Here is a 60,192-nt window from a genome sequence, read left to right as displayed (position 1 = left end):
ACATACAGGGATATACAATTTACTATTGACATAAACACCAGCACACTCAGACACCACAGATTGAACTGGATGGCCTGGTGTATTTTTTCAGCCTTATCAACTATGTAACTCTTATCTGATCCAAGTAAACTTATTTGGTTTGTTTTGAATTGATCTGTGTCAGCATCCATATTTCTTTGCTGAAATGTCTGAACCCAGGCTGTCAGGAGACTTGCAAGGTCAGGGCAACCATTGGGGTACCATATCTTTAAGTGGCCCTCACGGGGTGTAGCACTATACAACCATAATGCTGATGCGCCCCCTGATGAAATTGAGTTTTTCAGCACTGATAGGTGACACTGATGCGGAGTCACTGATTGGCAGCCCTGGTGGGCACTGATTGGCAGCACTGGTGGGCACTGTTGGGACTGCACTGATAATCAGGACACGGATTATCAGTGCCCTGATTATCAATTCTGATGTCCCTTTAACACAAACCGGTTCTGTCAGCGTGAGGAAAGAAGAGCCGATAACCGGCTTGTGTTTAGATCCATGACCAGCTGTCATTGAACACAGCTGATCACATGGTAAAGGACAGCTTTGATTGGCACCTTTCCCCAATCCGAAGGACTCGGCGATCACAGAGCGCACCACCCGCAAGCTGCAGGGGGCACGCGGTTAGCGCGATCATGGGAGGACGTCAATAGATGCCCTCCCAGCAAAGTAAGCCCACACTGTAGCTGTCATTCGGCTATAGCATGCGCAGGAAGGGGTTAAAATAAGGAGGTTCTGGTGATGATGCGCACAGCAGAGTTCTGGATCAGTTGCAATTTATAGAGGAACTTGAAAGGGAGACCAAAAAGAAGGGAATTGTGGTAATCTATGCGGGAAGTGACCAGATTGTGAATGAGAACAGCAGTGCTGTTAGGTGTGAGAAACGGACGACAGTGATTAATCTTACGTAGATGGAAATATGCTGACCGAGTGACATTACTGATGTGGGCTTGGAAAGATAGTATGATGTTGAGGGTGACAGTTATTCATATGAACGTATGATATTCAACATCTAGCAATATAATTGCTCTCGCCAGAACAGTGTTAGGTAGAACAAAATGGGACTTTAGTGTGCTACAAAGAGGTCATGTCCATGCAAATAGTTAAAATATACACAGTCTTTATTATACACTTATAAAACAATTTTAAAAAAATGAATCCAATCTCAAAGTGTGGATCAAATACAAAGACTTGAACATATGTAGAAAATTCAAGTGTGGCTTTCAGATCGACACGTTTCATGGATATATTGCTTCCTTAGGATCCACTCCTTTTTACATATACAGCCAAGTACTGTGCTCTACAAAATAAGCACACAAAATAAACAAACAATAAAGTACAATCTGAAACACATGGGAACTGATATGGGTGCCCATATGCTGGCATTGATGCTTGGGTGCTATCTTTGAAGGCAATGTTTACAGTTCATTCCAGATCTCATACGGGGACCAGTGTGACTATGTAAGTGGAAATGTGGCTGCTTTTGTTGTTTTTTCTTTTCATCTAGTAGGGGGATATACTGTAAAGTGTCTGGCTCATTGGCATCTATTCCCACTTTGGGCTTCTGTTTTATTTTAGTTTGATAACCGGCCCTTTACTCTACGCATTTGACACATTAGAAGCCCATGAGAATAATTATGAATATGGTGTATCTTGATGCCCCATATAGGGTGATTTATTTTAGTTCATCTCATGAGGCCTGGAATTACAGTTTACATTTATATATGTTTGGCCTTATCTCTAGGAATCCTATCATCATCTTCCCCCTCCCTGTCTGCTAGTGCATTGGCCCTGTGCTTTAACCCATGTTCCATCAACTTATGATATGTTTTTCATACTTTTCCAGTCCGTCCCAATAGCCCCCCGCGTCCGCCCCCGGGGGTGATCACCCATCAGCGGGTATCTCAATTTATGCCATCTGTTGCCCAATTGGGCCTCCATTGGTGGGTCATGCTGGTTTTCATTAATACTCCAATACAAATGTGTTAATAGCAATATAGCCATATTTGAGATTTCCATGATACTGTAACTATGCAATTATATCTTTTATAGATGTTTTGTTCGCCTCCTGAAGAAGCGGCATTGGCAGCGAAACTTGTTGAGGACATCTCTATCACTGTGCCTTCTCATATCTATTTTAATGTTATTATCATATGGAATCCTTGCAACAACTACCTAGTTGTCTTTGTTGTAATTTGTGTACATATATTTTTGTATATGCTTTGTATATTTTGTAATAAATGCTATTTTTTATAAATATTCTGCTGCCTATTTGGGTACCCAGATAGTCCTAACCACTATTGGCGATCAAGAGCAATTTTTGGAGTAGCCCTTGACTAAGCTCTCCATTCTTCACTATACAAATTATAGGATGATGGTACCCACCCCTACGTCCCCTATTAACTTATTGAGGCAATACCTTTAAATCTATGTTGTTCAGACTTGGACAGTTTAATATGTCAGACATTGGAGTTTGGACTGTTGGAAGGTAGGTATCTATGGACCAGTGTGGTCTAAGCCCCCGTACACCCGGTCGGACATTCTGCCAACCAAATCCGTCGGATTTTGTCCGTCGGATTGTGTCCGAAACTGTTGCATACACACGGTCGGACAAAGTTGTCGAAAAATCCGATCTTTCAGAATGTGATGACGTAATTTCGTTACGATGGGACTACGTTCAGGCTAGTAGCCAATAGCTTTGATGTAGGAATTTGATCTGAGCATGCGTGGCACTTTGTCCGATCGGAATTCTCTACACATGATCGGAGTATGTCCTATCGGACCAGTTTGTGGGATAATATTTCCAAGTTGGAAAATTTGGTCCGACGGATACTCCGACGGAAACAGTCCGATGCATACCACACACAGTCGGATTATCCGACAACACGGTCCGATAGGACACATTGCGACGGATTCTCCGACCGTGTGTGTACGGGGGCTAAGGCTCTATCCTTGAAGCCTTATATGATAATGGCCATTTATTGCTTTTCCATACTTGGTCTAAGTAGGAATTATATTTCCTGTTTTTAGAAATAAATTCTGTGGACTGGCCCCAGGGATATTATAATTGTTATTTTTATGTTATTTCCTTGGTGAATTTAGGTAGGTAATGGTTTGGACTGTGCTTGGTCTCCCGCCGATTGTTTTAGAATTGTTGTACAGCTGTATAAAAAAGCCTGTGTATGTTTTAACTATTTGCATGGACATGGTCTCTTTGTGACACATTAAAAGTCCCATATTCTTCTTCCTAACACCCTTCTGGTGAGAGGAGTTATATTCCTACTTGGAATTCGGAATGGTGCCAGAAGAGGTTTTGAGTCAATAAAAGGATTATCATATTTTTGGTAATAATATTCAGTATGTAATATAATGCTCTGTATAATGCCGCGTACACACGACCAGACTTATGTCCGACAGACTTTCGAAGGAGTTCTGCCGGAGTTCTGACAGAGTTCTGACGGACTTTCCGAATGAGCGGACATGGCCACACACAATCACACCAAACTCCGACGGATTCGAACGTGATGACGTACGACTGGACTCGAATAAGGAAGTTCATAGCCAGTAGCCAATAGCTGCCCTAGCGTCGGTTTTAGTCCGTCAGACTAGCACACACACGAGCGGATTTCTGGGTCCGGCAGAGTTCTGGCGGAAAAATTTGAAGCATGTTCCATTTCTAAAGTCCGTCAGACTTTTGCGAATCAAAAGTCCGTTGCAGCCCACACACGATCGAATAGTCATTCCGGCAGACTTTGGATGTTGAAAAGTCCGGTCGTGTGTACGGGGCTTAAGAGTTTCCTGAAATAAAAAAATATAAATATAAAAAAAATGCAAAAGTAACAAATCTATTTCAAGGATCAACAGGTAATAAAAACATAAACAGTTGTGTTAAAGTGAGACTAAAGTAAATTTTTTTACATTAAATATTATAAATTATAAAGTATACTATGGCAGTTTTTTTTTTTTTTTGCTCTTTTTTTAAAATCTTTTACCATTAATTTCGGGCTTCTTTTTTGTCTTTGGTGTGCTCCTGATTCTCAGCTGATGCACCTCGTCGGTTATTTGTGGTCACATGCTCTGCTCTATGCGTAATACAATCGCCATAGCTCTGAATGAGCCTACACGTGGATGTGTGGTCCATTTCCAGGGAGAGCAGGAAAGAGTAGACAGGCTACGATCACATACGTAACCCATGACATGGAACGGTCATAGGTTAGTGAATTGACTCGGTGCAAATACAATTTGAAGCCATGTGCAGATCAGAGAAGCCTTCACGCAGTTAACTGAGACACAGCGCAGAGCGAGGATAACAGACGTGACACCCCACTGATAGGCCAATTCCACACACATATACAGTGGATATAAAAGTCTACACACCCCTGTTAAAATGTCAGGTTTCTGCAATGTAAAAAAAAATCACACAAAGATAAATCATTTCAGAACTTATTCCACCTTTAACCTCCCTGGCGGTATGACTATTTCAGATTTTAGGTGCTGAAAGCGGTACAATTATTTTGCATAAAAAATTGGCATTTTATATTGTAGTCCTTTAATTCTTAGCCCTTGCACACACGGTCGGATATTCCGATGGAAAATGTCCAATCGGACCGTGTTGTCGGATAATCCGACCGTGTGTGGGCTCCATTGGACTGTTTCCGTTGGACCGAAGTTTTAGAGCTGGGCTATAAAATTTTCCGACAACATGATCCAATCGGACTTGGTCCGATTGTGTGTAGAGAATTCTGATCACACAAAGTGCCCACGCATGCTCAGATCAAATTCCTAGACCAAAGCTATTGGCCACTAGCCTGAACGTAGTCCCATCGTAATGAAATAACGTCATCCCGTTCTGAACGATCGGATTTTCCGACAACTTTGTCCGAACCTTGTGTATGCAACACCAGTTTCGGCCAAAATCCGTCGGACAAAATCCGACAGATTTTGTTGTCGGAATGTCCGACCGTGTGTACAAGGGCTTAGGAATAACTCACTTAAATCTGTCCAAACCAGAGTCTAGAAGACATCCCGGGTATGATGAAGTTTAATAAATGAAATCATAAATTATAATAAAATAAATAACTATAAATAATATAATAATATAACAATAATAAAAATTATTCAATAATGTAATCAAATCAAACACACTGAAATTTGCTCAGTTGCAGAATTGTCACTGTCATTACTTTTCAGTATTTGATGACGGATCTCCCCACAAATCGCTATTGCTCAATTCTGCGAGTGATTCTAATTTATTATCGCTGTTTTCTAGCTGGTCTAAAATAATTTTTGATGTAAAGGGACAGTTTTGGTTGTTATGGATAATCTCCAGTTTCCAGGCATAAAGAACAGTTTTTATAAGATAAAACTGCATGCAGGACACTGGGCAGAACACTAGGGACAAAAGGGATGTGAAATAAGTACATACAGCAATGTAATCTGTAAGATTACATTATACTTTATGTATACTTTGTGTTTCACTTTTTGAATTTGGCGCCGTTCTCCGTCCCCATGCGTCGCAACGCTCGCAGGTAACGGGGCTCAGCTCCGTGATACATCGAGCAGAGGACGATCCGCTCGTGCAGCGGGGGGGGGGGGCATCGCTGGATCCAAGGGAGAAGGTAAGTAAACTCTCCCTGCATTCAGCGATGCGGTCCCAAGTCTGGCTCGCGGATACCGCTCTTGGTATAGAATCTCCACCCCAAGCCAGACTCGAGAATACCGCCAGGGAGGTTAATGTGACCTATAAAACTGTACAACTCAATTCAAAAACAAACAAATATTTTATGTAGCACTGACCCCCGAAGGAGCTGCTGATTTTATTGGGTTTACCGTTACCTTCTTGACCTCGTGTATGTCTAGGGGCTTCCCGAGGTTGATGGCCCAAAGGATTGTAGAATCTGACATTGGATCCAATTTAAGGATTTTTATTTGCTAAAAAGGAGTAGACAAAACAGTCTCTCAATGAGGGATAGAGGGTTTAGGTAGAAAGTTCAAGTACTCTTGGAACTTATTCAAAGTAGGTAGTCTCTCACTATAGCAATCCAGAGAATGGCCATTCACAACTGGATCCTCACCGTTATCGGATAGACCTCCTCTCACTAGGCCTAGCAGCCTATAGGGTGTTCAGATAAAGCAAAGCCTCTGCCACAGACTTGCATATGGAAAGTTTGAATAAAGTCTCTGCCACAGACTTGTTGTAGAACACTTGTAGTAACTGAAGGATGTAGACAAATTTAGAGAGCCCTCATACGGTACCAGTATCTTGCAGCCGGTCCGGCAATACCGTACGAGTGTAGATTCACTTGGTGTCTTTCAACTAAGCCTCCAGGCTCTTTCTGAGAAGCCAGCCTTCCGCATTGGCCTTCCCCGAAGAGTCTTCCCCTGGTTGCTTCTTCAGTTGCTGGGCCTCTCCACAGACGAGACGGCGCCGGACCACCTCCGAATCCTCCCTCCAGTTACTTTGCCTCGGGCTAGCCAGCCCCGAGACTCGGAATTGGATGGATCCGCACCCCATGCAATGAGAGCCATGGGGGCTGGTCAGGAGGACCAGGTCCAAACAGACAGAAAAATCCTCCGGACTGGGACCCAGAAGCACGTGATGTCAGTACCTTAAGTACCCTCTCCCAGAATGCACAGCAGGATGATACGCCCACTGGGTTGGTTCCGAGAAGGAGTGGCACTCAATGCGCCCAGCTGAACTGCGTTCTCACACCTACCAGTGATGACAGCGCCACCTATGGTCAAGTAGAACACAGTGCAATTCAGCCAGACCTGAAACCAAAATTTTGTATAATTAAACCCAAAACCAAACTGCGGTTCTAGGAACATTAAATAGAGAAAAACACATAGCGCGTGCTCTTCAGGAGCCGGCGCTACATTTAGAAGGGAGGAAGTAAAAATCTAAAATAAAGTGGTTGTATAAGTGTGCACAACCTCTTATAACTGGAGATGTAGCTGTGTTCAGACTTAAAGGGGTTGTAAAGGTAAATGTTTTTTCACCTTAATGCATTCTATGCATTAAGGTGAAAAAACATCTGACACTGCCGGCGCCCCCAGTCCCCCCGTTTTACTTACCTGACCCCTCGAAAATCCCGCGCTCGCCCCCGCCGTCCTCTTCGCCGCTCAGCCTGGCCGCTGATTCGCTGGAGTGGATGGATTGAAAGAAGCGCAGCCATTGGCTCGCGCTGCTGTCAATCACATCCAATGACGCAGCGGGCCGGGGGGCGGGGCCTTGTGATACAGCGAGCAGCTATAGCCGCCGGCTGTATCACGGGAGCGCGCCCGCAGGTGCTTCTCACCATGCGGAGGGAGCTCACATGAACGTGAGAAGCACCTGCGGGAGGAAGCAGAGACAGCCGCCGAGGGACCCCAGAAGAGCAGGTTCGGGGCCACTCTGTGCAAAACGAGCTGCACAGTGGAGGTAAGTATAACATGTTTGTTATTTTAAAAAAATAAAAAGTTTTGCTTTACAATCCTTTTAAGAAATCACATTCAAACTCATGTTAAATAGGAGTCAGTACACACCTCCCATCATTTAAAGTTCCTCTGATTAACTCCAAATAAAGGTCAGCTGTTCTAGTAGGTCTTTCCTGACATTTTCTTAGTCGCATCCTACAGCAAAGCCATGATCTGCAGAGAGCTTTCAAGCATCAGAGGGATCTCATTGTTAAAAGGTATCAGTCAGGAGAAGGGTACAAAAAAATTCCAAGGCATTAGATATACCATGGAACACAGTGAGGACAGTCATCATCAAGTGGAGAAAATATGGCACAACAGTGACATTACCAAGAACTGGCCGTCCCTCCAAAATTGACGAAAAGACGAGAAGAAAACTGGTTAGGGAGGCTGCCAAGAGGCCTACAGCAACATTAAAGGAGCTGCAGGAACATCTGGCAAGTACTGACTGTGTGGTACACGTGACAACGATCTCCTGTATTTTTCATATGTCTGGGCTATGGGTTGTAGTTGCAAGACAGGGCCTCTGCCATTGTGGCCAGAGAGAGCGTTGTGTCAACATTGCAAGGAAGAAGAAGAAGAGAAGAAGACGGCGGTGGCGACAGAAGACCGGGCCAACGCTAGTAAAAGAGCTATAAGAAGATAGCGGAGGCCCAGATAGAAGAACCGAAGAGCGGCACAAGACCCCCGAAGAGTGGGACAAGACCCCGAAGTCGGAAGAAAACCCCCGGACGGAGGCGGAGACGACAAAGAAGAAAGCCGGGCTCCTCTGCTAGTAAAAGGGCTAGCAAAAGAGCAGAAGATAGCAGAGGAGTCCGGCGAGAAGACCCCCCAAGACAGAAGAAGAGAAGACCACCAGAGCTGTCTAATAAATTATTTTAAAAACTTGTGTTGTGTTTTTTTATTTACACTTTTTTCACCAGGTGAATGGGTAGGGGTACATCCTACCCCATACTCATTCACATAGGGTGGGGGCCGGTATCTGGGGGCCCCCTTTATTATAGGGGGTTCCCGGATTCCAATAAGCCCCCCGCCCGCAGACCCCAACAACCAACGGCCAGGGTTGTCGGGAAGAGACCCTTGTCCTCATCAACATGGGGACAAGGTGCTTTGGGGTGGGCGGGCCGCAGGGCCCCCCCCTTCCCCAAAGCACCCCTCCATGTTGAGGGCACGCGGGCCGGTATGGCTCAGGAGGGGGGGCGCTCGCTCATCCACACCCTCTTTCCTGACCGGTCAGGCTGCGTGCTCGGATAAGGGTCAGCTATGGACTTTGGGGAGTCCCCCACGCCGTTTTTTTGCCGTAGGGCTTGCCCTTTAAATCCATACCAGGTGACGGACTAGCAAGGTGTCAATCTCATCAATGGAGGTGGTGACATTGACTTCCTTCGCTAGTCCCGGCTACCTGGAGCCACATTCAAAATGAACAGACTTTACTCCGTGTGTGGGCAAGTCCGTTCATTTGAAAAGTCCGGTGGACTCCCACCATAGTCCGCTGGAAAAGTCATGTGTGGGCAGGTCCGCTCGTTCGGAAAGTCCGGCGGACCTCCGCCTGCAAAGTCCGGCGGGTTGTCCGGCGGATAGTCCGATCGTGTGTACATGGCATATATGGAAGCAATTTAGGACCTGAACACTCATATCTACATTTGTACCTCATGGTGCAAGTGAGTAATTAAAAGGGCAGGAATGCCTGAAGTTGCTGTATTTTTTTTAGGTAAAGTTGTGATGTTGAAGGGCCGTCATTTTCTTGCACACATTTGACTTCCTTATGACTCGGAGTCTGAAGGCTTACCATCGCTTTCTCCTCTATCACGGATTAAAACTACAAAATGGGATCCACGTATTTTCAACCCATATTTTTTTCATTTCACACCTAATGCAGTACATTTAATGTCTGTGATTTTCAGCACAAGGTTTGTCCTTAGAAGGTTAATCCTAGCAAAAAATAAAAGAAAGAAAATAATAATAATAATAATAATGATGATGTTGAAATGAGCTGAAACATAAAGACCCTTTGTAAGTTTGTAATCTGTACAAAGCTGCTGATGTGCATTGTTTATCAGAGATGAATATGTGTGTCCTCACGCGTCTGTCTGCAGACTGGAACACTTTGAGTAACTTGTACCATCCCTGAAACTGTTCGTCAGGGTCAAGTCCCAACACAAGTAACCCTCAGTTGACTGGTCGAAATTACTGTGTAGGATGAGTACCCCAGATCCAATCAATTCCCTGCCGGTAGTTATGAACAATACAAATTAAAGGAGGTTCTGGTCCATCAAAACATTTCAACGCCCTTATCCATCGGGACTACCTCCATGAGCCACTTCTTTAAGACTGGATGTACCTCCTGCTAATATTTCACTAAGAAGCTTACACGACCTGGAACGCCTGGGTTCCAAAGCTTTGGAGGAATGTGCTGGAGTCTACAGCCTAAAACTAATGAGGTTCAAAATTTGAAGAGGCAACAGAAAGGTGTCAGATACCGTCACAAGTGAAGTCCTATTTTTACGTCACTGTGGTGTCTTTGCATCTAAATTCCATTGACCAGAGAGTTCATCCTGTAGACAGGCAATGAGTCCTCTCTCATCACCCTCCGACATAGTGACAGTCCCCAAAAAAATGACATTTGATGATCTTCTCATCGAGGCCGGGGGGTTCGGACGATTTCAGGTTATTGTTTTATTGATTCTTTGTATCCCTCGGCTCATCATCCCACTCCACTTTCTACAACATGTCTTCATCTCAGCTGTGCCACCTCATCACTGTGCCATCTCTACCCAGAGGAACCCTGGGAACCTGAGCCAAGAGGACCTTCTCTTCATCAACATTCCCCAAGAACAAGATGGGACATTCAGCTCCTGTAAGATGTATTCTCAGCCACAGCCTCACCTGATCCTCAACAAATCCCAGACCATCAATGGATCTGGTGTGCAGAGCTGTGACCAGGGCTGGGAATATGACCTGTCCACCTACTCCTCCACCACCGTAACTCAGGTAGGATCTTGTTGTCTTTTAATTAAAGTATTAGGAATTTGTCAGTGTAACTATTTTCGTATTGCTTGGTTAAAAAAAACGTTCATATAGACACGTTATTTATTATTATTATTATTATTATACACGATTTATATAGCGCCAACACTTTACGCAGCGCTTTACAATGTATAGAGGGGACAACACAATTACAGTACAATACAAAAGGTACAGGAGGGCCCTGCTTGTAGAGCTTACATTCTAAAGGGAAGGGGTGGTGGTACGAAAGGTAATAGCTGCACAGAATGATTTGGGGGGGGGGGGGGGGCTCGGAGACAGTTGTTAGGTGGGTGTGGGATAGGCTTCTCTGAATAAATGAGTTTTCAGGGAACTCCTCAAGGTGGACGGGGTAGGGGTAGGGGCTGATCGGACAGACTGGCGCAGGGAGTTCCAGAGGATGGGAGAGGCTCTGGAGAAGTCTTGAAGGCGAGCATGGGAGGAGGTAACAAGGGAGCTAGAGAGCAGGAGGTCCTGGGAGGAGCGAAGGGGACAATTTGGGCGATATCTGCAGATGAGGTTGGTGATGTAGATGGGGGCGATTTTGTGGATGGGGAGAGGGGCGGCAGTCACGGAACGATTAGTGAGGTGTATTAGTCTACCAGCAGCATTCATAATAGACTGAAGAGGGGATAGCCTGCGTAAGGGTCGGCCATTAAGGAGAGAGTTGCAGTAGTCAAGGTGGGAAATAATCAAGGAGTGAACGAGTTGCTTTGTGGTGTCATTACTAAGGAAGGGTCGAATTCTGGAGATGTTGCGGAGGTGAAGGCGGCAGGATTTAGCCAGTGATTGGATATGGGGGCTGAAGGAGAGGTCAGAGTCAAGAATTACACCCAGGACCCTGGCATGTGTGGAGGGACCAATGGTTGTGTTGGTGATTTTAATGGTGAAGTCACGGGGGGGGGATCGTGAAGGAGCAAATATAACAAACTCAGTTTTAGAAAGATTGAGTGTTTGAGGAAGTGGTGTGACATCCATACCGATATGTCATTCAGTAAGTTGGAGATATGTGAGGAGATTGAGGGGGTGAGTTGAGGAATGGAGAGATAGATCTGGGTGTCGTTGGCATAAAGATGGTATTGGAAACCATGGGAGGTTATCAACTGGCCCAGGGAAGAGGTATAGAGCGAGAATAGGAGGGGCCCAAGGACAGAACCTTGGGGTACCCCAACAGAAAGCGGAAGGGGAGCGGAGGAGATGGAGTTGTAAGTGACACTGAAAGTGCGCTGAGATAGGTAGGAGGAGAACCAGGATAAAGCAGAATCGCGGAGTCCAAGGGAGTGTAATTTGCTGAGGAGGAACAGGTGGTCAACTGTGTCAAAGGCAGCAGAGAGGTCTATAAGTATGAGTATGGAGTAGTGACCGTTGGTTTTAGCAGTTAGTAGGTCATTGGTGAGTTTTAGTAGGGCAGTTTCAGTAGAATGTTGTGGGCAGAAGCCAGACTGTAGGGGGGGTCGAGAAGGTTGTTGTCCATGAGGTGGCGACTCATTTGGTCATGGACAAGTTATTTGCGCAGATGTAAAGTTTGGCTAAGGTATGAGCAACCATATGAAACCCAAGAGCCTACCTGAGTAATACAATCACATAGTATAGTTTCTACAATGAACTTCTACAATAAGGCTCCATGCACACTGGCTTAGGAGTTTAGCGTTTTGCCTCTAGAAGCAATTAATGTTATCCTATGTGTCTATGCACGTTAGGTAGTCTAGAGGCGTTTTTTAAGCTCAGCGTTTAGAGGCAAAAAAAAAAAACCTTCTGTTTTGCTTTTTTGAGAGTGTTTTTCTGGTAGTAAAAAATGTTATATGCTCCTAAACACTAGAATAGAAAATGCTCAAAATTAGCATTTTTTTTCCTACCAAGAGCACTAGAGTTTTTTTAAGCTAGTTTGCATGGAGCCTAAAGCATTCTGGGTGGTAATGTCACTCTATGGCAGGCCACACATGTAGCAAATTTCTTTCCTGCAACAAAGGGTTCCTCTATTCCCCCATCAAAGCCGTCCCCACCGAAAGAAGACAGTGAATATTGCTAGCAGCTATTCCAGTCATTAGCGATAATTGCATGCAAAATCTGTCAGGCTGGTTGTACCCAGGTTGATTGCTCAATCAACCTGGTACATTCAGCCTGCCCATACATGGTTGAAATCTTGGTTCAGCAGGATTCGAACTGTTTATGCCCTTGTACACACGGTCGGAGATTCCGACAACCAAATCCGTCGGATTTTGTCCGTCAGATTTTGTCCGACGGATCTTGTCCGAAACTGTTGCATACACACGGTTGGACAAAGTTGTCGGAAAATCTGATCTTTCAGAACGTGATGACGTAATTTCGTTACGATGGGACTACGTTCAGGCTAGTAGCCAATAGCTTTGATGTAGGAATTTGATCTGAGCATGCGTGGCACTTTGTCCGATCGGAATTCTCTACACATGATCGGGGTATGTCCGATCGGAGCAGTTTGTCGGAAAATATTGTTGGAAAATTTGGTCCGACGGATATTCCGACGGAAACAGTTCCGATGCATACCACACACAGTCGGATTATCCGACAAAACAGTCCGATAGGACACATTCCGACGGAATCTCCGACCGTGTGTACAAGGGCTTAGGCTGGCCTAATACTAATGGATTATTGGGATGCAAAGATGACCAGGACACTTAAAAAAGCAATATAATTTTATTGGATTATGAAGGGTGAAAAGAGCTTAGTCTTTCATTTATAAAAATCCTGAACTGTAGTCTAGTATCTTACATAGCTCTGTAGTCTGAGCCACCCCCCCCCCCCCCCCAGGCAAAATCACATCTCTCCCCTAATAGTTTCAATTAAAGACTAAGTTTACCTTTAACCTTCAATACCGGCACTTATACCCCCCTCCTGCCCAGGCCAGTTTTCAGCTTTCAGCACTGTCACATTTTGAATGCGGTCATGCAACACTGTAATTTTTTATCATTTATTTCACACAAATAGAGCTTTCTTTTGGTGGTATTTAATCACTTCTGGGTGATTAAACAAAAACAAAAAAAGACAGAAAATTTAGCAAAAAAAACATTTTTTTTTTATTGTTTCTGTCATACAATTTTGTAAATAAGTAATTTTTCTCCTTCATTGATGTGTGCTGATGAGGCCGCACTGATGGGGACTGATAGGCTGCCCTGATGGGCACTGATGAGATGGCACTGATGAGGAGGCACTAATATGCCACACTGATAGGTGGCACGGATGGGCACTGTTGAGCACTGATGGGTAGAACTGATGGGTACTGAAAGGTAGCACTGACTGGCATCACTGATAGGCACTGATTAGTGGCACTGATGAGCACAGACTGGCATTGCTGTTAGGCACTGCTGGGGCTGCACTGATAATCAGGGCACTGATTACCGGTACAGGTCTCCCCTGCGAGGAGATGGTGCTGGTCGACTCTACTCGCCTCACACTTTGTCAGTGTGAGTCGAGGAGAGCCGATAAATGGCACTTCCGCATTTACATGTGATCAGCTGTGATTGGACACAGCCGATCACATGGTTAAAGAGCCACATCATCGGCTCTTTACCGAGATTGGGTCGTATTGTGTCCTAGGGACACATCGCGCCCGTGGGCACGCAAAAGTGATGACACTGGGGCGACGTCATATGACGTTTGTCGCAGAATGAGAGGAGATCCATTAGGAACTACAAGCCCCACATGGCCACATGGTTAATCCAGTTTTAAAATGTGACAGCAGCTGCCAGGAGAAGTACCCCCCCCATGTTGTCACAGGGAGGGGGCTCTCTCTGTGGGTGGGAAGCAGGTGGTTTAGGAATGTTTTACATGTCCCTAAATAAAAAGTAAAATGCAACATGTTCCTAAGACTTCATTCACACCTGTAGGACTCCAAAGTAGCTCGACTGGAGCTGGAGTGCAACTTTGACCCAACTTTGATGTAACTTTGGATAGGTATGACTTGGATGCGACTTTGGCTTTGACCAAAGATAATGGACAACTGTTGCATGTAAAACATTCAGGTACGACTTTCATGCAACTTTAAGTCGAAACATATATAAATGGTTATCATTGGAAAACATGGGGTATGACTTGTCATGCGATCTTGAAGTCATACAAGTGTGAATGGACACACTAAAGGTGAACTTGGCCTTTAACTAAGTATACTTGAGGAAATGTAAAATATTTTGGCTGCCTCAAGGTGGATATTGGGCATCCTACTTTAACATGTGCCACGTCCTGAAATTGATATAGAAATAACTAGAACAGCTAATAATGGACTTTAAAGGCATGTATCAAAAAAATTCACAATTTATTGGTAAACAAAAAGGATAATTACACAAATACAAACGTTAATAGAAAATACACAAATCATTAAAATAACATAGGACTTCCTGTAATTCTCCTAAGGATATGGTACCAATGTAACTAAAGAGAGTACACATTCACTGTATCCGAATACACGATCCTTGAACGTGGGGGATATCATATCACAGGTCCTCATATGTACATGACAGTTCTGCTCAACACGTTTCGCGACCTCAAAGTCGCTTCTTCAGGAGATTAAAGTGTCTATTTATATGAGAACAAATTCTGATTAGAAAGAAAGATAAAGTTATACTAACAACCTTCATAATATTCTGTATAATTACAGCACGGACACCAAAACTGCAGCATCACCTCCTGAACCCCCTCCTGAAGCACCTCAGAATCACCATGTTGGGCTCATGTGTCAGAATGTGGGGACACACACGTAACTAGGAAGGACACATATATCAATGGGTATTTTACATGTTCAAGGGTATATACTTACTAAATATGTAAAAGAGGGAGGGAGATATATTTACAAGCTCTTGGTTCCTTCCAGGGGAGGATCCACTGTCCCCTTGAGAGCCGAGGGCACTGGCACCCCATTTCCCTGATGGCGAGTATATGTCCCACCACAGACAAGCAGAGCCCAGCCTCTATGGCACGGGCGGCCGCACATTCTAGCTGAACCCGGCTGGTCAATCATACGGTGACCAAAAGCATGCAGCATGTGCCCAGGGGACATTTTATCCGTACAAGCAAGCAAGAACAATCAGGGCCGTCTTTAAGGCAGGGCAAAAGGGGCAGCTGCCCTGGGCCCTGTCATTGTGTGGGGCCCAAAGCAGCTGCCTCATACTTGCCAACTATCCCAGTTTACATTCCCTTGTCCCTTGAGGTTTTAGTCCTGTGCTGTGTCTTGATATCTCAGTGTGAAGTGTTGCTACTAATGCTGTCCAGCTCTGCCCTATTGTTGTGTACAGATGACTCACCTGCAGACCTGTGTTTACATGTAAATAAGCAGCATTCATATGTAAATAGCAGTGACATGCATATGTAAATAGCTGAAGCCAACGGAATTGATGTGTAAATAAAGGCAGCATTCATATGTATATCATGCCCGGCTGCAGTGAGGAGATGATGTGCTGTAACCTATAGCAACCAGTGAGCAGTATTACTTTATAGTAATCTCTAGCAGCCAATCAACAAGCAGAAATCATGTGCTGTAACCTCTAACAACTAATCAGTGAGCCTTAAGGAGTGCTGTAACCTCTAGCCACCAGTCAGTGAGCGGTAATGATAGGCTGTAACCTCTGGCAACCGATCACAATCGCTGCCTGATCTCATACAGTAACCTGATTTTAAGTCTAGCTGCTATTTATTTTATGTCTCAGAGAAGGTGGAGAGCAAAATTGCATGGGGGGAGGGGGGGCCCTAAGAATTTTTTTGCCCAGGGCCCAATCAATATTAAAGACGGCCCTGAGAACAATACATAAAAATCATGGCAGATTCCAGGTCATATCTCACCTGAACAGCTACTCCACTAGAGGTGCCCCTTCCTGTCTACTTCCCCTTCACCTCCCACCCTTCTTTGCCTTTTCTTTTCTTCTCTCCTTTCTACATACTTACCAGGCTGGTTTATTGCGGGAAGGAACTTCTAAGGCAGTTACCCTTTTTTCATGCACAATATAAACATACACTATGCCAGTGATTGAAGGTGCTCCCAGAGAACGGGGTGGCCACGATAAGGAGAAGGACTACCTTAAGCTCTTATACACACAGTCGGACATTCCGACAACAAAATCCGTTGTCAGAAAATCCGATCGTTCGTAACGTGATGACGTTATTTAGTTACGACGGGACTACGTTCAGGCTAGTAGCCAATAGCTTTGGTCTAGGAATTTGATCTGAGCATGCGTGGCATTTTATCCGATCGGAACTCTCTACAAACGATCGGATCATGTTGTCGGAAAATTTTATAGCCCAGTTCTAAAACTTTGTCGGTCAGATATTCAGACGGAAATAGTCTGATGGAGCCCACACACGGTCGGATTATCCGACAACACGGTCCGTTCTGACATTTTCCGTCGGAATGTCCGACCGTGTGTACAAGGGCTAAGAGTGGACTGAGCTTGGGGTCTTGTTACATTTCCATATTGGTATGGGAGGGGGGATACTGATATGTCCAACCGGCCCAGTTAGAGCTGGGCGGGTTGCAGAGTAACCTGCATGGCCCCCTGGTACTGATATATTATGTGAAGGTCCCTGTTGATCCCTACAGCAGCAAATCCCATAGACCCTTGGCTGAGTCCTCGACCTACTTACGTTTCCTTGTTACATTAATTTTGTGAGGTTGAGCTCAGTAATTAAACGGAGTAATTCCGGTAATACCTATACTCAGGGCCGCTGTTAGAAATCATGGGGCCCCATACAGCCTACCTGACGGGGCCCCATTGACCCCGCCCACAACCCATCCTGGCTCCGCCCATAACCCCACCCCTGCCTCCACGCTGTCAGGGCAGGAGGCAGGAGCTGGAACATTTAACATTTACAGCGCCCCACCAATCATAACTGCATCTGAATGGGAGAGATGTCAGTGTTTTGACATCTGTGCCCATTCAGTTTGTGTCTTCATACGGAGCTTTCAATCAGGTCTGCATGAAAAAGGACCTAATTGCAAAGCTTGGGTGAAAGGTTATGAAAGGAGAGTGGTTTGGGGGTGGTAAAAATACAGCTTGGCTATGTATTTTTACTGTCCCTTCCCCCATCACATGTGTAAAAGTAGCATCTCACTATGTGCTCATGGTCATTATCATTATGATGATCAGAGCACAGCAGGTGCTGTGTGGCTCTGTCAGTGTAACATGACTGTGTGATGCTGACTTTGTTATGGCTGTGCTGAGTTATAGTCTGTAACACACAGTACAGTCATATATCAGGAAAGTCAGCACCACACAGTCATGTTACACTGACAGAGCCATACAGCACCTGCTGTGCCCTGATCATCATAATGATAATAACCATGAGCACACAGAGTCTAGGGACTGCACATGCTACAATAGTGTGACCTGTCAGTGTGTGTGTGTGTGTGTGTGCAGGGGACTGCTTGCCTGTGCACCACTGCCATTGCCCAGATTACTCCTGCTGCTCTGTCTGTCTCAGCCGTCCCAGTGATAAGTCCCTCTAGCTGCAGCACTTACTGGATGAAGGGAGCCATATAACAGTAATATCCATCCGCCGGGGAGGCATACAGTGAGCAGGAAGAACTTTAGTTTGTGCAGGTATACTGAGAACAGCATTCGGCACAGCATTGTATCCCTGCACCCGAAAATAGAAAAAAAGTCCCTCTTCTGCTTTCACCTCCTGGGCCCCTCTGGTAACCTGATGGGGCCCAGGAAATGAATATATATTCCTTATATATGTTAGTAATCAAGTGGGTGCAGGTTAATATAGTTATTTCGTTTTTTTTTTTTTTTTTTTAGCTAGAAGTTAAAAGCTGCTCGGGCCCCCCCTGCTGGCCGGGCCCGGTACAACAGGGCTGGTTGTACTGCCCTATCAGCGGCCCTGCCTATACTTAGAGGTATTAAAAAGTTAATTTTCTACCTTTTTATATAAAGTTTTTGATTATTGATGCACTGTATATGCCTTTGCCCTTTCTGATAGGGTCATGTTGGCCCCAGTTATGAGATAACGATTATATTATTATAAAGATGGAAGAACCGCGCTATTCAGCACCAGGAGTGGGTAAACACAAGCCTAAACCGGCTAGATATAAATCCTATATGTATCTTGTATACCTGTATGTGAATGATTCTAGGTTGCTGCCCCCCCCACAAAAAAAGAATCCCCTTGCAAGGGTTTCTTTCAAAAATGGAAATAATATAACAACCGGGGAAACTGGCGCTACCTAAAAACAGGTACTCATTCCACCTAAAATAATAAATAATAAATATAAATAACAACTAGGGTTTGCACCCGAAAAACCCTAAGGCCGCGTACACGCGCGGGGACTGTTCGCTCAACTTTGTCCGTCGAACAGTTTCGGCAAACAGTCCGCTCAAAATTAGCATGGACGGACTTGCCCACACACGACGAACGAACAGTTTGCTGAAACCGTGCGCGATGACGTGAACGGCACGTACGACGGGACGCAAAATACGATGTCCTATACATTGCATTACAACTTTCGGCGTGTAAATCCTTTCTGAGCATGCGCGGAACTTAGTTTGACGAACAAGCCTACACACGAGGGGACTGTTCGCTGAAACCAAGTTTCAGCGGACAGTTTTTCGGAAATTCCGAAAAACCTTGTTCAGCAAACTGTTCGCTGAAACTGTCCGCTGAAAGCCCACACACGGGCGGACTGTCCGCCGAAACACTGTTCAGCGGACAAAGTTGGGCGAACAGTCCCCGCGTGTGTACGCGGCCTAAGACTTTCCTGCTCCTATTGCTATTGAGCCCAGGAAGAGATACAAAAAACACAGCTCCACCCAGAAGATATTAAATCACACAATTTGTATAGTATGTCTCCAAACCAACTCAAATTCTGTAAGAGAAGCTAAATATCAAGAAATAATAATGCTAACTGCGATTAATCGCAAAAACGCATCAGTGCTAAAGTTAGCCACCAAACTCCCCACTAGAATATAATGTGACAACCTTAATTTCAAAAAGAAACCATCCAGTGAAAACCAGAGAGAATTATCATAAAGGTACCAAATGTAACAAGCTTAGTATGTGACTCAATGCGATTATAACTTAAAATCGCATATATGCAAAAATATAATTGTGCCAGTAAATAATTTTACCTATTATATGCAAAAATATAATTTTAGGTAAATAGGTAAAATTATTTACTGGCACAATTATATTTTTGCATATATGCGATTTTAAGTTATAATCGCATTGAGTCACATACTAAGCTTGTTACACTTGGTACCTTTATGATAATTCTCTCTGGTTTTCACTGGATGGTTTCTTTTTGAAATTAAGGTTGTCACATTATATTCTAGTGGGGAGTTTGGTGGCTAACTTTAGCACTGATGCGTTTTTGCGATTAATCGCAGTTAGCATTATTATTTCTTGATATTTAGCTTCTCTTACAGAATTTGCGTTGGTTTGGAGACATACTATACAAATTGTGTGATTTAATATCTTCTGGGTGGAGCTGTGTTTTTTGTATCTCTTCCTGGACTCAATAGCAATAGGAGCAGGAAAGTCTTAGGGTTTTTTGGGTGCAAAACCTAGTTGTTATTTATATTTATTATTTATTATTTTAGGTGGAATGAGTACCTGTTTTTAGGTAGCGCCAGTTTCCCCGGTTGTTATATTATTCCGATTATATTATTATCATTTGTTCTGTTATTGTAAAATTCTCAATAAACATATTGAAAGAGAAAAATCATGGCAGATCATCCAGAAATGGAAACAACCAGGAAACCTGCAATGCATACAGTATAAATAAGCATATATATATATCACAGTATACATAGTACATCAATTAATCTCCATTTAGCTTTAAAATTATTTGGCCATAGCAACATCTATCATATTGGCTTCAATGGGCATATCAGAAGGTCTCCCTGAGTTTATAGCTATACAAACATCAGTGTGACCATAAATGTACATGAGACACATATATATATATATATATATATATATATATATATATATATATATATATATATAATAGCCCATAGAGGCCAAGAACTTCCACCACAATTCTCCAAATATGTACTTACAAGAGGCTGACAATGCCAGTGTTCCCACACATAAAAGAAATGGTTTGTATGATACAATTTCATTGATTCCTGGGTATTTAGTGGCTTCAAGTCTTTCTATCCATAGGGTCTCCCTTTGGAGAATATGTTTATTCCAGTCGACGCCACATGGGTCCTCCGGCACAACCTACGGTACAATGAACTTGATGTAGGAGGTGTCAAATTTGTGATAGAGGCCCGGGTGGCGGCTGACTGGAGTAATCATTTTGGCATACTGAGAATAATATATATGATCATATATTCATATAAATAAGTATAACCTAGCCTGTAGGATCCAGGGGAGGACTAACAACCCGGCCTGGTGTTGTGATTTTAGGTTTGGTAGGGAGCACATAGCTATATAATGCCCAGGATGTGTCACTGACTGCTGGGGCCACTCTGATTGATGTCTGATTGGTGAAGTACCTCCACTTAAGGCCTCCAACCCAACATATTTTAGTAGAACTTGTCGGAAAAAGCCCCCTTGCCCTTTAGCCCAGTCCTCCCCAACCAGGATCCCAAATGGGGCTCCACAACAAATGGCTTCTTTTTCTTGTGGAACACACAATGACTAAGTTGGGTCTGCCAGAATATAAAACTGATACTTTGGATCAGAAAATGAAAAAGGCTGCACATTAATTCTCTACTGGATGAAATACCACCCACCATAAATACGCAATGTGAGGTTTGTCATAGGTATTGTATGAGGCTCATTCTGCCACCTAGTTATGTAATGTTTAGGATAACTTTAGGTCTCAGGGTAATAAGCCACTTAATCACCTGAAGATGTCTGGACTATGGAGTACTTTTATGAAAGTCGAAGGGTATTTCAGGGCACTCTTCTTTGCATTCAAAAGATAACTAGAAGATACCTGTGCAGACTCGCACTGAGACAATGTGCCCAATGACTCCAGAATTATCCATCTTCCAATACAGTTAGTTTCTGAGTCATTCACATCATTTAAATTACATCAATTATGACTTTCGGAGCAGTGTTTTTATCTTATTGGGAAAAAAATGGCACAAAATGAGTGTACCCAGCACTATAGACCACAGGTACTATTTGGGTTCAGGTTAAAAGGTGATTGTTAGAAATAAAGAAATCATGTGGTCCCTGGGGCCACATAGTAACTGGTGTTTTCTATATTGCAGTGGGATCTGGTGTGTAGCCGCAGAGGGTTGGGTAAAGCTGTGGCCACTTTTTTCTTTATTGGAGTGATGGTGGGCGCTGTCATTTTTGGAGACCTATCTGACCGGTAAGTGTAAGTTCAGGCCATGCTGAATGAATAGTAAGTGTAGAGAGAATGGATGGAGAGTGTAGGCTGGCTGGATGGGGAGTGTACTGTAGCCTGGATGGATGGGGAGTAGAGGGTGGATAGATGGGGAGATTGAAGGGTGGATGGATGGGGCATAGAGGGTGGATGGATGAAGATTGAAGGGTGGATGGGTTGGGAGTGAGAGGGGGGAGGGATAAAGAATGTAGTAGTAATAGCCTGGAACTGTAACCTGGGTAGATGGGGAGTGTATGGTGGATGGAGAGTGAAGGGTGGATGGATGGGAAGTAGAGGGTGGATAGATGGAGATTGAAGGGTGGATGGATAGGGAGTATAGGGTTGATGGATGGAGATTAAAGGGTTAATGGATGGGGAGTAGAGAGTGGATGGATGGAGACCAATCTGACCGGTAAGTGTGAGTTCAGGCCATGCTGAATGGATAGCAAGTGTAGAGAGAATGGATGGAGAGTGTGAGCTGGGTGGATGGGGAGTGTAGGCTGGATAGACAAGGAATATAGGATGGATGGATGGTGATTGAAGGGTAGATGGATGAAGACTGAAGGGTGGTTGGGTTGGGAGTGAGAGGGTGGAGGGATAAATAATGTAGTGTTAATAACCATGAACTGTAGCCTGGATGGATGGGGAGTGTATGGTGGATGGAGAGTGAAGGGTTGATGGATGGGAGTAGAGGGTGGATAGATGGAGATTGAAGGGTGGATAGATGGGGAGTAGAGTGTGGATGGATGGTGATTGAAGGGTGGATGGATAGGGAGTATAGGGTTGATGGATGGAGATTAAAGGGTGGATGGATGGGGAGTAGAGAGTGGATGGATGGAAACCTATCTGACCAATAAGTGTGAGTTCAGGCCATGCTGAATGGATAGCAAGTGTAGAGAGAATGGGTGGAGAGGGTAAGCTGGATGGATGGGGAGTGTAGGCTGGATAGACAAGGAGTACAGGGTGGATGGATGGTGATTGAAGGGTGGATGGATGAAGATGGGAGGATGGATGGGTTGGGAGTGAGAGGGTGGAGGGATAAAGAATGTAGTGTTAATAGCATGGACCTGTAGCCTGGATGGATGGGGAGTGTATGGTGGATGGAGATTGAAGGGTTGATGGATGGGGAGTAGAGGGTAAAGAGTGGATAGATGGCGATTGAAGGATGGATGGATGGATGGGGAGTGAGAGGGTGGAGGGATGAAGAATGTAGCGTGAATAGCCAGAAACTGTAGTTTGAATGGATAGGGATTGTAGGATAGAGGGATCAGGAGTTTTGGGTAGATGGATAGAGAATGTGAATGGATGGCACGTGAAGGCTGAATGGATAGGCAGTGTGTAATAGAGGAACAAGGAGTGGAGGATGGATGAGGAGTGTACAGTGGAAGAATGAGTGTAAGGTGGATGAATGGGGACTATAGAGGGGATGGATGAAGAATGTCGAATGGATGGACGGTGAATGGAGAGTGGATGGGTGTGGAAGTTTGGGTGAATACATTGAAAGTGTAAGGTGGATGGATGGGACAATAAAAACAGTGTAGACAAAAAAAAATGTGGACAGTTATAATATAGACTGTTTGAAAGTAAAATCTCAGATGCCAGGTGGCATTTGGTGATTCTGGTCAGGAATTTCAACCTATGATTTATCGTTCTGTTTCAGATATGGCCGCAGAATGATGCTCTTGGTCTCCATGCTCCTGGCAATGGTGTTTGGGAGCTTATCTGCTTGTTCCATATCATACCCTATGTTTGCTGTCAGCATGGCCCTCTCTGGATGCACTTTTTCGGGACTCATTCTTAATATAATTTCTTTAGGTAAGTATTCCAGAGCTGAGAGAGTGCCATAGGTGGATAGGTGGCATGGAGGATGAGGTTTATAAGGAAAATCTGGGGAGGTGAGGAAGATTAAGGAAAGATGCAAGATTTAGGAGAATAACTGGTGGGTCAGGTGGAATTTGGTGGGGTAAAGAGGATTTGGTGAGGACAAGGCAGATTTTCAGGCCATGGGGCCAGTGGGATTTATTGAGGATTTGGTGGGATTCTGTTGGGTCAGAGGAAATTCGGTGAGTCGGGAAAGGTTTTGTAGGGTAATGGGAGATTTGGTGGGGTCAGGGATAATTTGGTGGGCTTAGTGTGACCTGATGAAGAATGGAGTAATTTTGGTGGGGTCTTGGAGTATTTGGTGGAAGGCTTGTTATCTAATGGTCAATTCCTGTTTCCCTCAGGTGTGGAGTGGGTGGACATGCGTCATCGAACAGATGCTGCAATAATTACTGGCGTCTGCTGGTCTATTGGGGGCTGTGTCCTGGCACTAATAGCATATCTGGTGAGAGACTGGCGCTGGCTGTTGGTGGCCATCACTGCCCCTTTTGTCCCAGCCGTTATCACCATCTGGTAAGATGACAGGAAATAATATTTTGACAATATATGCTCTCTCCAGTTCTAAATCCTTAGATCTCCCTGAGAACACAGCCAGCAACTGTACTGACTGTGCTTTGTGCAATGCTCTGCAAATCTAGTACATCACCTTGGTGAAATGTTCTGCCACCTCTTCACTGCATCTCACCTCCCCAGTGTGCAATGCTCTGCAAGTGTGGTACATTTCCTATGTTCAATTCTTTGTACACCTCTGCACTGTGTCACGACTCCACTGGCTGCAATTCTTCACAGGCGTAGAATATCTTCACAGTGCGATGCTCTGCAGTTGTCTCCAGTATCACTCCTTGCCAGGGTGTAACATTCTGCATAGTGTGCTGCAATGCACTGTGTGCCTCTCTGTGGCATACACGGATAATTTTAATATCAGAATATGAAAATCCCTCCGAGACAATCTTTCATGCTCTCTGGCAGGATATTGTTGGGTGCTTATTAAGAGATTAGTCTTGTTATACAGCCTGAGCTTTCCCACGTGGTGCAATATGCTGCAATGCCTTGTGTGATCCATAGTGATAAAAATTCCAATGTGGTGGTGCAATGCTCTGCTATGTTTTTTTTTCTAGGTGGGTTCCTGAATCTGCACGCTGGCTGTTGACAAAGGGTCGCACTAAGGAGGCTGAAGCTCTGCTGATGCAATGTGCTGAAGCAAATGGTTGCAGTTTGGATGCATTCAAGAAAAACAGTGAGGTGAGATGCTCTGCAGTTCCCTGAATTAAACATGAACAAAACTGGCAGTTTTTTGGAGACATTTTGCAGATAGGGGAAATGCATTAAAGTCAATAGAGAAAGTGAAATTATGGAGGTTATGCATGTATTGGCTCCTGATGTTCCTTAAAGCCCAACTCCAGGAATATGAAAACAAATCCCGTTGTCAATGAAGAAGCAGGTGATTTGATGCGGGTTATGAGGTAGTTTAAAGGCATAGTTCACCTTTACCAAATAACTGCCTATGCAGGTAAGAGCTGTCTGTAGATAAAGTCAAGCTGCACAGCTTTGACCAAAGTTGGATAGAGTCCTTGCTATAGGTGACAAAATTTGAGAAAGATAGTGTAGCGGCCATAACCCGTTGCAGGGCTTAATGGGCTTACCGGTTACCTTCTCTTGGCCTGTTCCTCCACTTCTAGGGGTTCCCAGGGTTGATACCCAACGACTTGCACACTGACACAGATGAATTCCTTTCAAAAAGGTTTTATTTTGCAGTAAGAACTCTCAATTAACAGAGTCTCTTAGGGAACAGAGGGCACAGATGAAGAACTCAGGCACCTTGAACTGCAGGTCTAGCAAAGTCTCTATTTCCACCCAGAGAGTAGCCACTCGCAGCTGGGCACTTCAAGGCTGAACAGATCTCTAGCCAGAGATCATGGAAGTCAGTAGGTTGACTCAAACTTGAACAAACAACTTAAGAGCAAACAGGAACCTTTTTCCTCTGTACCTGGAATGTTTCCCGTCTCCTTTATGGTACTGGAAAAGTGTGAATTCGTCAATGTCCTCCCCCGGTCACTTCCACGAGCTGCGGTGTCCCTCCAAGCCGAGAGCACACCCGGACACTTTGAATCCTCCCTCAGTTACTGCACCTAAAGCCGGTTCCGAGACTGGGGAACGGATGGATCCCTACCCCAGACCAAGCAGGTCTATCAGGGACCACTGACAGAAACATGTTGCGGGTGTCGAACACCCCGTGACCGGGACCCCTCACGGGGCTACCCCGGTCCTGGAACCAGACCAGACCACCTGGGTCTCACGAACAACTCCGGAACCCTGAACACGTGACCCACACCCCTTTAAGTACCCCTTCCCAGACTCCTCAGCGGGCCCCGGCACTCCCACTGACTGTTCTGAGGCCAAAAAAACTAAATTTACAGGCGTGTGACATTTGATCCCCAATGTCATCCGCTACAATAGAATGGGATTTTTCAGGTGCCATTTAAGTCCAACAAAAAGGTTAGTATTAAGGCCGGGTTCACACCGCTGCGATGCGGGAACGCCGCGAATCCGCGGCGTTTTCCCGCATCGCATTACTCCCGCCGGCAGTTCACACTGCCCTATGCGGACGGCTGGGAGTGTCAATGATATGTTAATGACACCCCCAGATCCGTCCGCATATCACAGTGCGATCTGCCGACTCGCACAGGAATCGGATCGCATGGTGTGAACCCCCATGCGATCCGATTCTGTTGCGGACCAAAAAAAGGGTCCCGTGCGAGTTTGCTGCGGGAGCGATGCGAATTCAGCCATACTATCTGTATGGTTGAACTCGCATCGCTACGGAGATCGGATGTGATTTGCGGTGCGAATCACATCCGGATCTCCCCCCGCAGCAGTGTGAACCCAGCCTAAAGCGTATATTTTTTTTATATATGTAGCACTAACTCCCGAAGGAGCGGCTGATTTGATTTGGGCCTGCACTCTAGTAATAAAACCCCACTAACTTGTCTCAGTCCCCTTGACACAGCTGTGGTGCAATACAATACAGTACAATGTATTATATCACAATATACCTGTATGGTCCTCTCAGGATCCACTGGCTCCACCTGCTGAGAGAAAACAATACTCCACACAACACGAAATACTTAACCAAATTATATTTTAATATATATATTTGTAAATAGATGATTACAACAATTGTACTGTCATCCAACATAGATTGACAGGACAATGAACTTTGGTAAAATAGTTATATATATATATATATATATAGGAGCTCCCCCTACTTTTGTAGCTACGTGTGAGATCTCAGTTAAAGTACTCAGTCTTTATCTTTGGACCTTCGCTAGCAATGATAACTCCTTATAAATTTGTAATCCAAGGTTAAAATTTAATTAAGGATGATTCTAGTATTGCTTCCACAAATATAATACAGTGCTTGAAGTGTGGTAGTAAGTAGGCCTTATGCCTGCCTAGCGTCAGTTGCTATACTCCTTCTCCGTGGGACTAGGTATCCCAGCGAGGCCTGTATATAAGTCTGACTAGGTGCAATGGTTTAGAAAACAATGGGTAGCAACCCGCTCACCAACTTGATCAGAACCTTGGTATGGTAACTTTGGTCCGGTAGTTGCAGCTCGCTTCTGCGTCAGCCGGCTCCGTCACTCCGTCCCGTTCCGACAGGTGGACCTGGTCTTCCGATTTTCAAACGAGTGTCTCTGGATCCTCTCAATCCGATCTCTGAGTCGCTGGCACTTCAGGTCACTCACACAACCCAGCAGGGTTGCGCTCCGCACAGCCAATAAGTTGTAGACAGCTGTGACTGTCTTTTAGGAAATATCTCCTAAACCGTGTAGGTTTAGGAGATATTTCTTGGACCTACAGGTAAACCTTAATCTAGGCTTACCTGTAGGTCAAAGTGGTTTGTAAGGGTTTACAACCACTTTAAGTTAATTGGTATCCATTTACTCACTAAAATCAAACCAGTAGGAATGCCCGGGGAGATGGAACACACCAAATTGGATGCGGTTAAATCATCCACTAATATAAAGGTCCAAGTTTGAGTCTAAAAATCATATAAAGAAGACAATGGAAGGAGATCACAGAAGCAAGCTCTTTCTCTGATTCAACCCCCCTATTATTATTATTATAATACAGGATTTATATAGCGCCAACAGTTTACGTAGCGCTTTACAACTTGAGGGTAAACAGTACAAATACAATACACTTTAAAGAGGAAGTAATCCCTGATCCCCTGCAAAGGTAAAGCATAATGGACTACTATGTATCGCATAGTAGTCCATTATGTGTCACTTACCTGACACAGGAGCCAGCGAAGTCACCGCTGTCCCCTTGTGTACGGAGCCTCCATCTTCTCGGTGGGTCTCGCTGCTCCAGCGCTGTCATTCGACGAAGCCGCGATGATGTCACTCCCGCGCATGCGAGCCGCCACTCACGGCATATCGCCATTGACAGCGGCGCGCTCAGTGCGCCTACGCACCGCTGTCTATGGCGCATGTGCCGTAGACAGCGGTGCCTGTGTTTTGGCAAATATCTCTTAAACCGTGTAGGTTTAGGAGTTATTTCTCGGACCTACAGGTAAGCCTTAATCTAGGCTTACCTGTAGGTCAAAGTGGTTTGTAAGGGTTTACAACCACTTTAATACAGGAGGAATCAGAGGGCCCGGCTCCTTAGTGCTTACAATCTAAGAGGTAAGGTCAAGAGATACAAGAGGTAATAACTGTGGGCGATGTACTGATTGAGAAGATAACTGTACAGTTGTTAGATGGGGGCCAGATAGGCTTCTCTGAAGAGATGAGTTTTCAGGGACTGTCTGAAAGTGGATAAAGTAGGAGAAAATTGGACAGATTGGGGTAGAGCATTCCAGAGGATGGGAGAGGCCCTGGAGAAGTCCTGAAGGCAAGCATGGAATGAGTGGACAAGGGAGTAAGAGAGCATGAGGTCTTGGGAGGAGTGAGGAGAACGATTAGGTTGGTATTTTGAGACTAGGTTCTTAAACCCCCCTATGGGTTTAAGTACAGGCAACGCTGCTCCAGCAGACTCCAGAGCTCTCCTCGTCTGCCTGAAGCTCAGGTCTGTGGATGGCATCTCTGTGCCGCTACCTTGTTTCCCCAAAAAATAAGACCTAGCGTGATTGTCGGTGATGGCTGCAATATAAGCCCTACCCCCCAAATAAGCCCTAGTTAAAGTCCTTGTAGGTCTTATTTGCAGGGTAGGGCTTATTTTCAGGGGAAACAGGGTAGGACTTATTTGGGGCGTAGGGCTTATATTGCAGCCAAAACCGACAATCACGCTAGGTCTTATTTTCAGGGAAACAGGGTATGTACTGTACAGAAACATTAACCTTATATTGTACGCTGAGGAGGCTGGAGTATGGCTGGAGCCAGTCACACAACAATAGAGAAAAATTCCCAGCTCAACTTACCAGCCAGCCTGCAACAAACCGAATTATCCTGTCTAACAGTTCACGTTAAAAACAAGGGGTTTAGTTTGCATACATTTGCAAATACATGCGTAAGTTGCAGAGGCTGCGACAAGGCGCCACAGTATTATCTGCAGCCCCAACTCTATACATTTTGACAGCCTCCATAGTAGGAGCACATATATAATAATGGATAGATAGAGGGCAGGTGAGCCTGGAGGGAGCCCACCCCTCCTTAAAGGCACAGGGGTGCACTGGACACCCAGCAAATAGCACAATAGCAGCAAAGGCGAGGAGCCTCCAAAAAGTGCACTGTACCCAAATAAAATGTATGTAATTTTTTTTTCCACAAATAGAGCTTTCTTTTGGTGGTATTTGGTCACCTCTGCCTATTTTATTTGTTGTGCTATACACTAAAGAAGACCGACAATCTTAAAAAAAAAATATATTTTTTTTACTTTCTGCTATAAATCATATCGAAAAAAAAAAAGTAAAAAAATCAAAAATGTTCATAAATTTAGGCCAATATGTATTCTGCTATATGTTTTTGGTAAAAAAAAAAAATTCCAATAAGCATATATTGGTTTATGCAAGCATTATAACATCTACAAACTATGGGATATATTTATGGAATTTTTATTTATTTAATATTTTATTTTTTAATTATTTTATACTAGTAATGGCGGTGATCAGCGACTTATAGCGGGGGGTGCAATATTGCGGTGGACAATCAGACACTAACTGACACTTTGCAGGAACCAGTGACACTAATACAGTGATCAGTGCTAAAAATATGCACCGTCACCGTATCGATGACACTGGCTAGGAAGGGGTTACACATCAGGGGCAATCAAGGGGTTAAATGTGTGGCAACTAGTGTTTACTATGTGTGTTGCTTTTACTAGGGGAAAAGATGGATTCTAGTCCTTGATTTTGCAGGAACACAGAATCCATCCCTTCATCCCCTGTCAGAAGGGCGATCTGCCTTGTTTAGATAGGCAAATCCCTGTTCTGTGTTGCTTACTGATGATCGACGGGTGCCGGAGGACATCAAATGCCCGGCACCCACAGATCCGCTTTACAGCAGAAGCGGCCTGCTGATGGGGCGCATGTGCGCCCCCTGCAGGCAGAAGTGCAGGATCACGTTTTATATTATATATATATATATATATATATATATATACGTGATCCTGCACAGAGCTGCCACCCTGTAGTAGTAAAACTGCAATAGGGTGGTCAGCAAGTGGCTAATGTGTGTCAAATGCTTAATGTTTGGGGAGTATTTTAAACGCATGTTTAATGTGCATTATACGCTCGCCAAATGCACCAAACAACGCACATTAATGCTATAAGTGCGTTTGTTCAGCGTAGTATTTTGAGCAAGTACCTAAGTGCCACAATAGCTCCAGGCAAAGCTACTTTTAGGGAAGGTTGAGTTTGATGATTAAATATGGAGAAAAAAAAAAAATCATGCAAAATCAGCCAACCTGCTTGAAAAAAAATGTACTCCCGAGGGGCTGATATCTGATCTCAGCATTTGTCAAGCAGGCCAACCCAAGCCAATTTTCAGCTTTCGGCGCTGTCGCACTTTGCATGACAATTGCGCGGTCATGCAACACTGTAGCCAAATTACATTTTTATCATTTTCTTCACACAAATAGAGCTTTCTTTTGGTAGTATTTAATCATCACTGGGTTTTTATTTTTTGCTAAACGAAGGAAAAAAAGAGAAATTTTTGGAAAAAAACAAAAGTTTTTTTCATAGTTTGTTATAAAATTTGGCAATTTCTCCTTTATTAATGAGAGCTGATGAGGCTGCACTGATGGGCACTAATAGCCTGCACCGATAGGCTGCACTGATGGGCACTGATAAGGCAGCACTGATGAGGCAGCACTGGTGGGCACTGATGGGTGGCAATAATAAGTAGCATTGATAGGTGGCACTGATGAGTGGCACTGATAGGAACTGGTAGGTAACACTGATAGGCAGCACTGATGATGAGGCACTGATGGGCACCGATTGGCAGCACTGATACGTGGCACTGGTGGGCATTGATAGGTGGCACTGGTGGGCACTAATAGGCAGCACTGATCGGCACTGATAGGTGGCTCTATTGTGCACTGGTAGGTGGCAATGGAGGGCACAGATGAGGCGGCTGTGGCTCTCTCTGTGAGAGACCGATGTCCCTCTGACAGTAGCCGGTGATTGGGTCTGTTTACATCACGTGATCAGCTGTCATTGGCTGACAGCTGATCACTTTGTAAGGGGCTTCAGGATCAGCCCCTTACTGTGATCTATGATCAGCCGAGTCTCCTTGACTCGCTGATCACAGAGCCTGCCATGCATGCCCCGCTCGAGTGCGGGAGGACGTACATGGGCGCCCTCCTGGCAATTAAGGCCCATGCTATAGCCTTCCTTTGACTATAGCACGAAAAAAACTGAGGCTGACAATCAGCTGGAGATCCCTTGGAGATCCCTCCTGTCACCAATTATCTCATGGTGTCAGAAAACCTTGTCAGAAGTGACTCATGTTGATAGCAGCGGAACAAAACCGGGGACAGAAATGACACTTGGTGCTCTGGATCGAGACAAACACACACTATAGAGGGATATGCTTTGTTCATATTTCATGTCTGAGATTTACAACCACTTAAAAAAAAAAAAAAGGAAGAAGCTTGTATAAAAAGTGACGTGACAGGTAAACGCTGCGATAATAACTCACATTAACCAATCATATCCTGTTCTGTACGTTTAATGGGCCCCAGTGGAACTGACAGAATGGACTTAGGACTCTCATCCTGTTACTGGCACACAGGGGTCTCCAAACTTTCTAAACAAAGAGCCAGTTTACTGTCCTTCAGACTTTGGGGGGGCGGACTGTGCCCAGTGGGAATAAACAATGCCCCATCATTGGTGTCAGTGGGAGGAATTATGCCACATCATTGGTGTCAGTGGGCAGAATGATGACCCCTCATTGAAGTCAGTGTGAGGAATTATGCCTCACATTTGGTGTCACTGGGCAGAATAGTGCCCCATCATTGGTGTCAGTGGGAGGAATTATGCCACATCATTGGTGTCAGTGGGCAGAATGATGACCCCTCATTGAAGTCAGTGTGAGGAATTATGCCTCACATTTGGTGTCACTGGGCAGAATAGTGCCCCATCATTGGTGTCAGTGGGAGGAATTATGCCACATCATTGGTGTCAGTGGGCAGAATAGTGACCCCTCATTGAAGCCAGTGGGAGGAATTATGCCTCACATTTGGTGTCACTGGGCAGAATAGTGCCCCATCTTTGGTGTCTGTGGAGGGAATAAGTGCCACATCATTGGTGTCAGTGGAAGGAATAGTACCCCATTGTTGGTGTCAGTGGCAGGAATTATACCCCATCGTTGGTGTCAGTGGAAGGAATTATGCCCCATTTTGGTGTTAGTGGCAGGAATTATGCCCCATTTTGGTGTCAGTTATTGGCATAAAGGGGTCTCCAAACTTTCTAAGCAAAGGGCCAGTTTACTGTCCTTCAGACTTTAGGGGTGGCTGTTGTGCTCAGTGGGAGGAATAGTGCCCCATCATTGGTGTTAGTGGGAGGAATTATGCCACATCATTGGTTTCAGTGTGCAGAATAGTGACCCCCTCATTGAAATCAGTGGGAGGAATTATGCCCCATCATTGGTGTCAGTGGGCAGAATAGTGCCCCATCATTGGTGTCAGTGGAAGGAATAGTGCCCCATCATTGGTGTCAGTGGGCAGAATAGTGCCCCATCATAGGTGTCAGTGGGCAGAATAGTGCCCCATCATTGGTGTCAGTGGAAGGAATAGTGCCCCATCATAGGTGTCAGTGGGCAGAATAGTGCCCCATCATTGGTGTCAGTGGAAGGAATAGCGCCCCATCATTGGTGTCAGTGGCAAGAATAATGCCTCTAGGGCCAGATAAAGGCAAGCAAATGGCCACATTCGGCCCCCGGGCCGCAGTTTGGAGACCACTGTTGGCATATATTGCATAGAATTGTCGATCATGGAATCGCATTAACAGGTGTGTTATTTTAAAAAAATGCTAATTGGAGGAGAGTTCTGTCTCCAGTTTGTTTGGTCCCTTCATACAGCTGTATCCAGAAGTCCAGGGTCAGAGGCATCACTTAGCTCTGCTGATCATAGACTTATGTGCCTGGAATGAGGAGTTCACAGGGTTGGCTTGGCACTCATTTGCACAATATTCTAAGCCAGGTTGGGGGCATGACCATGACTGTGATCCTGGTGGAGGGGAGTTATTAAAGTCACCAAAGTTGTGTGCCTACAGAACCTGTAGGTAGATATCCAACCCCACGTAGATAGTAGTACCTCATTGGGGTTTCATGGTGGCCAGTCACACATCTTTTGCGGTGTGTTAGCTAATAATGGTGCGATATACTAACCATGTCATTTTTCTTGGGCAGAGTATCCAGGCACTGGCAGAAAATGGAACTTCATCTCAGACCTATTCTTACCTCGACCTTTTCCGAACGCCACGTCTCCGGAGGATCTCTGTGTGCTGCGGGCTGGTGTGGTGAGGAGACCCCCCCCCCCCCCCCATATCTATCATCCATTATACATGAGAGGCCATATTGTGCCAGCATGTGCCAGGGACCCCTGAGGAATTGGTGCTGCCAATCACATACCACTGTGTGTCTTCTAGTATATCATTAACCCTTTAGACCAAAATATTGCATGCATCGAAGAAATTTACTATATATGCTGTTTTTCTCCAGATAAACACTTTAATCACAAACTGTGACCCAGAATGACGCTTGGAGAAATGAGGTGCCGCAGTTTAAGCTCTCTCATCCAGTGAACTATGTAAGCTCCTTGAGGGGAGGGACTGACGTGAACTCACCCACCCACCCGCTGACTGGCAGTCAGAAGAGGTCAGGACAATCACTGATCTTTAATATTAATTATTATGGGTATTTATATAGCACAATCAATTTACATGTACCTTCACATCAATCCCTGCCCTCAAGGAGCTTACAATCTAATGTCTCTATCTTATATACACACACTTGGGTTAATTAAAGCTGACCATAGATGGATAGAAATGGGTCCGGTTCAGCAGGAACCCGCTCGATCTATCGATTGTGTACAACCAGCCTGTTGTAGAATACATTGTGTTGTGCCGGCAGTGATGGCTCCCCACTGTCACAACACAATAGCATTGTGGGAGGGGCTGTGTTGATGGGGGAATTAAGCAATTTTCTTCCCTTCCACCTGTAGTGGAAGAAAAAAAAAATACATCATCTATGGCCTGCCTTAGACAGAAGCCAATTAACATACCAGCATACCTTTGGAGTGTGAGAAGAAAGCGGAGTGCCTGGAAGAAATCCAGACAAGCACTGCACAGGGAGAACATGCAAGCAGGTCATGTTCTGACCAAAATTCAAACCCGAGGACCTTAGTTCTAAGAGGTGGAAGTCCTAACCACCAAGCCACTGTCCTGGCACAATGGCCTCAGTATGTGCCTCTAGCACATATTCTGCGTCAGCTATTCTGGTGTCTATTTGCTACATGTCTGGTGCATGGTTCAAAGGAGGTTGGTCATCTCACGGAGCTCTCGTCTCTTGTCAACAGGTTTGGTGTGGCATTTTCCTATTACGGCATCATTCTGAATGTCTCTGGTTTGGGATTTGACATCTATCTCACCCATTTGCTGTACTCCTTGGTGGAATTTCCTGGCAAGCTGGGTGTCTATTTCCTCATGAACCATCTGGGCCGCCGATGGTCACTGTTCCTCACCATGTTCATGACCGGAGTTTGCATCGGAGTGTCTGCTGGGATACCCCCATGTAAGTAGCACTGGGGAGCACAATTTCCCAGTATGGGAGATGTGCAAAGGACGAGCATTAGTCATCTCATTCATATATTGGTTCTTTTCCTGTACATATGGATTCTGATTCTTCTCTCTTGTCCTGTATGCCGGGTATAATTCTCAGACAGTATATGTTCTTATTCTGTATGGATTCTGCATAGTACCACTTCTCTTGTCTTGTACGCTGGGTATAATTCTCAAAATCTGTACAGTACCACATCTTGTCCATGTGCGGTCTCCTCCGAATGTCCAATATGGTTCTAATTTGCCCCAGATGATGGGTTAGTATAATTCCGATCTCTGGCCCTCCTGGTCTCCATGTGATGGGGCAGTATGGGTTTGATTTGCCCCAAGTGATTGGTAAGTGTCCAAAGTCTGGAACACTTGGTATCCATGTGATGAGTCAATACAGGTCCAAGCTCACGGCCTTCTGGTCTCCAAGTGATGGGTAGGTAGAGGTCTGATCTCTGGCCCTCCTAGTCTCCATGCAATGGGTATGGTATAGAATAATAATTTTTTAAATGTCAGAATCTTACAGTATTTTCTCCTCAGCTCTGGGTCCGTTTCGCACTGCAGTGGCCATCACTGGAAAAGGATTTTCTGAAGCCGCATTTACAGGCCTCATTTTGTACACTGCCGAGCTCTTCCCCACTGTGATCAGGTATGGCATAGATCATTGGAGGTCCCACAGTTATGATGGGCCCCATGGAGTTGACGTGTACTTTTCTCTCTCCCCCAGGCAGAATGGCATTGGATACACTTCCTTCGTAGGACGAATTGGGGCCTCTGTGGCTCCTTTGATATTCCTGCTGGATGACATCTGGCACCTTCTTCCTCAGACCATCTTCTGTGTAACTGCTGTGACTTGTAGCTTTGTGGCCTGTCTGCTGCCGGAGACAATAAACGTGCCTTTACCAGAGACCATCGCCGATGTGGAATGTAAAAGGTAGGCAGGCAGTTAGCTGTGTGGAACCTCATTGAGTTTAGAGGCCACCAGGTCACCGATCAGGCCCACAGGGGGCTCTGCGCAAAGGGTAGCAGCTGTAAGCTTCCCTGTGCCCAATATTCCCAGGATATTTCACATGATCTACTGAAAAGGGCCATGACAGATCCTATTGCCCCTTTATTGTGAAAAGGGTTTTGGGGTGGACTTGGTAAGGTTTGTGTTCCAAGTCTTGTGCCGAAAGGAAGGACTGAGTGATGGCTTTAAAAATGAAGCCTGAGGAGAGTGATGGGGCACTCTTTTTGAGGAGGTAGAAGCCCCTGAGAAAGGGAGTCTTGGAATCTTCTGTTGCAGAAGGTACATTTACTCCTGCGACATCTTTCATAAATTTGTCAAGTGCCTCACCAAGGAGATGTCCTCCATCAAAGGACATACATGTGAGGCATTGTTTTCCATCAGTTTCAAGCCATTAGATTTTGTGCATATAGATAGAAATTAGTACAATTCTGGAGATCTACGTCATAAATAAGAAAGTAACACAAAAGAGTAAGCCCTTGTACACACGGTCGGACATTCCGACAACCAAATCCGTCGGATTTTTTCAGACGGATTTTGTCCGACGGATTTTGTCTGACGGATTTTGTCCGAAACTGGTGTTGCATACACACGGTCGGACAAAGTTGTCGGAAAATCCGATCGTTCAGAACGTGATGACGTTATTTCGTTACGACGGGACTATGTTCAGGCTAGTAGCCAATAGCTTTGGTGTAGGAATTTGATCTGAGCATGCGTGGCACTTTGTCCGATCGGAATTCTCTACACATGATCGGACAAAGTCCGATGGGACCATGTTGTCGGAAAATTTTACCGACAAGTTGGAATACTTGGAGTATCCGACGGAAACAGTCCGATGGAGGCCACACAAAGTCGGATTATCCGACAAAACGGTCCTATCGGACACATTCAGTCGGAATCTCCGACCGTGTGTACAAGGGCTAAGGCAGAGGGCTGTGTCTACAAGTGCTCCTTCAAGGTACAATCCTGGAAAACAGGATCCTCCTGGTTGTTCATTGCCCTAGTCCAATTAGCTGCGGTCTCGCAAACAGAAATTGCAGCAATAGCCAGTTGCAGAGCAGGGTCTGCAAAGTCCAAAAAAGTCTTTAAAAGTGTTTCAAATATGCAATTCTGTAGAATCCTTATATTAGGAACCTCTTCTACTAGCACATTAAGATGTTTGTTTAAGACTGGGTCTGCTACTGGAACAGACTACTTTATAGTTAACTCTTTTTCCACTGAATAGAATTTGTCATTGATTCTTGGAGGGGTGAAAATCTTTTCAGGGTTATTCCAATCATCATAGATTGCCCATTCTTATTTTTTTGGGGAATGTCTTTTTTGACTAAGCAGGTCCCTTAGTACCCAAAGAAGCATGGCAAGACAGAGGAGGAGAGTCGAATGTGACAATGCCAGGGCACAGCAAAAGTGAGCATATCTACAAAGGCACGCATATTGTGTGAAGACATAGAAAAACTTCCACAGCCTCCTCTAAATACTGCCTCTGGATTCTCTTCATTCCTCTCAATGTTCTCTAATGAGTCCTTTAATAGAACCATTTCACTTTCTGACTCTGGCAGAGACAGCGGGGGTAGAGAAGGAGCTTTGCACTTTTGTGCTTTGGCCAATGATTATTATTTTTATACAGGATTTCAGTGGCGGTGCGTCCATTAAGGGTGCATGGGTGCCACCCCCTCTCTCCAGCCACCCCCTCTATGTAGAATGGATAGATTCATGCATTGCATGAATCTATCCATGGCCGCCACCACCCCCTATTCAGGCGTCCGGCCCCTTTTAGGACGCCGGGCACTTGAATTACAAAGGCGGGGATGTTTTTTTGAAGCACCTGATTGGAGCCATAGACTTTAATAGGCTTCAAAAAAGGTGGACTCAGAGCGCAGAGCATTTGCTTTTCTAACACTGAACCTCCTCTCTGCCAGTCAGGTAGTGTGGGTCTGATACCCGTCACCTGATTGGCTGAAGGGAGAGGCACTGCTATTGGATTCCTAGCAGGAAGATGAGACACACGGAGGACACAACTCGCCGCTGTCTGACCCGCCACCATGATGGGGCAAGTGCTGGTCAGACAGTTGCCAGGGGGTCACAGTGGCTTATTTGATGGGGCACAATAGAGGCACAATAGCGGCATTTTATGGGCACAATAGCGGCATTTTATGGCCACAATGATGGCATTTTATGGGCACAATGACAGCGTTTGATGGGCATAATGACGGCATTTGATGGCACAGTGGCTGCATTTGATAACACAGTAGCTGCATTTGATGGCACAGTGGCTGCATTTGATGGCCACAGTGGCTGCGTTTGATGGGCACAGTGGCTGCGTTTGATGGGCACAGTGGCTGTGTTTTATGGGCACAATGGCTGCGTTTGATGGCACAGTGGCTGTAATTGATGGGCACAGTGGCTGCATTTGATGGGAACAGTGAGGCTGAAATTGACGTTTTTTTTTTCTGAATTTTTCATTTTTGCGCCTCCCAAACATTTTGAGCACCTGCCGCCACTGCAGGATTTATATAGCGCCAAACGTTTGTGCAGCACGTTTCCAATATAAAGGGAGACACTACAGTTGCAGTACAATAAAATACAAGAGGGTTAAGGGGGCCTGGCTTATAAAAGCTTACAATCTAATAGGTTGGGGAAAGTGGTACATAAGGTTTAACTGTGGGGGATGAGCTGATGGCAGTGATAAAAGTTCAGTTAGTTAGAGGCGTGATAGGCTTTCCCGAAGAGATGAGTTTTCAGGGTTCGCTTATAGGCAGCTAGAGTAGAAGATAGCCAAATAGACTGAGGTAGAGGGTTCCAGAGGATATGAGAGGCTCTGCAGAAGACCTGGAGATGAGCATGGGAGGAGGAGATAAGAGAGCTTGAGAGCAGGAGGTCTGTGTTAATGGTCCCAGAAAGTCTAAGATAGTTGCCCGAAAAAGTCTGCCTTGGTCAGATAGGCTGCCTGTTATGGCGCAAACACGCGAGCGGACTTCTTGTCGGACTGAACTCCGAAGGACTTTTCGACGGAGTTCCGACAGAGTTCCGCTGAAAACAGACTTGCCTACACACGATCACACCAAAGTTTGATACTAATTTAGAACACGATGACGTACGACGGGACTAGAAAAAGGAAGTTCAATAGCCAGTAGCCAATAGCTGCCCTTGCGTCGTTTTTGGTCCTTCGGAACAGCATACAGACAAACGGTTTTCCCGATAGGAACTGGTTCCAGCAGAGTTCTAGGTCCATCAGAATTTTAGAAAGAAAAAGTCAGATGAAGCCCACACAGGATCGGAATGTCCGACAGAATGATTCCGTCTGACCTTTTCTGCTGGAAAGTCCAGTCGTGTGTACAGGGCATTACATGCTTGAGATAGAACTACAGTCAAAGGCAGAGACCGGTATTAGGTCCTGCTCCGGTGCAAGGGAAGTGTTGTCACTCTGAGTGATCTGAGTGTTCTGCAGGCTTTCACCAGAGCAAATGTTTGCCTGAACATTTGCTGCAGTTGTTAGGCGTCAATACATCTATGGAAATGCCAGCTGGTGTATGGGCAAAAGGAACAACAAACAAAACCAACCACAACAGTGCTCAGAGCTTTATCATCAACTACATCTCAATATACTGTATCATATATTTTGCTCACCCCAAGATCTCCTGTCATGTAGTGCCCTCGTCATCTCCATGACTTCTCCAGAGCCTCTCCCATCCTCTGGAACTTTCTTCCCTGAATCTGTCCAGCCATCTCTTATTCGGTCCATCTCTTCAGAGAAGCCCATGCCATCTTTACCTGAAAACTGTACTTTTACTTTCTCCATCAGTTCATCTCTCAAACTAATACCTTCTATGTCATCTGCCCCTCCTGTTTAGATGGTAAGCTCCCGGGAGCAGGGCTCTCCTATCCCTATATTGTCTATCTCTATATTGTAAAGTGATGTGCAAACTATTGGTGCTACATAAATCCTCAATAATAATAATCCCAAGGGTGTTCAGTAGGGTTGAGGTCAGGGCTTTTGCATGGCACTTGAAAACAACAAACAGGTCAAACCACACTTACAGTATATCCACCTAAAGACTGCAATACATACATTTACATGGGTTCTTCAAGTGGTTATACAGAGATGATGCTTGTAGCTACAGGCTTCATCCTGGGTTTTGTTTTCAGCCAGCAGCTAATTAGCTGCTGGATTGCTTTCATAGGAAGGCTCACTCCAATCGCAGCCCCCCCCCCCCCCCCCGCCACTCTCCAGTGCCTCTCCAGACTCTTGCATCCCACCAGCAAGTCCAGAATGGAACCAGCGGTCCTGTGGCAGCTTACCATAAAGCTGATCAGGTATGGAAACATCCATTCATGGGTGTGACACGGATTTTGGCACTTCCAGTTTCCCCAGATGTCAACCAAGCTATTTTTGGCTTTTAAAATCATTTGATCACACCAATCTTGTGTCATCCCCCTTTTCTGCTCCCCTTCAATGCCTCTCCAGGCTCTGCCGTCCCACCGGAGAGCCCAGAATGAAGCTGGTGGGTCTGACAGCTAACCATACAGCTGATCGGGGACCGGAATGTCCCAATCATCTCTATGGTAAAGGAAACTGGAAACAACAAAGGTTTTGGCACTTCCGGTTTCTCCAGATGGTAACAAAGCAATTTTTGGCTTTGGAAAAATATTTAATCACACGGATCTTTGGTCATCATCCCCTCCCGCCAATGCCTCTCAGGTTTCTACCATCCCGTCAGTGAGCCCGAAATGAAGCCAGCGGATTCTGCCAGCTTACCATAAAGCCATCTCTATGGTATAGGAAGCCAGAAGCAATGAGGATTTTGTCACTTCCGGTTTTCCCAGATGTCATTTTTGGCTTTGGAAAACATTTTAGTGTTGAAAATATTTTTATTGAAACATGTCAAGTAAAAACAATAAACAGTAACCATCATGAGGCAAATGCAGACAGGAACAGTAACAGGAGTACAATGACGGGAGACCGGCTAATGACAATCGGCCACAGCCGGTCCCGGACGGGAAGCTTGGAGAGTAGAGAAGACGGCCTGTGTTCCGATCCCTGAGGCCACAGTAGTGAGAAACACCCATGGGTTACTACATGAGGCAGTTTTTAGACAATAACATAAAAAAAAGATAGAAAGGAAGAGAGAAGAGAGAGGAGCAAAGTAAAGAGGAGCAAGGCGGTATAGGGGAAAGCTAAATAGCAAGAGGAGAGGAGGGATAAGGGGGAGGAGGGGGGAGGGGGAAGGAATATGGGTAGGGGGGGGGGGGGTAGGGTAAGGGAGAGCCCACAGCGTCCTCATGCGTTCAAGATTTGGTTCATTAAAGTGTCAGAAGAAGAGAAGCGGAGCCAGATCGACCATTGAGAAATAAATTTGGCGTAAGTGTCATTGTCCAGTGCCAACATCTCCTCCATTCTCATGGTATCATTCATAATCGATACCCACCGTGACAATGGGGGGGGTGGTCGTCGTCTTCCAATAAGCAGGTATCAGTTGCCTAGCGGAGGACATAGAGAAACGGAGCAATCTTTGTCTCTGCGATTTAATAGACCCGGGCAGAATAGAGAGTAATGCAATTTTTGGAGAGATAGGAACCGGTATATCAGCCAAAAGATTATAACATTCAAAAACCTGTGTCCAGAAGGGGCGGATCCTCTCACAGTCCCACCAGACATGCATGTAAGTTCCGACTGAAGCTTCACAGCACCAGCAGGTGGCCGGGGTAGACGGGAAAATCCTGTGTAAAGTAGCAGGGTCCCTGTACCACCTGGAAAATAGTTTGTAGTTCTTTTCTTGGGAGTAGCAGGAGATTGTTGACTTATGTGTGAAATGAAAAGAGGTATGCCATTCCGGCACAGAGATGTCCTCACCCAAATCCACAGACCACAGCCTGGTGTAATGTGGGAGTTGATCATGTGCTAAAGTCTGTAGTAGGTTATATATGGAGGACAGTAAGGCTGCTTTCACACTGGGGCTTTACCGTCGTTTTAGCGGCGGTCTGCGGGCGCTAGCGGGGTGGTTTTAACCCCCGCTAGCGGCCGAAAAAGGGTTAAACCCGCCCGCAAAGCGCCGCTGCAGCGGCGCTTTGCCGGCGGTATTGCCGCGGTGTCCCATTGATTTCAATGGGTAGGAGCGGTATAGGAGCGGTGAATACACCGCTCCTTCACCGCTCCAAAGATGCGGCCAGCAGGACTTTTTTCACCGTCCTGCCAGCGCATCGCTCCAGTGTGAAAGCCCTCCGGCACGGATATGTGGCACTGCTGGGTGGCACTGTGGGCACTGCTGGGTGGCACTATGGGCACTGCTGGGTGGCACTGGCAGGGGGCAGGTGGGCACTGGCAGGGGGCAGGTGGGAACTAGCACGGCCGCCGGTGATCGGCTTTTTTTTTTTCTCCTCGCGCTGACAGCGCGAGGAGGAATAATAGCCGATTACCGGCTCCGTTATATCACATGATCAGCTGTCATTGGCTGACAGCTGATCACGTGATAAGGGGTCGGGATCGACCCCTTGCACAGATCGGTGATCAGGCGATCAGGGGGCGCGCAGGCCGCTCGTGCACGGGACTACGTCAATAGACGTAGTCGCGGAAAAGGAGATCCGCGCTGTAGCCGTCATTCGGCTATAGCGCGGGTCTCAAGTGGTTAAAAAAGAGATCTTGGCAGCTGGTAAGCCTCACTGAATTTGGTGGTGGATAAACCTTTCTCCTCTGGGTGCACCTGCTACATGCGTGAAGGGTGGTTTTGTAGTCACTGAAAAGGGACTGAGATTTATCATCCTATCCATCTTTCATCCTCTTCGGACTGTTTATATATTTGAAAATTATCGTTTCACTGAACTTTTTTTTTCACTATTTTGCAACCTTTGAGATTTTTGCAAAAAATAGGAAAGATTATGTCACTTTATAATTCTGGTTTTGTATAAGTTTTAGAGCAATAATAGGGCTGTCACTGATTAAAATTTTCGTGTTCGATTAATTAATTTTTTTTAAATCGATGAATCGACTAATTTCGATTAATTATAACGCACATACAGATCCAACTACTTTTAGCTGATTTAGCACCGTTGTTATGGCAACGGCAAAGCTGGACATAGCGGGGCATGGCTAGGACGTCACGCGTCATAATCTCAGCCTTACCGTGCCCATAATTGCAGGCTTACCGTGCCCATAATGCAGTCTCACTCTGCCCATAATCACAGCCTCACCCTGCCCATAATCGCAACCTCACCATACCCATAATCACAGCCTCACCATGCCCATAATGCAGTCTCACGTGCCCATAATTGCAGCCTCACCGTGCCCATAATGCTGTCTCACCGTGCCCATAATCGCAGCCTCACTGCACCCATAATCACAGCCTCACCGTGCCTATAATGGCAGCCTCACAGTACCCTTAATGCTGTCTCACCGTGCCCATAATGCTATCTCACCGTGCCTATAATAGCAGCCTCACCGTGCCCATAATGCAGTCTCACCATGCCCATAATCGCAGCCTTACCATGCCTATAATTGCAACCTCACAGTTCCCATAATGCTGCCTCACCATGCCCATAATGCAGTCTCACCGTGCCCGTAATCGCAGCTTCACTGTAGTCAGTGCTTGGGTCTGGATTACACAGTCTGCGGGCATCTCCCACTGTGTGTCTCCGAGCTGAGTGTGAAAACTTTGGCCGCGCTGTGAGAAAAGTCCTGCCCTCCTCCTAGATCAGCGCATGTGATAGACAGAACACTGCGTCTATCGCACGAGCTGATCTAGGAGGAGGATGGGACTTTTCTCACAGCGCGGCCAAAGTTTTCACACTCAGCTCAGACACACAGCGGGAGATGCCCGCAGACTGTGTATGACATATAGTGGAGGAGGAGGAGGAGGGAGCGGAGCGGAGCGCTGCAGCCACAGCTTGGCCCAAAGGGGCCCCAGGGCAGGCAGCCTACCGGTCAAAAGAATTTTGATCGCAGTACGGAGGACAAGGAGACGCCGAAGGTCTCCGAAGATGAATGGTGCCTGCTCACTGAGTCCAGGTTCAACCCCCACCATCCAAGTGGACAAAGAGCCAGAATAAAAATTTGCCAAGCGTAGCGAGGCCGTGCCCGAAGCGTGGGGCACTGTTACTAAGTGCTGTTTTACATCATCTACCATATGTCCACTTGCATGGTGGGGCTTGAACCTGGCCTCAGGGCAGAAGGTACTAGTAAGTGCACAGGCGCCATTCATCTTCAGAGACTTTCGGTGTCTCCTTGTCCCCCGTACTGCGCAGTATGGGTGGGGCTGACACTATCCGATGGGGGGACTGTTCTCAGCAGAACACTGGCGTCCTGTCCCCCAGGGATCTTTTTGCCTTCTGGCTGGATCCAGAATGAGGTCTAGAACGCAGCCAGCAGGTCTCAGGTGAGGGCTGGAACGCAGCGTATGGCCAGATGACGTGATGCAACGTGTTTCAGAGCATGCATAGTGGGAAGATGGTGACACCGCGCGCTCCTTTGCCAAGCTAACCTGAATGGGCTGTGAGCAGCCTTTTTATGTGCCTTGGTGATACTGCCACCTAATGGAGGAAATTGTAACTGCACTTTATACTAACAATAGAGGTTTACAATTTTGTTTGGCAAGAGTAAATTCGAATGCAATAAACAGTGGGGGAAAAAAAGCATAAATATATATATATATATATATATATATATATATATATATATATATATATATATATATACATATCTCTCTAAATGTGATAATATATAATAAATTAAAATATTAAAAATCAATCAAGTAAAGATCAATACATAGATTGAATAAGCATTTGAAGGCGAATAAGCAACCAATAATGGCCAATAATACCCATGTACTCAAAAGATGAATTATAGAAAAGACAAAAATTAAAGAAAAATTAAGAGAGAATTATATTAATTAATAAAAAAATAATTAAGAAAAAATTATTCTAAAAAATAAATTAATATTATTATAACTGGTTATTGGGATTATAATAATGGTACATGTCTGCAAGTAAGAAATAAGTATATGATAATAAACTAAAAAACCATAGCCCCCACCCCTTCCCTCTCTGTTATAACATTAACACCATATCAATAACTTGTTTGTGCAAATGAGACTATTCATAAGTGGATATTTTCATTGCACTCTGTCTAAGGGTATTTATATGTGAGTGCATATATATATATATATATATTTATGGTGAAGAGCCCTCTGACCGATACGGACAAGGATGATAGACAAGGACAACATAAACTCGCTACCTGAAATGGACCTGAAAGTGTGCCCTGGTCTAACGTACGGTATACCAAAATAAGGGGGCATACCTTAAAATGAAATGAATATGAAATGGGTGAAATGAGTACTGATATGAGGAGTATGCTAGAGTGAAGGCCTGATAAAAGGGGACGGGTGGGCGGGTATCGCGCACCGGAACCGACGAGGAAGATGGGCGAACGGCAGGTTATATACACCACCGGGCTCCTCCCATAATTTCAGGCCACCATACTGGCCTTTCTATTTATGGTGAAGAGCCCTCTGACCGATACGGACAAGGATGATAGACAAGGACAACATAAACTCGCTACCTGAAATGGACCTGAAAGTGTGCCCTGGTCTAACGTACGGTATACCAAAATAAGGGGGCAAAACACTCAGGTAGGGGATGTATTTTATTGAACCAAGACTGTTACTGGGTAAGTTTGACAAAGGCCTGGGCCATCTCAACTTGCGGATTGGGTACGTAACGGGCAAAACAGGAGGACTTCCATCTACCCAACTTTTTGATAACGTGGACCGGGACCCCTTGGCGGGAGGCCGTTGAAGCTGCCCCGATGCGAAACGAATGTCCCGAGTAGTGTGCAGGATTGAGGTGAAGGATGCCCAGGAGTATCCTGACATGCTCCATGAACTGGGCTGCGTTGAGAGGTTTGGAGTGAAAGGGGAGAAGTGGGCCAGTCCCTGGTTGATCGGCCAAAAGGGTCAGCAAGCGGGTGAGGACAGCAACCGGACACCAGCGGTTGTGGGTTTTATAGAGATGTATGTCCGTACCTGGGCCAAGCTGCTGTGTCTTTGAGACCGCTAAATGTAGGATGAAATGGTCCTCAAACCTAACTAGATGGTGCTTGCACAGCATACGTGCCGAGGGGCCACTGCAGGTAAACTCGCCTGGCCGCAAGAAGCCGTAGAAGGCCAGGTGTATGGCTGCTTGCAGGACGACACTGACATGGAGACCGAAAGGTGAGGAGGCCAGAACGTCTGACATGTCCCTGAACACTTCGCCCGTGATAGGCAGCCGTTTGATGCTGGAAACCGGCCGACGTTTCTGAATGCCGCGCATGAGTGCCCGGACGGCGTGAAAGGTGAATAAGGAGGGCTTGGTAGGGTCCTGGAGGGACGTGAAGTGTTGTACCCCGGCCAAGTACAATCGGATTGTGTTGAAAGATAATGCCAAGTCCGAATGGCAGTAGGAAAGGAAGGCAAGGACTTGCTTGACCCGGGAGGTCTCTGTATTGTGGGATGATATGAAGCGAGTAAAGGCCCTCCAGGCCGACTGATAGGCCTTGCGGGTATTGTCTGAGAGGGAGTGATCAATAAGTTGAGTCGCTGCTGACAAGTGCGGGGCTAATCCAATGTCAGTTGAGACCAGTCCGGGATAGCTGCAGAAGTTGGTCCGGCTCCGGGCACCTGATCAAAAAACGAAACAAAGTTAAAGCGGGAGAGGGCATCCGCCGCCTGATTGAATTTGCCGGGGACAAAAGAACAATGAAGGTTAAACTGAAACAATAATGAGAGCTGGGTCAGTCGCCGCAGGAAGGACATAATCTGTAGAGATCTGGACCTGCCTTTATTGACAATCTCCGCAGTGGCCAGGTTATCTGTAGAAAAGACCACCGTCTGGCCTGACCAGCTGCGGCCCCAGGTGTGTGCAGCGGCTACGATGGGATATAGCTCAAACAGGGAGGACGTCTCAGTGAAGCCAGGAATAGCCAGTATCTGTGGAGGCCAGGGGGCTGCGAGCCAGAGGTTGCCAAAAATAGCCGCAAAGCCCGTGGAGGCCGCCGCGTCGGTCACCACCCGAGGTGAAAGGGCGGACACGGAGGGGACGAACAGGGACACTCCGTTCCAGGAGGACAGGAATTCCTCCCACATGGCTAGGTCTGCAATAGCCGCGGAATCCAGGTTGAGTACTTGCTCCGGATCCTGAGAGTGGGATAATAAGGCCAGCAGGCGTGACACGAACGAGCGCCCCTGGGGGATGATGCGCATAGCAAAATTGAGCATACCAAGAAGGGACTGGAGCTGTCTCTTGGTACAAGTCCTGGCATGAGTAAAGTCCCTCAGGACCGTCCTGATGCGGGTCAGTTTATCCGGGGGAAGGCTGGCCTGCATAGTGTTAGTGTCTAGGCTGACCCCGAGAAAGGTGATAGCCTGCGACGGACCCTCCACCTTGTGCTCGGCAATGGGGACATTAAGGTTATTGAAGACTCCCCTCAACTTAGCCAGATCTTGTGGGGGAGAGCCGGGCGGCTCTATCAGCAGGAAGTCATCCAGATAATGAATGACTTCCCGACACTGGGCTACGTGTAACAAGATCCAAGCAAGAGCCTGTGCAAAGGTGTCGAAGAGCCAAGGACTACTCTTGGACCCGAACGTGAGCTTAGTGGCAAAGTAGTACCGCTGCCTCCACTTGATTCCATGCCAGCACCAGAGGGAAGGATGGATAGGAAGAAGTTTAAAAGCATTTGAGATGTCGGCCTTGGAGAGCCAGGTACCTGGGCCTGTCTTAAGAATGGCCTGGATGGCCATGTCTACTGATGCATATTTAAGGGAGAACTCCTCAGAGGGAATAAGGGAATTGAGGCTGGGAACCGTGGAGGAATGAGGCGCTGACAAATCATAAACCAATCTGAGTTTATTAGAGAACTTGCCCTTGACAAGCCCAATAGGGCTGACTCGCCAGGTGACGAATGGGGGCTGTACGAAAGGGCCGATGACAAAGTCCTGATCTAGTTCAGATTGTAGCAGTTGGTCGATGGCTAGCTCATCCGTGGCTGCTGAGCGGAGGTTCTGGCATTCGTGTGTGACGTGAGGGAGAGAGATAAGTCCAGTGTGAAAGCCTTCCGTGAAGCCCTGGACGAGGAAGGTGGACAGTGAGGGGGTAGGGTGGCTGGATAGGTAGACGCTAAGCCATGACACATTGAGCCGGCTTAGTCAGGACCTTTTGAGCTGCTTGATCTCGCACATGAGCCGGGGGTGAGCTCTATGACATTGAGTGCACACATGGAGCAGCCTACACTGGCTGAAATTACACGACCCACTGTTATAATTATTGCAGATTGAAGCACCGCCCATGGTCTTAACTGGGCGCCCTAGCTTATCGGTCTGTGGCGGGCGAGCTGGCGTTTGCAGGCCCTGAGCGGTCCCCGAGGTAGATGGGCCGACGACGGGCGGGGCTGCCACTGAGGTAGCGCACCAGGCCGCAGTATGTGTTGCTGACTGGCAGATTGCACACAGAGGGGACCGAAGCCCCGCGAAGTGGCGGCAGAACAGTTCTGTGTCCACGGTGCTCCAATCCGTAGGGGTCTGGAACTGGGAGAGCCTGGCGGCTGCTTTAGCGGAGAAGGATCGGTGGTAGTCATAAAATGAAAATCCGCCGTACTTGTAGCCCAGGTCAACTACCACATGGAGGTACCGATCCAGCTCCTCCCTCCTGCCAGGGGAGGCTGAGCAAATGATGTCCCTCATCATGCCAAAGGCTAAGGTAAACTCAGTGACAGAGAGTTTTCTATCTAATCTGGGGTCCTTAGCTTTGAGGACCACTGATACGTCCCCCCAAGTATAGGCCTTATTCTCTGCCAGCTCATGAATTGAGATCAGCAGGGAAGCCAAATTGACGTCCTTTCCCTCTAAGATGTCCTTCCTGATGTTTGCTGACACCAAATGCGATGGGTACACTATTGGTGCAGCTCCGGGGATACCTGCAGGAGGGCTCACAACTGGCAGGGATGCTGGTACAGGCGGAGAAACAGAGGGTTGGGTCTCGAGGAGGGCCACTCGGCCCTGCAGATCTGTCATTGAGGTCGTGATGGATGACACCAGGGTGTGGAGCTGGGAGATAGAAGAGGCGATGGAGCCTAAGGAGGCCTGCTGAGTAGAAGCCTCCACCGCCGCGGGAGGAGGAAACAGGAGCCGGAAAAGCTCTGCCTTTCTGGCTGTTGCTGAAAAGGGCACACCCCTGCGTCTCAGCTCGGCTGTTAGCCTGGGAATGGTCCAAGCTCTGAAGGCCCTTTGGCTGCCATTCTCTGAACCGGATGGAGACAATGGAGCCGTGAGGTCCTCGCTGCCGGCCTGGGACATGGTGGCGGAATTTGGGTCTGACGAGGCCACAAGCCCTCTGATGCGGGTCTTTCTCCTAATACGGACCTATAAGGGGTGACATGGATTACAACTGGTTGGAGACTCCTAAAGAAATACCTGTTTCAAAGAAGGCAGCTTTGCTGAAGGGCATTTTCCCCGCTAGATGATTATGCTTACCTAAGGAGGCACCGTCTGACCAGGTGCAGGCTGGACCTACTGAACTCGACTGACCTGAGGAGATGAAGGTGAAGTTTGTTTGAGACTCCCACCTGACGAAGGCTAGCTAACAGTGGAGGTGAGACGTCACACATGAGATAAAATGACACCAAAGAAGGAAATAAAATTTTTTTTCTCTTTCCCCCCCCCTGAATCGCCCCCCCCTTTTTTTTTTTTTTTTTTTTTTTTTTACCCCCCCCCCCTTTATTTTTTTTTTTCTTTTCCCTTTTTTTTTTTAGTTTTTTTTTAGTGAAATGAGGCTGACGAGCAAGGGCCCCCCGATAAGAATCCAACGTTGAAGAATCAACTGGACTAGAAGCGGGAAGTGATACGTGACCGTGAAATGAATGAATCTGCCATGACAGAGATCCGAATCGCCATGCCACAAACTTGCGACCGAGCACGAAACGGAACCTGGAGCATGTACTGAAATGAGGCCATTCCTGGGGCACGCCGGGACGAATTGGTCCATGAACATGACTATTCGTACCGGAACGTGATAGGTGAAATGAAATGAAACCCATGACAAAGACTGGAATCAGAAGACGAGCCCGTGCACCTAACAAATGAATCCCGTCTTTGGAGCATGTACTGAAATGAGGCGTAGCAGCTGGGCACACCGGAACGAATCGGTGCATCAATAATGCAACAAGATTCGAATCGGAGTGTAATAAGTGACAGAAATGATATCCCATGACAGAGACAAGATTCAACGACTGGACTGATGGTAGCAAATAATGAATCCGTCTCTGGCGCATGTACTGAAATGAGGCGTAGCAGCTGGGCACACCGGAACGAATCGGTGCATCAAATAAATGCAACAAGATTCGAATCGGAGTGTAATAAGTGACAGAAATGATATCCCATGACAGAGACAAGATTCAACGACTGGACTGATGGTAGCAAATAATGAATCCGTCTCTGGCGCATGTACTGAAATGAGGCGTAGCAGCTGGGCACACCAGAACGAATCGGTGCATAATAACATGCGACAGGATTCGAATTGGAGTGTAATAAGTGACAGAAATGATGTCCCATGACAGAGACAGGATTCAACGACTGGACTGTAGGTAACCAAAGAATCCGTCTCTGGAGCATGTACTGAAATGAGGCGTAGCAGCTGGGCGCACCAGGACGAATCGGTGCATAGAGGAATGCGACAGGATTCGAATTGGAGCGTAATAAGTGACAGAAATGGTATGCCATGACAAAGACAAGAATCAGGGACCGAGCGTGAACCTGCAAGTGATTCAGTCTCTGGAGCATGTACAGAAATGAGGCCGAACCCTGGGGCACTTCAAAGCGAATCGGTGCACCAGCGGTGCGACAGGATTCGCGACGGAGCGCGACTAGTGACAGAAATGATATTGGAGCAGCAGAAATGACTGGGACTGAAATGTTTGAACGAGGTGAAATGAGACACATAACATAATTGCAAGAAATGAAGAGACATATTCGAACTGGAGCAGAGCAAGCGAAACGTGCGGACTGATTGCCTTGTCGTAACAAGCAGTCGGCTGTGGGTCGAACGATTCGACCGCTACAAATAGAAATGCACGGGCAGTCGAACGGTTTCGAATGCCGTAGCTGCGAATGAATCGCCTGACGTGGCGTAATCGAACGCGTCGAATGATGACAACGCCTACATCGAAAGTAGCATACAGTGACAAGCGTACGAGGCCACCGAAACATTCGATATGACAGAACCGAGCGGCTCGTGCGTGCAAGCATAATGACGGTACATCGAGAACATAATGAAAAGAGGGTGCCGAAGCCCTACCTGCGACAGCCGGCCCGAGCGACAAATTCGATGGGTACGACGTCGACGAACCTACGGACGCTGATGGACGAGACGGGATTGTCAAATTGAAGACGAAAAACGCGGGAACCGCCGAACAGGCTCGCTGCGTCTGATCTGGATAGTCGGCCCTTGATATCTGACGTATCAGGTATCGCGCACCGGAACCGACGAGGAAGATGGGCGAACGGCAGGTTATATACACCACCGGGCTCCTCCCATAATTTCAGGCCACCATACTGGCCTTTCTATATATATATATATATATATATATATATATATATATACACACACACATGGTAAATTGGGAACAACTATGGCCCATAAACGAATATAAATATAATGTATCGTTTATTCTTTTTATTTTTGTATTCCCTTTAGACTCCAATTCATTTAGACATGACTGCTTTCATATATTGTTGCATAGTTTTAGTTGATTATCATATACTTATTTCTAGACATGTGCGGTTCATTTTGTACGAATCGAAAATTCGTACGAATTTCCGAAAATTCGTACATTCAGAAGCATTCGAAATACAAATTTCTATGCTTCCGAATTGTATATGAAATTTCGTTGATGAATTCCCTTACAACAGAAACGTGACTGGTGTTTTGTTGACCAGAGGTTTTCTTCTGCTGCTGAGTGGGGGTTGGTAAAATGACCTTTTTTAATATGAAGTGGGAGACTGGTACTGGTAGTCGATGGGAGATTCAGAATCGGACAAAATAAGAATGTTCGTTAATATCATTTTATTATTGTCATAATAATTACGATTATTCGTTATGATGAAGTTAAAAACCCAGGAAGTCCGCACAGCACAGGGATGGTGGGAGCCCCTCATAATGGGCACAGCACAGGGATGGTGGAATCCCCTCATAATGGGCACAGCACAGGGATGGTGGGAGCCCCCCATAATGAGCAAAGGGATGGTGGGAGCCCCTCATAATGAGCGCAGCACAGGGATGGTGGGAGCCCCTCATAATGGGCACAGCACAGGGATAGTGGGAGCCCCTCATAATGAACACAGCACAGGGATGGTGGGGGGCCCTCATAATGAGCACAGCACAGGGATGGTGGGAGCCCCACATAATGAACACAGCACAGGGATGGTGGGAGCCGCTCATAATGAGCACAGCACAGGGATGGTGGGAGCCCCTCATAATGGGCACAGCACAGGGATGGTGGGAGCCCCTCATAATGGGCACAGCACAGGGATGGTGGGAGCCCCTCATAATGGGCACAGCACAGGGATGGTGGGAGCCCCTCATAATGGGCACAGCACAGGGATGGTGGGAGCCCCTCATAATGGGCATAGCACAGGGATGGTGGGAGCCCCTCATAATGGGCACAGCACAGGGATGGTGGGAGCCCCACTCCTAATGGGCACAGCACAAGGATGGTGGGAGCCCCTCATAATGAGCACAGCACAGGGATGGTGGTAGCCCCTCATAATGAGCACAGCACAGGGATGGTGGGAGCCCCTCATAATGAGCACAGCAGGGATATAACGAATGAATTTGGCATGATTCGGTAATTCGTTAAAGATCTAATGAAACAAAAGTTCAACTCAAAGTAAATCTTACAGTCCAATCAGCTGATTAATTTTGTGCTGAAGAATGGATTGCTGGCAAAGTGCATTCCTGAGAAGTGAGAGAGAAGGGTGTTGTATTGTATTTGAGCCGAGGAGAAGAGATCTTGTCATTGTGTGTGTTAATAGATTCAATAAACAAACGACTTTCCAAATTACGAATCGTTATCATGAATATATATACATACATAAATATCGAATTTCAACAAATAAGAACGAAATTACAGCGCATATAACAAATGAATTTGACATGATTCGAGATTCAGTATAACGAATATCAACACTCTACAGAAATAACGAATTATCCGAAAACGTATTAATGTAACATAACAAAGATAACGAACCGAAATGATGTATTTTAAAAAACCAAAACTAAACATTATTTCCCGTGGTGCCCAAGTCTAGTGTGTGCCACTATTCTTTGTATTTTCATCTTTGCAGCGAGCTTGTTTAACCCATTCACTGGTTTGCCATGAAGTATGAAGTAAATCGGTGGCAGTCCAGGGATTTAATCGCTATCCTGGATCTGGACAGCTCATACGATCCACAATGGATGCTGCAATAACGGCGGCTGAAGGTGTATGGCCTCTCCTATACCTTCTTATCCTCGAATGTAACAATTGAAAATGCCAACCAATAGGAGGCTCAAAATGTGAGTGTAGGGACTAAATTTGGCGTTTTTTGACATATATGTATTTGTAACCTATTAGCATATTCTTGCTGTGATTTGACGAGGGTCTGTGACATATTCACTTAAAAACGGTAATAAATGCAAAAGCAAACATTTATTATATTGCAACTTACCTATTAGACGCAAGATGGCTGCATTCGTTTTCTTTTCAGGCTTTCTTTCCTTTATTTTCACCGGGTGATGCAGCCAGTAGGTCTGTTGTTTTTCAACAAAACAAGTTGCCCTGCCGATGTTTCAGTTAGAGTGATGAGGCGAAGCATTTAACACCAACAGAGATGCTTACAATGATCAGCTTTTATTTATTCATGTAAAATATTAAAGTGATATTTTGAAATTAAAAAAAAACCCTCTGTGCAGTTGGTTTTGCACAGAGCAGCCCGAATCCTCCTCTTCTGGGGTCCCTCTTCGATGCTCTTGGCCCCTTCCTCCTGCCGAGTGCCCCCCACAGCAAGCAGCTTACTGTGGGGGGCACCCAAGGCGAGCTGCAGTTCCCTGTGACCATTCAGATGCAGAGCTGCGTTTCAACCCCACCCCCGCTCTCTCCTGATTGACTAACAGAATTTGATTGACAGCAGCGGCAGCCATTGGTGTCACTGCTGTGTCTCAGCCAATGAGGAGGAGGGTCCCGGATGGCCGAGGCATTCATGCACATGGCTGGGTAGAGAGTGGGCTCAGGTAAGTATTAGGGGGGCTGCTGCACACAGAAGGTTTTTTTATCTTATTGTAATGCATTCAAGCGGAGTTCTGCCCAAAAATTAAAAGTCAACAGCTACACATACTGTAGCTGCTGACTTTTAATATTAGGACACTTACCTGTCCAGGAGTCCAGCGATGTCAGCACCCCAGCCGATGTTGTCATTGGCTGTCATATGCAGCTGCCGCCATTGCCGGTAAGGGAACCTGGCAGAGAAGCCTTGCGGGTTCACAACCGGGCCCCTACTGCTCATTGCGTGAAGTGCGCTGCGCCCTCTTACTGGCCTGGCAGCAGGGGAAGGAGGAGAAAGGAGGAGGGAGGTCCAACGGAAGTGGGGACAGGGTACCTATCAAAAACAGGTACCCGCTCCCTCCGAAAGGTGCCTAATATGGCACCGGGGGGGGGGGGGGAAATCAGATAAGTGGAAGTTCTATTTTTGGGCGGAACTCCACTTTAAACCGAACCCCTTTCACACTACCGCGACTTCGACTTTGTCACAATTTTACCGCGATTTCGTGGCCGCGATTTTGCCGCGATTTCAGGGAATGCCTGTGCAGGGACTACTTTGAAGTCACTGCGACTTGAAGTCACACAGATATGAATGGTACTCATTGGATATCATGGGGTACGACTTCTCATGCGATTTTGCAGTCTCAAGTCGCAGGACAAGTCGCACAAGTGTGAAAGGGGCCTTAGGCTGCATTCACACCTGAGCGTTACGAAGTTGAGCGTTTTAACTGCGTTTTTAGCACGATTTTACCGTGATTTTGCCATGTTTTTGCCATGTTTTTAACCGCGATTTTGTTCATGGCACCAATATAAAAGTCTGAAAAATGCCTGTAATCTGCCCCAAAGAAGCTCGTGTTCTTTTTTGAGCTTAGGGCGTTTGTCAGGTGTTTTGCTTCAGGTGACAAAACGCTGAGATGTGAACAGGTGCCATTGAAATGAATGGGATATTGCTTGTCGGGAGCGTTCTTTATGGTGTTTTTTGGGGGCGTTTTACGAGCGTTTTGTGAGCTGAAAACGCTCAGGTGTGAACAGGCGCTATTGAAATGAATGGGATTTTGCTTGTTGGGCATTTTTCAGGTCTTTTTAGAAGCGTTTTATGAGCTGAAAATGCCTAGGTGTGAATGCAGCCTAAAGATAAAAAAACCTTCCGCCTTTACCACAACTTTGAGGCTGGGTTCACACTATTGCGAATCGGATGCGTGTTTTTTCCCCGTATTCGCATTTGCGTAGCAGGAGAGTGTGACCGGCTCTCAATGGAGCTGGTTCACACATCCCCGGAGCGGCTACAGTGTGGATTGCACAGGAGCCCTGTGTGTCTTTTTGGTCCATTTCAGGTCAGAATTCAGCCAAAAATTTGGGTTGAAATCAGGCATGTACTGGCCATCAGGACTACCGGGAGTTTCCCGGTGGACCGATGGTTCAGTGGGCCACTCTGATGTAAGGGGGCTGGTGATGGGACACTCTAATGTAAGGGGGCTGCTCATGGGACACTCTGATGTAAGGGGGCTGGTGATGGGACACTCTGATGTAAAGGGGCTGCTGATGGGACACTCTGATGTAAGGGGGCTGCTGAAGGAACACTCTGATGTGAGGGGGCTGCTGATGGGACACTCTGATGTAAGGGGGCTGGTGATGGGACACTCTGATGTAAGGGGGTGCTGGTAATGGGACACTCTGATGTAAGGGGGTGCTGGTAATGGGACACTCTGATGTAAGGGGGTGCTGGTAATGGGACACTCTGATGTAAGGGGGCTGGTAATGGGACACTCTGATGTAAGGGGGCTGGTAATGGGACACTCTAATGTAAGGGGGCTGCTGATGGGACACTCTAATGTAAGGGGGCTGCTGATGGGACACTCTGATGTAAGGGGGCTGCTGATGGGACACTGTGATGTAAGGGGGCTGCTCATGGGACACTCTGATGTAAGGGGGCTGCTCATGGGACACTCTGATGTAAGGGGGCTGCTGATAGGACACTCTGATGTAAGAGGGCTTCTGATGGGACACTCCGATGTAAGGGGGGGCTGGTAATGGGACACTCTAATGTCAGGGGGCTGCTGATGGGACACTCTGATGTAAGGGGGCTGCTGATGGGACACTCTGATGTAAGGGGCCTGCTGATGGGACACTCTGATGTAAGGGGGCTGTTGATGGGACACTCTGATGTAAGGGGGCTGCTGATGGGACACTCTGATGTAAGGGGGCTGCTGATGGGACACTCTGATGTAAGGGGGCTGCTGATGGGACACTCTGATGTAAGGGGGCTGCTGATGGGACACTCTGATGTAAGGGGGCTGCTGATGGGACACTCTGATGTAAGGGGGTGCTGGTAATCGGACACTCTGATGTAAGGGGGCTGGTAATGGGACACTCTGATGTAAGGGGGCTGGTAATGGGACACTCTGATGTAAGGGGGCTGGTGGTGGGACACTCTGATGTAAGGGGGCTGCTGATGGGGCACTCTGATGTAAGGGGGTGCTGATGGGACACTCTGATGTAAGGGGGCTGCTCATGGGACACTCTGATGTAAGGGGGCTGCTCATGGGACACTCTGATGTAAGGGGGCTGCTGATGGGACACTCTGATGTAAGGGGGCTGCTGATGGGACACTCTGATGTAAGGGAGCTGCTGATGGGACACTCTGATGTAAGGGGGCTGCTGATGGGACACTCTGATGTAAGGGGGTGCTGGTAATCGGACACTCTGATGTAAGGGGGCTGGTAATGGGACACTCTGATGTAAGGGGGCTGGTAATGGGACACTCTGATGTAAGGGGGCTGGTAATGGGACACTCTGATGTAAGGGGGCTGGTAATGGGACACTCTGATGTAAGGGGGCTGGTGGTGGGACACTCTGATGTAAGGGGGCTGCTGATGGGACACTCTGATGTAAGGGGGCTGCTGATGGGACACTCTGATGTAAGGGGGTGCTGGTAATCGGACACTCTGATGTAAGGGGGCTGCTGATGGGGCACTGTGATTTAAGGGGGCTGCTGATGGGACACTCTGATGTAAGGGGGCTGCTCATGGGACACTCTGATGTAAGGGGGCTGGTAATAGGACACTCTGATGTAAGGGGGCTGGTAATGGGACACTCTGATGTAAGGGGGCTGGTAATGGGACACTCTGATGTAAGGGGGCTGGTGGTGGGACACTCTGATGTAAGGGGGCTGCTGATGGGACACTCTGATGTAAGGGGGTGCTGATGGGACACTGTGATGTAAGGGGGCTGCTGATGGGACACTCTGATGTAAGGGGGTGCTGATGGGACACTCTGATGTAAGGGGGCTGGTGATGGGACACTCTGATGTAAGGGGGTGCTGATGGGAAACTCTGATGTACGGGGGCTGGTAATGGGACACTCTGATGTAAGGGGGTGCTGATGGGACACTCTGATGTAAGGGGGTGCTGATGCGACACTCTGATGTAAGGGGGTGCTGATGGGACACTCTGATGTAAGGAGGCTGGTGATAGGACACTCTGATGTAAGGGGGTGCTGATGGGACACTCAAAATGTAAGTGAGCCAGTCTGGATGAAGTCCAGGGCCAAATTTATGTCCCACTCCAGCCCAGGTTGATATTGAATCTGAACCAGTGAATGGAGACGCACCGGACCCCCTGCTGTGAGCCGCTTCGTTCCTTAGTGTTCCTTAGCTTAAAAGAAAAAAAAAGGAACTGAATGCTGTACCTGGAGTTGGCTTCAATTTGTTAGTGTATCTAAATCTGCTAGTCCAGCTAAACACTACCCCCACCCACCACCCTCTTTGACTGACAATGCTTCTATCCTAAGGTGTCTCTGTTGCTTAGGATGTGCTTTGAATATTTCCTGTTCTCCACCCACAGGGACTCCAAGGTGCTGAATAACGGCGATACCCCACTCACAGACCTGGCACCGAGAAGCACCGGGTGACCCAGAGACCAGAGGAGGGCGCACTCATCCAGATCTGTAAATGTGGACTTTTCCTCTGACTTGCCTTTAGGCTTTTACCATGAGTGTGGTGTACTGGGAACTAGACGTGCACTGCAGAAAAATGTGTTCCTTTTCATGTTTGTTTCAATCTTTTTTTTTTTTGTTTGTTTGTTTGTTTTTTTCATTCGTTATGACCGAAATTCTTTATTTCTAATAAATTGGTAACTTCGATAAAAAAAATTGTAAATTCTAAAATACGAAAATATGAAAATTTCGAAATGTGAAACTTTGGAAATTCAAAAATACGAAAATTCTAAAGAAAATCTGAAAATTCAAAATGACGAAAATTGGAAAATAAGAACGAACATTTGAAAATTCAAAAATCCAAAATAATAACTAACTAATAAAACTAATTATTAAATTATAGGTATTGGAATTGCCTTTCAAATTTGGCTGTTAGTGAAACGTAACTAATATGAATTTATCCGAAGTTACAGATTATAGGAAATAAATGCTGCAGCTAAATAAAAAGAACGTAACAAATGAATAATAATACATAACAATAATAATAATAAAATGTTTTTATTAATATTATTATTATTTATTAATTATGTTCCATTCGTTTAGATGTGGCATTTGTTATTTTGGATAATTAGTATTTTTTTTACGTTCACTAACAGCCAAATTTGAAAGGAAATTCCAATACCTATAATTTAATAGTTAGTTATTGTTAGTTATTATTTCAGATTTTCACATTTTTTGGTTTTCCAATTTTCGGATTTTCGTTCTTATTCTCGGATTTTTGTTCTTTTGAATTTTTGGACTTTTGTTCTTATTTTCGAATTTCCGATTTTTCAAATTTCGGAAAAGTTAGTTAAACGGGTATTTGTTAATTCGAATATTTACAAATTAACTAATTTGTTGAAAAACGAATTCGGAATGAAATATATTGCACATGTCGACTGGGGACCTATCTGTCATATACAGGTGGAGCATTCCTGTTTATGTGCAAAAAAAAAAAAGAGCATATATTGCAGCTTACCAGGCCTCATATTTGGTGGCTGCTTTTGTTTTGTTTTTTCTCAGAGTTTTTTCCATTATTTTTAAAGTTGTGATCCTGCCAGGATGATAAGGCTCACTAGTGGTACCGTATCTATAAAGAAGTAGCATTGACTGCATATACTGTAGTTACATAGTCTGGTCGAAAAAAGACACAAAGTCCATCCAGTCCAACCAATAAAAAGAGGAAAACAAAACAAATTTTTTTGTTTTACGAACCCATATACACAATCCTATACCCACAGTTGATCCAGAGCAGTGATTCTCAAACTATGTGATTTAAAGGTGTGCCCTGAGAGTTTTGAAAAAGATTTAAAATTGCTAGCATTTTGAAACCTTGAACATATCGAAAAATTAAATGGTAAATCTATATCGCAAAAGTTAAAAAAACAACATATATAAAAATAAAAAAAACGCAATCTCTGCCAGTCTTTCATTCATTGGTTCCTTTCATGAGACTTGTGCGAGATCTCGGGAGAACTCGATCGCTCTAATTATATTATAATAATACAGACCGTTCCATTCCAACTTTGATGCTTATAAATGTAGCGGTGGCTCCTGAAGAGCACGCGCTATGTTTTCAAAATTGAAGCTTTACTTAAACCACAGTTTAGTTGTGGCCTATTTGACTAAATTTGTCTTCTGTGTCAGTCTGACTGGACTGTGAGATGTTCAGCCTGGCCACAGGGGGGCACTGTCTCTGGTGGCAGGCTTGGAACTATGGTCTGGTTAGGCGCTTGAAATATTCCCTTTTGGAGTCAGGTCAGTGGGAGTGGCCCTCCCACTCTGCACTCTGGGAGAGGGTATTTAAGACACGAACGTCACATGGTTCTGGGTTTCCGGTCCAGTATGCTGTGCTGAGTGTATGGTCCTGGTCCTCCTGACCAGCCCCTGGGAAGGCTATGGCCTGGGTGCGGTTCCACCCG

The 60,192-nt window shown here is 46.0% G+C and overlaps 1 protein-coding gene across 1 annotated transcript; it reads left to right on the top strand.

The window, feature by feature from the left end:
- The first annotated feature begins 9,796 nt into the window (after positions 1-9,796).
- LOC143987014 (solute carrier family 22 member 7-like) lies at positions 9,797-58,488 on the top strand. Its single transcript, XM_077485461.1, has 10 exons — positions 9,797-10,479; positions 21,705-21,808; positions 23,484-23,638; positions 24,049-24,217; positions 24,823-24,946; positions 33,556-33,665; positions 34,724-34,938; positions 35,514-35,622; positions 35,701-35,907; positions 58,141-58,488. The coding sequence occupies exons 1-10, from the start codon at positions 10,057-10,059 to the stop codon at positions 58,205-58,207; spliced, it is 1,683 nt and encodes a 560-aa protein (XP_077341587.1). The 5' UTR covers positions 9,797-10,056; the 3' UTR covers positions 58,208-58,488.
- Positions 58,489-60,192: the final 1,704 nt, after the last annotated feature.

This window comes from Lithobates pipiens, unplaced genomic scaffold (assembly GCF_037356315.1).
Source record: "Lithobates pipiens isolate NorthernLeopardFrog02 unplaced genomic scaffold, aLitPip1_a1.2 Scaffold_18, whole genome shotgun sequence".
In the NCBI taxonomy this organism is placed as follows: Eukaryota; Metazoa; Chordata; class Amphibia; order Anura; family Ranidae; genus Lithobates; species Lithobates pipiens.
The sequence above is the reverse complement of the archived record's forward strand: the minus strand, read 5'-3'. Positions and strand labels throughout refer to the sequence as shown.

Bases quoted from the DNA above. Each gene is read 5' to 3' on its own strand.
- LOC143987014 (XM_077485461.1), top strand. From the start codon at position 10,057: ATGAGTCCTCTCTCATCACCCTCCGACATAGTGACAGTCCCCAAAAAA. The intron at 21,809-23,483 runs GTAAGTGTAAGT...GTTCTGTTTCAG, and splicing joins TTTGGAGACCTATCTGACCG to ATATGGCCGCAGAATGATGC. The intron at 24,947-33,555 runs GTGAGATGCTCT...TTTCTTGGGCAG, and splicing joins CATTCAAGAAAAACAGTGAG to AGTATCCAGGCACTGGCAGA.